The 72,089-nt window shown below is 35.8% G+C and overlaps 2 protein-coding genes across 2 annotated transcripts; one reads left to right on the top strand and one right to left on the bottom strand.

Annotated features, from left to right (window-relative positions):
* The first annotated feature begins 5,024 nt into the window (after positions 1-5,024).
* LOC145661578 (kynurenine aminotransferase-like) lies at positions 5,025-5,447 on the top strand. Its single transcript, XM_081726896.1, has one exon. The coding sequence runs from the start codon at positions 5,025-5,027 to the stop codon at positions 5,445-5,447; it is 423 nt and encodes a 140-aa protein (XP_081583022.1).
* A 19,596-nt stretch (positions 5,448-25,043) lies between these two features.
* Positions 25,044-56,866, bottom strand: LOC145662649 (uncharacterized). Its single transcript, XM_081728433.1, has 7 exons — positions 56,760-56,866; positions 44,261-44,611; positions 42,549-42,809; positions 34,406-34,705; positions 32,376-32,708; positions 28,584-28,904; positions 25,044-25,629 (listed from the first exon to the last, which is right to left on the bottom strand). Exons 1-7 carry the CDS (start codon positions 56,839-56,841, stop codon positions 25,571-25,573), a joined length of 1,707 nt encoding a protein of 568 aa, XP_081584559.1. The 5' UTR covers positions 56,842-56,866; the 3' UTR covers positions 25,044-25,570.
* Between the last annotated feature and the right edge of the window lie 15,223 nt (positions 56,867-72,089).

Raw genomic sequence — 72,089 nt, 5'->3', positions numbered from 1 at the left:
GGCCGCTCCCTTCCCCAATCCTTTCTTCCTTTCCCTTTCCCCGTATTGTGTACTCGCCGAGAGACGTCATCCCTCACATGACGTGAAGGGCTAAATGGCCTTAAATGAAGAAAGCCCAGAAATCCAAATCCTAAAATCACTAAAAAAAAAAAAAAAAAAAAAAAAAAAAAAAAAAAAAAAAGTGGCCTTGTACTGGCGAAAAGATCTGATTTGTGGTTATGCCCATTAAGACTTTTTTATCAGGATCACAATATCTACAACATATCACCAAAATCAAGAATGTCGTTATCTTCGGCTATTTTCAAAATGTGGCCCTGTAGTGGCCAAATGGTCAGAGATTTGTGGCTGTGCTCATTGAAACTTTTTCTCAGGAATATCATATCTACAACATATCACGGTTTTAAGCAATTCCACAGAAATCCAATTTCAGTAAGGATTGTGTTTGGTCCTTTGTCATTTTGAATTGGTCATTGTCCCCGCAACAATTTGTCTCAAAAACAACAAAACCCACATTTCCTACTTTGAAGTCATCTTTGCATCGGCAGAGTTTCGTTTCTTTAAGGCGGTCCTTTTAATCAAGGGGGGCTTTTTATAAAAAGTTGCCCTTTGCCCCCTTAACCTATTTCTCGAAAGAAACAAAAAATACGTGTCAATTTATTTTTACGTGTCCAGTATATATGTGCCAAGTTTGAAGAAAATCTGATGAAGAGAAACCCTTGTGAAGCTATCTGCTTTACAGTTTCACTTTCTGGACTTGACAGGTTTTTGCCCCAAAGTCTTCAATTTGTCATTGTGTTAGGTTAGTTGATAGGCTAATTAATTGGAATTTAACGTTCTTGATATAAGACAGGGTTTACTGAAAAGGTACTAGACGGAAGAAAATAAATTTTAAAAATTTACTTTTTAAGGAGTTTGAATACATGAACATCATAATGATAATCATGTCACCCAAATCATATGATTTATCAATTATGCTATCTAAACCCTTCTTTAAGCAGTTGTCTAAAGATTTAATTAACTCTGAAAAAAATTCTACTTATAGTCAAATACGCTTGAGTTTACTGCTAATAAAACTGGAAGTTATTGATTCTGTAATGCATAAACTTATTTTAGTTTACATCCTTACAGCTTAAAACAACTTAAATGCGTGAAACTATTCGAGTTATAATGATCTTATATATACTATGGGATCAAAAGCATCCGGACCCCTGGCTGCAAATGACTTACAAGTTTGTGGCGCCCCCATCTGTATTGCTGGAATTCAATATGGTGTTGACCTAGCCTTAGTCTTGATGATAGCTTCCACTCTTGCAGGCATACTTTCAATCAGGTGCTGGACTGATTATAAGTTTCTTGGGGAATGGTAGCCCATTCTTCAAAGAGTGCTGAACTGAGGAAAGGTATCATTGTAGGTCGGTGAGGCCTGGCACGAAGTCGGCGTTCCAAAGCATCCTGAAGGTGTTCTATAGGATTGAAGTCAGGACTGTGTGCAGGCCAGTCGATTACAGGGATGTTATGGTCGTGTAACCACTCTGCCACAGGCCGTGTAGTATGAACAGGTGCTCGATCGTGTTGAAAGATGCAATCGCCATCCCCAAATTGCTCTTCAACAGTGGGAGCAAGAAGGTGCTTAAAACATCAATGTAGGCCTCCACTGTGAGAGTGCCACGCAAAACAACAAGGGGTGCAAGCCCCATCCAAGTAAAACACGACCACACCATAACACCACCACCTCCGAATTTTACTGTTGGCACTACACACGCTGACAGATGACGTTCACCGGGCATTCGCCATACCCACACACAGCCATCGGATCGCTACATTGTGTAACGTGATTCTTCACTCAACACAACGTTTTTCCATTATTGTTCAATCGTCCAATGTTTACGCTCCTTTCACCAAGTGAGGCGTCGTTTGGCATTTACCTGCGTGATGTGTGGCTTATGAGCAGCCGCTAGACCATGAAATTCAAGTTTTCTCATTTCACGCCTAACTGTCATAGTACTTGGACTGCAGCCCAAGTACTGCAGTTTGGAATTCCTGTGTGATGGTCTGGATAGATGTCTGCCTATTATACTGTACGACCCTCTTCAAGTCTTTGTCAGTCAACAGACGAGGTCTGCCTGTACGCTTTTGTGCTGTACGTGTCCCTTCACCTTTCCACTGCATTATCACATCAAACACAGTAGGCCTAGGGATGTTTAGGAGTGTGGAAATCGCGCGTACAGACTTCTGATACAAGTTACACCCAATCACCTGACCACGTTCGAAGTCCGTGAGTTTCGCGGAGCGCCTCACTCTGCTTTCTCACGATGTCTAATGATTACTGAGGTCGCTGATAATGAGTACCTGGCAGTTGGTGGCAGCACAAGGCACCTAATTTGAAAAACGTATGTTTCTGGGGGTGTCCGGATAATTTTGATCACATAGTATATATATATATATATATATATATATATATATATATATATATATATATATATATGATTGAAATGAAATTGTGTACCCGTGAACTTATTTCAAAGTAGTAGAGTACGTGAGGTCCATAGTTTCAGCTCAGTTTTCAGCTTTAAGAGCAACATAGACAACCCAGATTTTATTTATTTATTTATTTTGAATGCAGTAAATAGCGAACATCTACAATTTACTAGTAATTATGTATTATCTCATACTTACGGTATAGCTATGGACTATTTTAAATGCTGTAAAGTCTTATGTGCAAATTTGATTAGAATGAAATTAAAATTGTAACCAAATTTCAAAGAAAAAAATAGATCTGATTTCAAGTTGTATCTGTATATATAGCCGATGTAAAGTTATTAACAGCACGTAATCGTATGACAATGGGAATGTCAGATGCATAAAGCTATATCTATAATATTGACGACATTTTCATATGTGAGACTTACGGTATTTGCAAGTTTGTTTCTTATACCTAAACAGAAAATTGAAATTTTCTTGAAACTAGCTCCACTTTAGACGACAGTATTAATCGTGGGGTATAACGCGGCCATTTCAACACATTTCTGTATTAACGATGTATTACTTTCATGTCTTCGGGTTGTGTGCTGTAATAGTTGTCAGTATTTTATATTGTACAAAGCATACTTCTGGTCTCAAAAAAGTCCAAAATACGACACTAGATCCTTAAGAATTTCCTTAGGTCTGACTAAATTTAATTGCGTTTATACAGGCAGGGTTAACATTTTGTACCTCAGTAACTGTCTTATGCATATCGTAATTTTCCAAACGATCATATACGATCACAATATAGCTACTGTACAGGTTTACTAGAATTTCGAACTCACAAATTGGAAACTTGATTTATATTTTTATGTCTAAAATTATTTTAAAAAGAGACATAGAAGTAACATCATAACTACATTAAACTTCGATGACTATTAATTATATAAACCAAAGGACAAACAGAATTTCCTTTGAAAGAAATGAAGTACGTACCACAGATCCTGGCTTGTGGAAATGTAACGGTATTGTGTAGTTTTTATATAACTTTTGTTTACGGGCAAAATGTGCTTTTAAAATATGCACAATCTGTTCAAAAGGAAGAAGAAGAAAATATAAAGAGAAATAAATGTAATTTCTTTTCTGTTATTAGGATTGATGTTCTGTTGTGATAGTGATATGACATGTTCTGTAAGTCGTCATAGCAACGAGAAGCATATAATATATAGAGAATTCATCTTGTGATATATACATGTACAATATTTAAAAAGTGTGTCAATGTTTAGTTTATTATGTACTACAATAAAAAAGGTAATACCTAAATGAAGTGTTTAGATGGATTTTGATGAAACATTAACCTAGGTTATGTAAATATACGGAGTGAGGGCTATAACGACATACACAATATGCAGAACAAGCATTAAGCTAATTACAAACTGGTGATTTTCACACTAATACATATTTAGTGGTAGTTATAAATTGGTGTTTTCCCCTGGGAGTTCAGGAGATTTGTGAGAAGATAAGTAAACAATCTCCTAAATAAATAACTGCAGATTGATTTTAAGGTTACGTAGTAATTTTATTAAATACATCAAAATGGAATATACCTTATTAAGGAGTGGAAGAAAAATTTTCAGAAATACTTAAATGCGTCTTCCTGGTAGTGAAAATACACCTGAAGTAACTGGTAATAGGGAAATGTACACTTCCTCTGACCTAGCTGACCTTATTAAACAACAGATAAGACAATTGAAGCAAGAATTGAAGCAAGATTTTAGTGAACAAATGAATCAGCAGATTGGACAATTAAAGCAAAAATTAAAACAATAATTGAAGCAAGATTTTAGTGAACAAATGAATCAGCAGACAGGACAATTAAAGCAAAAATTGAAACAAGAATTGAAGCAAGATTTTCGTGAACAAATGAATCAGCAGACAGGACAATTAAAGCAAAAATTGAAACAAGAATTGAAGCAAGATTTTGGTGAACAAATGAATCAGCAGATAGGACAATTAAAGCAAAAATTGAAACAAGAATTGAAGCAAGATTTTCGTGAACAAATGAATCAGCAGATTGGACAATTAAAGCAAAAATTGAAACAAGAATTGAAGCAAGATTTTGGTGAACAAATGAATCAGCAGATAGGACAATTAAAGCAAAAATTGAAACAAGAATTGAAGCAAGATTTTCGTGAACAAATGAATCAGCAGATTGGACAATTGAAGCAAGAATTGAAGCAAGATTTTGGTGAACAAATAAATCAGCAGATAGGACAATTGAAGCAAGAATTGAAGCAAGAACTGAAGCAACAACTCGACAATAATAGACAACATTTATCACAACAAATTGAGAATACAAATCAGCGAATTGAACAAAGTAATCACAAAATGGAACAAATACTACTTAGGTTCACCTAAGTGCAAAATTCAGTTGTAGAAACTATAATTAATGAACACAGTAACCAAATAAGTGAACCTGAACCTTTCATGGAAACTATAGAGAATGTAGATCTAAATTTGCATCAACGAAAGAATATGACGTCATTGATTTAAATGTGTGGATGAAATTTGTTGAGTGTTCGCAAAAACATATTGCGGTATTGCTTGAATTAGATTCTCCCAATTTCTCTCTTTATTCGAATGCTTTTGATGGTCTTACTGATACTACGTGTAACGAAGATATCAGTATGTATCAATATGCGAAAAGTTATGGTCATCTTCGTCTAGTGAATGCTATTGGTTGCTTGTATTCACAGTATATTCAACATGATATTAATTCTGGAGATGAAGTAATTGTAATAGAATCGTTTAATGATATGTACACGACATTGCTTCATGTAGCAGAAAGAAAACTGATTCCAGTATTCGTGAAATTCAGAAAGAGAACGTGTGTTCCCACCAATGCTTGTAGTGATTGGTCGATTGAGTTGGAGCTGTTGAAATGTTCACTCAATGAAAAGACTAAAATGACAATAGTGAACTAACTGATGGTGCTTTTACAGAACGTGATGCTATGCGTTGACTTCAATCATCTAAGTATGACATTGCAAAATTTTGAAAATCCATCAATAGTGCAATACAATACTAAGCTGAACCAAACTTACCTTAATCGAAACCAATTTCGAAATATCCATCTGAGATTAAAGTGTGATTCCAATGTAAAAAGTAATGTTAAATTCACGTGTAACGGTAATGTAACCGAATCTAATCTTAGTAACAACAGTAATAGTAGTCGTACTACACTTACGAAGCGTGTAATCATTAGATCTAATTCCCCACGAATTTGATTTCGTAGAAATTTCCTAGATGGCAAAAAGTTTCGAAATAGGAAACAAAGAACTGTATATGTAAATAAGCACAAGATTGTATTCCGATTTACTATTTTCAATGCAATCTAAACAAATTCATTGGTCATGTGACGTAAGCTAAAGTTACGGCATCGAAGAAAAGTATAATCAATTGATTTTGGTTTATTTTCACTGTATTTGTTAGTTTATGTTATGATGTTGATTATCGTGTTTTGTTCTAAATATTGTCGATATATCATTTATAAATTGCATTTTGTTTGAATACATAATTAGTCCAGAAAATCTAGAGCAATTTTACCCTCAACCTGAGCAAAATTGCAACACAAGCTTTTTAAACAGTTTTCGATTTAGGAATTAATACTGAATAACATATTCAAAATCCGACAAAATCGGACCACGGGAACACCCCCTAAAACGGTTTCAAAATGGCGGACTATGGTTTTTCGAAAAAATCGTAGACCTTTACATTGGCGGCTCTAGTAGCCCTCCTAATTGACAGAGAGACATGAATGATACCTCGTTGGAACGCTCATAGACCACAAATTCCAACGAAGTGACTTTTGTACCCATCATGCCCAACCCGTAGAAGAAGAAGAAGAAGAAAGTCGATTTTTTTTTTAAATTGATATTTCTTGGACCCTGGCAACACTGTACGTCCTCATACGCAGAATAATATAAAAAATGAAGGACGTAGGTTCAATAGTAAGGGAGATAAAAATTCGGAACCGAGGACCAAGGAGGGTCACTCCGTATATTTTTTACTGTGGTCTGTTTCTTAGATCTAGCATTCTCCATAATTGTCACAGAGATATGAAGAATACCGCGTTGGAAAGCTTATGGAACCCCCTTGCCAAGGACATATCGTTTATGCCCCGTGTGCCCAACCTGTAGAAAAAGAAGAAGAAGAGACCTTGAAAAAATTGGGAAAATCTACACTTTTACCTTTTTTGGGCTCTTGCAACCTTGATAATCGTTGGGTACAGGGGGCACAAACGATACGTCGTTGGAAAGGGGTTCCATAAGCATTTCTACATATCATAGTCTTGCATGAACCTAGGCACTGCAGAACCATGGCTGATTCCCTTACACGTTTTTGTATCATCTGCAGAAGCTTAGATCCTGACGATAACCTCATCACACTTCAAAAAAAGGGAGCTGAAGGAGTGAACAATGCCACTAAGGCTCGCGCTAGTAACATTCTCGCCGCTAGAGGTATGGTGGTTCATGTCTCTTGTCGCAAACGTTACATTGATAAAAAAAAATATTGCAATTGCCCTAAAAAGAAAAACGTCATCGCCGATTCAAAAAAGAGTTACTCGCTCGTCGGATGGGTCCTTCAACAGCAACAGTGACTGCCTGTTTTGCGGTACGCCTGTCTTATTTGATGACCGTCACGTGTTGAAATCAGAAAATGTGCTAGTGAAAACACAAGCATTGCCACACAGCATTTTAAAGTGTTGCAATGAACGAAACGATACCTGGTCACAAACTGTCCGAGGTCGATTTGAGTACTTCTCATCTGATCTTCATGCAGCAAATTGTGTCTATCACAGATCATGTAGTATCAACTTTCGAACAGGTAAAGCAATTCCTCAATAATACTGCACCGATAATCAGTCAGCTTCAAAAAAAATTCCGGGCTTGCCGACCTACAAATGATGAGAGAATCCGAGCATTTCAGAGCATGTGTAGTTATTTGGAAGAGCACGATTATGAGCAATTAACTGTGGGAGAACTTGTTACAAAAATGGGCACATTTCTTGATGGGACTGATCACATTGCATATGACAGACGGCACATGAAGTGTCAACGAATGGAGTACGTCCGTGAAAAAATTATAATTTCCGTGAAAAAAAACGACTTCATTACAGAAACTGCCAATCACATTCTACGGGCATATCGTGATTTACCACGAGAGTATGATGAAGAAAAGGAAAAAAACTAGAATAATAGAAACTGTAGCTCGACTGATCAAAAGTGACATAAAATCCAAACTACAAACTGGAAGTGATACATATCCTTCACCCAGCGACTTGACAATTCAGGAATCCTTTCAGTACATTCCATTTAGCCTTAAACTGTTCTGTGCCACAATTTTTGCCGAAAAGGACAATGAAACCAAAATAGCATCGATTGGCCAGTGTTTGATTCAAGCAGCCAGACCAAGAGATATATTAGCTCGTCTGCAGTTAAGTGTTGCTGTGCAGCTGCACCACCACTATCGATTGAAACACCTGATTGACACGCTGCATCACCTGGGATTTTGCTCTTCATGCGCGGAAGTGCAACGGTTTGAACGCTGTGCTGCAAGTATATTTGGTAATCGTGTGGTCGAAATGTCAGCAGACCAGACTCTCCTCTTTGCAGCGGATAATGTAGACCATAATCTCCAAACGCTGAGTGGTTTAGGCACATTCCATGGTATGGGAATGTTGGCTGCCATTACTCCATCCACTACTACCAGTCTAACCAATCTTCGGAAGCCCGTCTCTGATGCTGATGTGAAGTCCCTTACCAGTGTTTCCATTCATGCATACACTGAAGCCAGGGCTATTCTTGAAAAGGTCAACTGTGAACTGTAACAGCACCATCACCGAACGAAAGCTCTCTGGATATTTTGTGGAAACTTTCTTGGCACTTTCACGCACACCAAACTCATCAGGAATGATGCGGGCCATTCACGCAGATCCATCTCTTCATAATCCAGGGAAATTCACTGTTCACTGCTTACCGATTATTGACCTCTATTCATCTGATATGTCATCCATCTATTCCACTTTAGTGTACCTGAATAATCTTGCGAGAAAATATAAAGTCACACCAATCATCACCTTAGACCAACCCCTGTTTCGGAAAGCTTCACGTATCCTGCATGACAGAGCACATAACACCAGTATTAAAGACACGGTTGTCCTGTTGGGCTCATTTCATACTCTGATGAACCTTCTAGGAGCAATTGGTTCCCTGATGGATGGTTCAGGCTTACGTGAAATCTTGCATGATGTTTATGGAGAAGATTCGGTTGTACATATGTTAAGTGGCAAGTCCGTAGCAAGAGCCTTCCGTGCGCACATGATGGTTGACCTGGCATTAAGTGCAATGCTTGTGGAGAATGTTTTTTCTGGAGACCGATAACGGAACACATAGAACTATCAACAATGCGTATTCTCTCTACCAGAGTCTGATGTCGGGTGAGATTACTGTAACTGGAGCTAGTGCTTCACCTCTTCTTCAAGAAGCCCGAGAAAAATAGAAGAACGAAAGTCAGAACTTATTAACACATCAGAAACAAGTCAGTTGTGGCTTGCATACCAGTGCGTGTTGACTACAGCAAGGAAACTTGTGGCAGCAGACCGAACAGGAAGCTGGGAGGATCATCTTGATGCTATAGCAGAGTGCATTCCCATATTCGCTGCAGCAGGACTCTTCAATTATTTGAAGTCGACGTGCTTGTAACTGCAAACAATGTTAACGCTGCCATCGGTTAATCCAACAGTTCACGAAAGCTTTCAAAATGGGTTCGGAGTTATTAGAAGAAGCAACCGTTATTGGGCTGGGTTGTCCTCTGATCTAGTCATAGAGTAGGTTCTGATGAGATCGCCAAAATTCACTGGAGGTCTAACCCATGGGAGTGGAATGTCGGAGATTCAACGATCTTTGTGAGTGCTCTTAATGCCAGCATGCTCCGAGTACAATCTGGCGATGCAAACTCTTACTCACACAGCATATGTCACTAGCGAACAACAAAGAAGCCGAAACGTCAAGAATGTCACGTGATATCAGTGACACACGTCGCATTCTTGCACGACTGCAGCCCATCTCACCATTTGACGGAAACTTTCCACGCAAGCTCTTCCCATTCACGTCACAGCGGATTCCTCGGTCAACGTCTATAATTTATTTTCAGTTGGGGAAGAGCTTGCGAAGAAACTATCTGGCAAAGACCTGTTCACTGTGAAGTGGAAACGTGCTGATAAAAAAAAAAACTCTAGCATCCCCGAGTAAGGTTAAAATCAGCAGCGATATCTCCGTCGATTGGAATCTTTTGTTTCAAAATCTGTTAGTTGTCGCTCATGCAGGCAGCACATCTTTAGAGGAGACCTTAGCGCCAGAACTATGTGCCTACCCACCAGCTTTATTTGAGTCACCCAGCATGATGCGTAAGGCAGACAAAGCCCCACTGGCACATGCGATACTAGAGTTCAGCAAGCAGCAGACCGCACAGTTTGAGGAAAGGGAGCCAGACAATATTCTGTATGTCTTAGACGGAGGATCTCTGTTACATAGACTACCATGGTGTAAAAGCAGTTCGTACGACAATATCGCTGCATCATTTGCTGAGTATACGGTTCGTAAATATGGCACATCAACCATCGTGTTTGATGGGTAAGGAATTAGCTCACCATTGTTCATTGCAACTGTGATACCGGGTGTGAAAGAACGTATTGTACTTGCAGAAAGCATGGCCTTCCATGTGCTATTGCTTGTGGTGTATGCCAAGAAACTGAATGTTTTAACTGTTTAAATGAATATGGTGAGGACAGTGATGTAGCGATGACGTAGGCAATGACGATGTAGATTTGTAATTTGCCTCCCAAAGTTTTTCGTCTTCCCATTCTTTTGCTGTAGAATATTTTTGCTTTATATATAGGTGTTATGTTCCTATAAAACGAATTGTCTTGTACACTGTATGACCTTCTGCTTGCTGTTGCTTGTGGTGTGTACCAGGAAACTGAATGTTTTAACTACTTAAATGAATATGGTGAGGATAGTGTTAGCGTAGGCAATGACGATGTAGATGCGTAATTTGCCTCCCAAAGTCTTTCGTTATTCCCATTCTTTTGCTCGAGAATATTTTTGTTTTATGTATAGTACTTATATTAAAGCGACCTTTGATTTAAAGAAAGAAACAAGATTTTTTCATGCGTAGAACGACTATCAGGGTTGCCAGAGCCCAAGAAAGGTAAAAGTGTAAATTTTCTCAATTTTTTCAAGGTTTCTTCTTCTTCTTTTTATACAGCTTGGGCACAGGGAGAACAAACGATACGTCGTTGGCAAGGGGCTTCCATAAGCTTTAAAACGCGGTATTCTTTATGTCTCTGTGACAATTAGGGAATGCTAGATCTAAGAAACAGAAGTTAGACCACAGTAAAAAATATACAGTTAGACCACAGTAAAAAATATACAGAGTGACCCTCCTTGGTCCGCGGTTCCGAATTTTTATCTCCCTTACTATTAAACCTACGTCCTTCGTTTTTTTATATTATTGTTACCAATTTCCGGTCTACGCATGGGAATTCTTCTGCCAGCGTACGAGGACGTACAGCGTTGCCAGGGTCCAAGAAATATCAATTTAAAAAACAAAAAATCGGCTTTCTTCTTCTTCTTCTTCAACGGGTTGGGCATGATGGGTACAAAAATCACTTCGTTAGAATTTGTGGTCCATGAGCGTTCCAACGAGGTATCATTCATGTCTCTGTGTCAATTAAGAGGGGTACTAGAGCCGCCAACGTAAAGGTTTACGATTGTTTCGAAAAACCATAGTCCGCCATTTTGAAATCCGTTTTTGGGGGTGTTCCCGTGGTCCGATTTGGTTGGATTTTGGATATTTTCATCAGGTGAAGTACCTAAAGAAAATACATCTGTAAAACTAAAGGTTGCAATTTTGCCCAGGTCAAACCGTATTTTGACTCGACTAAATATATTTGATCGTTTCTCATTTAAGAAAACGATCATACAAACATCGCAATAATATCCTTGTCGCAATCCTCTTAGTTCTGCCCAAGAAAATGACAGATTTTGTTAACTTCCAACTTGTAACACGTATCGATAGCCTGGAAAGGACTTTAAATTAATATATATATATATATATATATATATATATATATATATATATATATATATATATATATATATATATATATATATATATATATATAACGTTATTTGAATGTACCTTCTATTGTCAATGTTGAATTGTATAAAATGAAATTAATTATAAGAATTAAGATAAATATGAAAATAATATTGATAAAAAGTAAAATGAATAATATGAATGATATAGTAAAATGATATATAATTGTATGAATTGTAATTATTTCATATACGAGGGTCGTTCGAAAACTCAAATAACCAACATGTGAAATCCAATGGTCCAGGATTTCCTTTTTTTATTTTTCAACAAAAAAGTCCCATTTTTGGGCGACATTATATAACGGTATTGTGTAATTTTTATATGATAACTTTTATTTACGGGCAAAATGTGCTTTCAAAATATGCACAATCTGTTCAAAAGGAAGAAGAAGAAAATATAAAGAGAAATAAATGTAATTTCTTTTCTGTTATTAGGATTGATGTTCTGTTGTGATAGTGATATGACATGTTCTGTAAGTCGTCATAGCAACGAAAAGCATATAATATATAGAGAATACATCTTGCGATATATACATGTACAATATTTAAAAAGTGTGTCAATGTTTAATATATTACGTACTACAATAAAAAAAGTAGTACCTAAATTAAGTGTTTAGCTGTATTTATATAAAACATTAACCTAGGTTATGTAAATATACAGACGGAGGGCTATAATGACATAAAAATATGCAGAACAAGCATTAAGCTAATTACAAACTGGTGATTTTCATACTAATACATGTTTAGTGTTCGTTATACAAAGAACTGTGTTTAATGTTTTTGTTTCTCTAACAGCTATCCATTTATCGTACAAGTGTTAGTGTTTATCTATGTCTGTATTTAGTATTTAGTGCAAACACGTAATCTGTATTGGTGAATACCAAAACGTACCTTTTATTTTGATTTAACCGCATGCTCACTTACTACAATTAGTACAAGCAAGCAGACGACTGTCATCATCGTCATCTCAGTGCAATCGCTGTCCAGAAAAAGGTAAAACGCCAGGTAAGGTTTCCATCGACATCAGTTTCGATTGGTCATTCCCGTTCTCTTAGCTTGCATGGATCTCTGAAAGATTCTAAACCACAACTATCTAGCTTGCCTGGAGCTCTTTGGTTTTCCTGCCCGGTTAGCTTGCCTGGAGCTTTGCCTGACACCAACCAATCTTTGCTTGGCTGGAGCTCTGAGGTCTTCTGGCCATTTAGCTTGCCTGGAACTCTGAGAAATTCTAAACCGTAACTATCTAGCTTGCCTGGAGCTCTGTGGTTTTGCTGCCCGCTTAGCTTGCCTGAATCTTTGCCTGACACCAACCAATCTTTACTTGCCTGAAGCACTGAGAATTCCTCAACTTCTTCCACGTAGCTTGCCTGGAGCTCTGTTGAAACCGTTTCCTTGGCTGCCCGGGCTTTAGGACATCTATTTTACCTACACTTTTTAGAAAACTTTATAATGGTCTTCTAACCACACTTATAGTTGCTTTGTGTTATAGTTTATAGAACAGGAATTTTATAATGAAAAGTTTGTGGGAGTAAAAAGTATCCCGAATGCTAAATTGCCGTACTGTCAAGGTAATTTTACATGCTAGAAGCGTCGGACTCAATACGGACTGATTGAATTGAACACTTCCCTGTCGCGCACTTTTATTAACATAAAAATTGATTCAAAAAATATTAGACAGTACAATATACTGTGTTTGTATTACTTTTTCTCTTAAACTTGTAAATTAGATTAACTACTAGACCTTTATGCCTCAGACTATCTCAGATATATTGTTCAACAAAGGGATTTCTTTTTCCTGCATTTCGTATGCTATTTTAGAAATACAGAAGTAACAAGTAACTGCTACATGATTTTGTTCGCATCCTTCTGCATCAAGTTGAGGCATTTGAATGGTATGCAACCAAGTGAGTAACAACTTGGAAGCAAATTAATTTGGGATATATATCCGACGCGAGAGACTGGTGCATCTTTTTCACTGATGTCTACATTATAGTCTACCCACATTATATTCTAAGTAACCTTGTAAAGTTAACATTCGAATACTATTCTCATGAAACAAATCACCCCATTTTCAATTGAAGCGGAATTGAGGCACAACTGATAATAAAAGTAGATTTTCATGGCTTCTTCTTATACGTATATTCTATAATACATTCTCAAAAGATATTTTCCTCTTCTTGAAATTTATTCGGGCTTGACCAAATATCACACCTATATTTGTTTTTTATGGCTGAATTTTCTTCTGCTGGTATATCATTTCCACACTATCATGAAGTATGTCCTTTCTGTTTCCAATTCCCATAAACCGGTCAAAATTGTCGAAAGCTATACCGGTGCTTTTAATAATCTCACTTGACAGCAAAGCATAACAACCAACTGCACTGTGCGATAATACGGTTTCTATTTCTTTGACGGTATAGGTAGTAATGTGTTAAACGACCATATTTCTTTTCGAAATAATAATTAGAATAAACGTAGAAAAAGATCAACTACGAAAATTAATAATAATAATAATAATAATAATAATAATAATAATAATAATAATAATAATAATAATAATAATAATAATAATAATAATAATAATAAATTAATTGTATTACATTACAACATTTTCATTAAAGTAATTGTGAATCATGTTTAATTTTACTTCTCGAGTATCTATTTTATGCTAACATGCCTGTAATTTGTAAGTGCAAATCAAAAGGATATTTTCACGTATAACTCGTCATCACTCCTCGAAAGGATGTCTTCAAATGAGTTCAAAGGGAGTCCTCAAGATTCGTTTGAAACAGAGAAAGTTACGTCAATGAGATGGCAAACTTTTTATTTCTTAGCAGAAGAATATGTATTTAATATTTTCGTGTATATCTCCATTACCATTTCACGTTACTAAAATGAATGTTTCCGTTTGTCTTCCAAACTGAAAGTTAAATGAGAAAATTGACTGTCATTGGTTACGAACTTTCAAGTAAATAATATTTTATTGTTTTACTTCTCAGTACATAAAAGGTTGAGTCATAAATCTTGCAATATTTTGGTACCCAATTTACGAGTATTACAGTAGAATGGAATCAGGTTAATATTCAAAGCATAGCCCCTTGTGTTCGACTGTTCTGCAGCAAGCTTTCTTCCAGTTCCTTCATTGCACGTCTATACCATGTTTTGTCCTTAGAGGGAAGAAAGTCAATCACTGCTGTTTACACCTCCTGTTGGTTGGTGATGTGTAGTGATTTCAGGGAAAACAGTATGGATCGAAATACGTACTAACAATAAATGCAAGGCCAAGGCTGCGCGTGACTTAGTTCGATGCCATCAAATTCCTGATGTTTGGCGTTTTTTTTCTTTTTTTTAGTCGAGTGTGGTTTTGCGTTGTTCTACTCCAGCAGCGCACCCTTTCGGTCCGCCAATGGAGGACATTTTTGGTGTAGTGCAGCTTACATTCGCCCCAACTGTTCAGAATTAAAGGCAACACTGATGGTACCACCGTTGAGAACGATCACGAATGGATTACTCTCTTACAGTTTCACAACACAGAGCATAACTTTATGCTTAAAACTATTCGGTAAGTTGACCCTTGCTCAACCACTGTGTTTGCACATTCGAATTTCGAAAAAAGATACCTACTCAAATTGACTATCATTGGACCAGTGTATAACCGCCACCAGGTTATAGAAGTATTTTTTGTGGACGCTCTGTATATTTCGTAAAGACAGTGATTATTTTTTTGGATTTATACTTTATTCTGTGACGCAAATAAGTTCATTCTTCGGTGGGAATTGCTTCCTTCCCACGCAACTGAACGAAGAAGTCTTTCATTGTTTTTTCATATATATATCTTTAAAACATTGCTTTGTGTTGAGAATGTTTCAGTGAGCGGCGAACCTTTTCAGAGTTTCTCCCTGACTTATTAATATGCACCGTATATTTTCTACTGTTATTTGGAACTGAATTAAGTGCTTTCTTTAATCGTTGATGGAAATATTACGGTAGATTAGAGCAGGCCAGAGCAGAACAGGTGTCCAAGCGTCTGATCGTCGCCAGCCATACCGCTTTTCTTTATCTGTACTTTCACACGCTCGAGTTATCGCAACGTCTCGTGCGTCGTGGCCAGTGGACTAAAATTAACATCAATTCTTCTCCATATTCTGTTTGCATGTATCTACAGGTGATTTGACGTCAGTGTTTTTGAGAATGAACTCCCAATATTAACGAATCCACCAACGCAGTTCGTATCTCGAACTTTATGGTTCGGGGAGTGTGACTCCAGGTTTCGCGGTAGTAACCACGCACGTTGCGTCAAGCATTAAGTATAATATTGTGCTAAGGGGCAAAAGCTATTAGCCGGTGAAAGACGTTTTCGTACGGCTAGCCCCAATCAATAAGTCCCATGTTCACATACCTAGTGCGCCAGAAAGTTATAAACGCGCCCTCCAACATTAGCATTCCACTTTGGAGACTGTGTTACTTTGCTGAAGATTCATCTCGACTCTTCAGAACTGTTTGGAGCAGCAACTAGATTACTACGTAAGACTATTCCGGCGACACTTCTCCCAGTGCTAGTCCCCCCAGTGGTGTGAGAAAAGCATTTCTAGTGAAATCTTAATTATAATCTTCTATATAGAAAAATCAAAGTGATAAAGGGCTACAGTATAGTGAAAAGTAAAGTGCGATTTTGATAATGGAAATAATTATGTATATATATATATATATATATATATATATATATATATATATATATATATATATATATATATATATATATAGTGTTGAGTGTTGTGATTATTTCTACTCATTATTTTTCTTTTTAATAGTATTCTAATAAATAAGTATAGTGCCATATAACCCAATGTGTTTTCGTTGTGTGTGTATGAATGATGTTTGTGTGCGTAATGGTCTGGATGACCGTCTGTGAGGTTTTCGAGACGAGACATCCAAACCTCTCGGCGCCTAATGCTCATCTCGTCATTGAGACCGACGAGCAATTTGGAAACAATTTTGTAATCCCTTTTTGGAGAGGCCCTTTAATGTCCTACCTAGGTAAGTTCAGGTCTCCAGCAAATACTCATTTTCAGGACTACGGAGGACAGAACCACGAACAGCGACACTCTGGGCAATTACAAATAAATGGTACCCGGACAATGACCCGATACACTTGACGGTTACAGGTGAACGTGTTGGTAGAACCCCATCGTTTAATAAACGTCTCTCGCGGTGCAATATCATGTTGAGACCTCCGAAATGCCAACCATGACGAGATTAAATCGGAGCTGGCTGATCAACATATTATAGAGGTAGCTTGCATCAGAAGTATGATGTCAGGTCAACTCGTTGCTACTCAATCACGTATTCTTACGTTCAGTTTGCCTACACTTCCGGAGTAAATGAAGACTGGATATTATCGAGTTAATGTGTCCCTATATTCCCAATCTCCTGTGCTGTTTCAAATGTCAACTCTTCGGGCACACCAGCACGTCTTGTAATGCGAGTGCTGGTCTTTGTGTGAGTTATGGCCAGCGTAGTCATGGTGCGGAACTCTGTACAGTGAGCAATTTCTTTTGTCAACTGCAAGGCGAACATTCAGCTTGGTCCCGAGACTGTCCTGCATTATTATTATTATTATTATTATTATTATTATTATTATTATTATTATTATTATTATTATTATTATTATTATTATTATTATTATTATTAAACACAACTTTTCGAATGTTGTAGATATACGCTTAGTGATTTGGCATGTTTCTCGTTCGATAGTTGGTAACTATCTTATAGGTGATCGAACTACTTTGCGGACGTTCAATGATCTTGCTGGCGGCACTTCTGAAACAATGGTAACCAGCTCAAAGAGAAGAACTTGCTCAAAATGGTGGTGCCTGAGATACATGAACCTGGGACTATTAAACGGATAATGAGATCCTGGGACTATTAAACGACTCATCTACAGTATAGTTTAGTTCTATAAAAATAAAATTATTAGCGCTATGGACATTTAAAGACTTCCACTGGATACAAGTACAAAAAGTGATTAAACTCGTCAGAATAGTGTGGAGAATCAGAGATAGAAAGAAAGTACCTGCCCTAAATGTCGATTGACTCTGAGAGGGTTAGTCTCCTGTTACTGATAGACCAGGCACATTAGTATTTGAACGACCCCAAATTGTGGAGCGAACCCGACGCCAAAGAGAATTTCTTTCTGGTTGCATGGCCAGCGTACTCCATCGACAGACAGGCTGCGGTTCGAGTCCAAGGGAGCTCATGATCTTTGGATCCCATGTTAAGCTGTAGGTCCACGTTCCATGTAGACTCGATGCTCAACGGGATTCTGAATGGAATCACAGGCTGCGACGATAACTCTCTGCTCGAATAGTACTAGAATAGCACATGGAAATCATCAGTAGGAACAAAGCTTCCAAACTTTTAAGCAACTACCATAATACTTATTGTATTATTCCAGTTCAGATACATTAGTAATCGACAGATTCACTGATCGAAAGAAAATTATCACAGCCACATAGCTTGTAAGTGCTTTCCCCATATCATGGAATCCGCATAGGACAGACTGCACAGAATGAGATCAATACACTACACGAGTGGGTATCCAAGCCAATTGAAAAATGAGTAGGGCTACCGTCATTAAGGAAGTGTGTTCCACTTTTTCGAGAGATTTGCGTTACCTCACGGTTAACAATTGCCTCTTCAGATAAAGACCCATAGATGGTGGTAAATATTTAGATTTCCTATAATCAACATGGGAGGCTAAAGTGATTGCAAACTGACCAAGTCAATGATATGATCGGCTGTCATAAGGGCTTAAGAACAAGGAATATACAACGAAAAGATAGTGATTGAGTGAGGGAAAATTGATATCACCATACTACTTGCAAATCGAGAATCAAGGATGTCCAATACGTTGAAGGCTATGACTCTAGCAGCGCGGCCATCACTGGGCCTGTGACACCAGTAGACTGTGTAGTAAGATAAAAATAGAAGGCTGTGTAGGCTGAAAATTGGTTTTCTGCTAACATGTAACTCCCGATTGACGATGAGAGACCAATTGAAGGGTAAGGGGAAAAGAGAAGGAATGTCCATGTATGTGCTTTATCGGGTTCTTTGTCCTATCTGTTGCTGACTCTCAGTACTATTTGACTGTATATGCTATGCATGCGTAGATGTAGATATGTGCATATAAAAAGGGGGGGAAAATTAACTAACCCTATTCTTTTTACGCGGTTTTCAATATTAAAACGCCGTTTTCTCGAAAATGTAGTTTTGTTACATTCCTTCTTTTTTCCCCTTAAAATTCAATTGCTTCAATTCCTTATGTTGACTGCTGAAACTACTTAAAGTGGATCAAATAAGTTTCCGTACACAAGAGATTAGTAATTCAAAATGTTATAATATCTTAAAATAAATAAATAATATAACGCAATTACATTGCCTGAATTTGTTCGTGCCTGCTTGTAATATATATACGCATTATAGTGATAGTATTGAATATACCAATAGTATAACTGACGATTTAAGTTAAGTTGCTGAAAATTGAGGTCAAAAAAGTTTCTGTACACGGCAGAAATATACAAACGAAGGAAGCAAAACACACACTAAATAGCATTTGCAGTGGTTACAGATGACAGAAACGTGCTCCACTAGTGATAAGGTAGTACTGCAGTTACATTTGGGCAAGGGAGAGACCTACAGATGCAGGAAAACGACATGCCAAAATGGAAGTGCAAATTCCAATACGTGAACTAATAGTAAAATTAAGACATGAAGTTAAGTCTCTTGGAAATATGGCAGAGAGAGTACAGAAACCACATTTTACAGTGCAATATTTTCTAAATAGGTATATTGTGACAAATGTTTGCAAAGATCGACCGTGCAGTGGCCGTCCAACAAGGCTGAAGGATAAGCATAAACGTGTTATTTTAAGAACTTTCGAAAATGAACTCAAAACAAATGCTCCAAAACTCCCTATTATTTATTGAAACTGGCTATAGTGTACAAGTGGTTCCTGAAACAGTTCGTACTGTCCTCAGAAGAGCGTTCTACAACGGTCGAGTAGCCAGAAAGAAACCATATATTAGTAAAGCAAACTGCAAGAAATGTGTAGGGTTTCTTTCTGGCAAGAAGAGTTCGCAAAATTTCATGTGAACAAGTCAATTACCTTCTGGAACTCTGTTTCATTTAGAGATGAGAGCAAGTTCAACATTCATGGATCCGCCGGAAGCGTTATTGTCTGGAGAAAACCAAATATGCACGTGGAACCAAAGCACCTGTGTTCTACTGTAAAGCATGGAGATAGTGGTGTGCTCATTTCGGAGTGTATGAGTGCAGTTGGAGTAGGAAATTTGCATTTTGTAGAAGGTACAATGGACCAACATGTTTAGCTGAACATTCTGAAAGAGAATCTCCACATCAGTACAAAGAAACTGAATATGGGAGCCTCTTTTATATATTCTATCAAGATAACGACAATAAACGTACTGCACGAAAAGTGAAAGAGTGGTTGTGGTGTAATGTGCCAAAACAACTTCATACTCCTCCACAATCTCCTGACTGTAATCCCATTGAGCATCTGTGGGATGAATTAGGGAGACGCATTACGAAACACAATATTAGAAACAGGGTTCAGTTGAAAAATGCATTACGTGAAGAATGTAGGAACACCCCCCTGCAACTACATCAACATTGGTCACTGCAATGCAGAAATGAATGCGAAAAATATTTAAGGCCAAAGAAGGACCAACTGATCACTAACTGCGGTCGAAACTCAACATGGTGCCCTAATTTACGTGTATTTCTTAAGGTGTACGGGAACTTTTTCAATTTGTAATATGGTCAGAATTTCGTGTGTAGTTGATTTTCTGCTTAACTATATATTCCAAATGTTTTTTTTTTCTTTCTTATCTGTATGCTTATTATAGAGTTCTTCACAGAAAACTCATAAAAATTGCAGTTTTCTTTCTGTACGTTGTTAGCTGTATTACTAAACATCATCGGCGCAAATCTGTCTTCAACATTGGGGGGGGGGGACGGGTAAGACCGTTCCCATATATATATATATATATATATATATATATATATATATATATATATATATATATATATATATTAGGGTGTATCGAAAAAAACTTTTTTTCGAAATCCGGTTACGGCTAGTGCGGATTTTTGGCCAAATCGCATCAATAAAACGTATAAAAAATCTCAACTCGATCAGACAACTCCTTCTGCTGCCGAGTAGAGCCCAAATATTAGAAAAATCAACAAAAGATTCACTTTTCAACTGATTTTCCAAAAAATATTTTTTAGATATTTCCTATATTTTTCGGTCTTTTAAATTATTGAAATAGCATTGGAAAGGAGAAATAAATACATAAAACAAATTTATTACGGTTATTTCTGTACACCAGAAGATAAAAACCTAGTTAATTATTCGTAAAAATGCACTGGTTTTCTGGCCTATCGTACAATTAAATTTTAATATAAAATTCTTGAAGTCTCTTGAATAACGAAGAAAACACTTTAGTGCTAAATTCTAAGAGCAGTAATAGTTTAAATAATTTGCTCCCAATACCGTATGCATCAGCTTATCACACTAGATCACCTGCCGCCCACCTCTCCCCGAACGCCTCTTCTCTTGTACTTGCCCAGCTGAAAGGATCTGTCTTATCAGTCGCCAGTAATCAACCAGCTGTGTCGAACGTGATTTTCGCTGCTTGAGTTATTTATTAGTGCTGTAGGAAATTTTAACTAAATAATTTGTTTTCCTGTGAAGTGCAGTATGTAGAAGTGAAAACAGTGTTTCAGTTGTGTTAAGTACTTTTTATTAGGAAGAGAGTGACAGATACGCTGACGTTATGCCATCGACAAGTTTGTTACGGTCTGACGTCAGGAATAGCATTATTGGGACACCCAAGGAACTGGGTAGAACACAGCTACCAACCGTTGAAATGTATTGAGACAATACCTATGGGAAAGAGCCTCCAACAAAGGATTTATCTTCTATCGTTCCCAGGAAGATTGTAGAAAATTGAGATTACGCCTCAATCAGCGGAGAAGCAATTTTCAGTGTCAGAAGGATTGTTGCAATGATATTGAAGTACCATAATATTGTCCGTGACTTGTAAAACTCAGGAAAGTCCGGTTTCCAAACTTCTGCGAAACGAATTGCTGATTTTCAACAGTCTGCCAAAAATATTTCATTTGATATAGCCTTTTGTAAGTGTTCCGATCCTCTTGCCTGCAACTGCGAAAAAGGAAGAAAAATGCCAGTGCTAGAGGTGCCTTTTCTTCTAGATCAAAATACCACAAGATTGAGGCGTAATCTCAATTTTCTACAATCTTCCTGGCGACGATAGAAGATAAATCCTTTGTTGAAGGCTCTTTCCGGGATCCCGAAATTCTAATTTTTTTTCTCGCTCCCATAGGTATTGTCTCAATACATTTCAACGGTTGGTAGCTGTGTTCTACCCAATTCCTTGGGTGTCCGAATAATGCTATTACTAACGTCAGACCGTAACAAACTTGTCGATGCCGTAATGTCAGCGTATCTGTCACTCTCTTCCTAATAAAAAGTACTTAACACAACTGAAACACTGTTCTCACTTCTACATACTACACGTCACACGAAAACAAATTATTTAGTTAAAATTTCCTACAGCACTAATAAATAACTCAAGCAGCGAAAATCACGTTCGACACAGCTGGTTTCTACTGACGACTGATAAGACATTTCCTTTCAGCTGGGCAAGTACAAGAGAAGAGGCGTTAGGGGAGAGGTGGGCGGCAGGTGATCTAGTGTGATAAGCAGATGCATACAGCATTGGGAGCAAATTATTTATACTATTACTGCTCTTAGAATTTAGCACTAAAGTGTTTTCTTCGTTATTCAAGAGACTTCAAGAATTTTATATTAAAATTTAATTGTACGATAGGCCAGAAAATCAGTGCATTTTCACGAATAATTAACTAGGTTTTTATCTTCTGGTGTACAGAAATAACCGTAATAAATTTGTTTTATGTATTTATTTCTCCTTTCCAATGCTATTTCAATAATTTAAAAGACCGAAAAATATAGGAAATATTTAAAAAATATTTTTTTGGAAAATCAATTGACAAGTGAATTTTTTGTTGATTTTTCTAATATTTGGGCTCTACTCGGCAGCAGAAGGAGTTGTCTGATCGAGTTGAGACTTTTTATACGTTTTATTGATGCGATTTGGCCAAAAATCCGCACTAGCCGTAACCGGATTTCGAAAAAAAGTTTTTTCGATACACCCTAATATATATATATATATATATATATATATATATATATATATATATATATATATATATATATATATATATATATATATATAAGCGATGTTCAAAATATTTATGAAGTTGAAAACAATGCTGTGAAGGACCAGGGGAGCAGAATTGTCTTCGGTGGCGTGTTGAGAACGTGGAAATTTAATACCGCATTCACAAAAGCTCTCCATTCACTTTTGCCCTTAGCTAACTGGATTCAGTTTCTAATTTCTATTGCTATTTCTGTCTTCGTATTGGTCTTTTTTCGGTTAGATAGGATTTCCTGGTCATAACTCGCTCACTGCGCATTACAAAACTTCCCAGTTTGTCCGACATGTAGGTACTTAGAAGAGGGAAAAGTCTTGGTGAATAGAAGGGATCCATTTATAAGTCAATAATATTCAACTTCTATGAATTGTCTAAGCGTAGATAGACTGAAGTAAGAATTAGAGACTGGATTGGAGCTAGTTTAATTGGATTCTTACTTTCGATCCAAGCTTCTTAAACTACATGTTGATTAGCTATTTCTGGTTTGATCTCTTCGGTGGCATTTAGGAGTAACTTGAAATCATTCCCTCACTGATAATCAGTAAACGGTCAGATTCTATTGAAACGCGGAGTGGTCCAATGGTTCCCAATTTTATTAACTTCTCTCTGTTTTTTATTCATAGTTTTCACGAATTAACTATCATTTTTCTATTTTCGTATATCCCTAACCTGTTCGGTTGTGCGTATCACAACTTATTGAAATCCGAAAAATGACAAGCCCTTAATATAGCTCGTCGATTTAATTACTAGGTATCGAACTACAGAAATCACAATAGTTGTATTTAACACATTCTCAAAATCAGATTGATCACCAGTCTCTTTAATAGCAGTTGAGCCAAGACACTAAATTAATGAATGTTTATCAATATAACAGTCCTTACATGAAAGATTGTAAAATGAAAGTTCTGTTCAATCATTTCAACACCACGCCATAGACTTAACGAGAACTAGCTCTGCTACCAAAGAGTTCGGTAGGTAAGCCCTCACAATAGGATTAGCTTAGCATATGGTCAAAGGGAATAGGACCTGCACCAAAAGACAGTCGGCAAAAACAAATGACGCCAAAAGTTATACGCAAGCGAAAATAAAAAAGAGAAAGTCCTCACCAACAAAAACAAACGACATTGAAGAAAAATAGTACATAACTATTATTTTTTGAAATATTTTCCTTTCTGTACTAAACGCGACAAAGAAACACACTAGACACACACAAGCAGGTTGGGATGTGTGCACATTTATCTCGATTTTCTTCATCCTCCTCTTTTCAGACTTCCACAAACCATCCGCGAGTTCTACATTTGAGATGGCAGACGAGGAACGTGCAGATGAGAGAATGATCTAATAATTGATAAATGAAGCAAGCATACTACCAAAAATTCATCCCTTTCTATACGTTGCAAGGCTTCCTTCAGTTGGTATTTTATTACAATATTGTTTTCTATTTTGTTTCAGTATTTTCAGATAATTTAAGTAAGAACACCGAAGATATTTGCACATATTTTTATAGCAAACTATGGTCTTTTACAAGTATTCTGAAGTGTTTCTACATGTTTTGACTTCTAACCTGGAAAGGACAATAGCAACCATATTTGATGTTTAAAATATTCCTAAATAAGGAATAAGGATTAGGAATATATAAGGAATATATAAGGAACAAATAAGGATTTTTAAAAATATATGTTGTCTGGTGTAGATTGAGGTCAGACTTTTGTATTTCAAATTCAGTGACTGTACTTCAAGGAGAGTTAAAAATGTAAAACAGAATTTCTACTTTTATGTAGGGAAAAGTCAATATTTTTTTCTGGAGAAAAGGGAAAATTCAATATAACTCAAAGTTTCAAAAATACAAAAATTAAATTTATTTAGAGATGTCGCTGCTAAAAGTACCTTGTCCAGATGTATGTAGTAAATAATAATTTGACGATGACTAGGGTAAATATGTTTATTAAATCCATACTAACAAATGTACATAAAATAACTTATTATTTTTAATGAAACAAAACTTGAAAAAATATCTTGTAAGGCGTACAAATAAGGAAACAAAGGTACTCAAAATCTTAGATTTACATATTGTTATAAAAAAATAATATTCAAGGGTATTGTACAATTAATAAAAATAATTTAGTATGTATTATGATCGAAAACAACTTTAATCAAAATGAATACGGATCAAATGATATAAACTTGTACTAACAGCAATATTATGACCACAACACTTAATTTGCGACATGTAAACACATTTATTCTTAACTAGTAGCATAACTACTTCAAAAAACACTACAAAAGATATTAATGTAGATAAAGAGACTCATTTGCATCCTGGTTTTACTTCCAGCGATTTCAGAAGAAAACCAAAGTACTTTGTTGCAGAAAAAGTATCTTCTTTGATATTCCAAAATCCTGAAATAATATACACAAGCTTGCTGCAGTCGATACGTGCTACCAGGTTGCACAAAATTTAAAATTACTCCTCTTTTCTTTGTCATAGGTGGATTTAGTGTCCACAGTTAGTGTAAATATGTAATCCAAACGTTCAGACTACATGTTTACTGTAAGAAAGTGGCAAAAATTGAGAGTATAGCTATTATACCAAAACCAATTGAATCTGAAAGAAGAAAAAGAAAATGTCATCAGATAACAAATATAATACATTTTTACAAGAAACGTCGAAATGGTAATTAGACAGTGAGAACGGAATAGCTCATTAACGATACAGATAAAATACGTGTATTAGGACAAGTAACAGCAAAGTCAATCGAAACTTTTTGTGTCAGGAATATGAGAAACCTAATGAGATAAACCTAATGTAATATGATCTTCCTTTGGTAACTGTTCACAGTTTTACATTACTGCTAACTACATTATTTATTTCAAATTATCATTTTCAAGAAGAAACAAAACTATTCGCCAATTTCCCAATAATATTAGCTAAAGTTTTGCATTTATTTCTCCCCATAATCTAACATTGATCAACTCTGAACTGTTGAAGAGTCATTTTAATACTATGTCCACTAATATTCATTATACCGATTAATAATAAAACATCCGACCCATAAATCGAAGAATCGATTTTGACACTTGTGATTATAAGGGCAAGATGTTAATCACAAATTGTTAAAGAATTTTACTAATTCAGCAATGATTTTGAAATATATAGAAATTACAGAGCTCTGAGATTACCATTCTCGGCAATTGACCTCATGGTGAAGTAAGTTTAATTTCTGAGATCAAAATAATCCATGAAATGTAAACAATCCTTAAATATGAAGATTTCTACACCGTAAGAATTATCAATAACTTTTCTTAAAACCCATTTTCCAAATCATCTCCAGAGTCTATACAAGATAATTCTCAAGTAGATAGCTGTAATTAAACGAACCATCGATATTTCGATATTATATCCCCTTATTTGTTTTATGTGTAGTCTGTACTTTTATTTACAACCTACCCAGAGATTATTATCGTTGCTAGCCATTATCGCAGTCGGAATCAGAAAACAAATTGAAGTACAATACAAAAGTAGCATTAATCTGTAGGTATCTTATTAAAAGTTCCTCATGTAAAATATTATATTCAAATAACTTTTAAGTCATCTCGTTTCATATGCTTCTCATTATTGCGACTCAAACCGAAATCCGTATTCAAGTATACTGGGTAGTACAATTATTAGAACTGTAATAGATCTTCACTGAATATCTAGCTGATAACTATTCCGATAAATATTCAAATAAGTCAGTCTGTTAACACTGATTCTTTCATAATTAGTATTTTATCTTTGGCTATAACAATAACAACTATTGTCTTAGATTTAATAAATTATAGACTTACAATTTTTGTTCAACTTACGTGATATTTAGTGGATTAACATAGTTGAATGAAAATGCAATGATTACTTTTTACATCATTTTGTTCTGGATACTCAACAGAAGACATAGAGGTGGATTCCCATATTTTTCTTTTCTTTTTTACGATTTTCAAAACTCTTAAAAAGCGTAGAACTATACCAAAATTTTGTTCCTATAGCAACACAGTTCTTAGACGCAAGTTAATGATCAGTCTGTGTTGCGAACCCGGTATGTGGAAAACTTAACTGAGCATTGATCGAATAACACGGTGACTCAAATAAGCTACTTACTTTCCCCCTATCTTCCTTTCATATTTTCTTCCATATTACATCCCTTATTCCCTGACGAACACCTTAAATTCGATCATTGTTCGCAATCAGTACACAACCGAGCTACCAGACATCTCTTTCGGGAATACATGTTGTATCCTTAATAACTTGGGAATGAATTAGTCAAAATAAGAAGATTGATATTTTGTTTAATGTAGCGTCTCATTAAGCATCGCAGCTATATGTACTACAGCTTAACTTGAAATCTGAAATACATGAGGCCCACAGGGAATCCTATGCGTCTCCCATGCAGAATATAAGAAAATTTTATGTACTAATAGTGTTATCGATTATTATTATGTCAATGATTTCATTCAATTGACACCGTGCTGCAAGTTATTAAGTAAAGACTCTTTGGATATGGTATAGTCTTTCTCTGTTGGCTATGTAGCCTATAATAAAAACATTCACAAACATTCTCATGTACAGTATTATAGATATTTGTACGTAAGTGGATTTTATTTTCTTTACATGCAACATACTACTATAATTTTGCATTCGCCTGCCGCTAGTAATATCAGTTATCAGCTGAAACAATTCCATTTTTTTTAGAAATTACCTCCAATAACCGGAGAAAATATCTGAAGGTTTAAATCGATTATTGGTAGATAAGATACTATACAGAAAAATTATTCATTATACAAAATCATCCTCGTCCGTGAGTAATGCTAATTTCCAATAGTTAACAATTGCCTACCTGCTACGTTTGCTGCCTGCTTACCTGCCTTCGTTTGTTTAAAACTGAATAATGATAATGATGCTGAATACGGATGTACATTGCTGCTTACTATTAACAGAAGGGCCGTATTAAATGTAAATAAGGTTGTAATTAGTTTTATAAAAACCACGCCAAATACTTAGTTCATGTCGAATACAATACAATTTAGTAACTAAGTAACACGAATACATAATATAAATTAAGGACAGTATTTACATTTGATCACTAGTATTTGTGTAACAATAACAGTTGGACAAACTAATAGAAAAAGAGCTAAGTGTAAACAATTACAAATTTTAATTTTAATTACGAATTTAACCTACATTATACAGTTTAATGTAAACTATACATTTAATGTAAAAACTATTATCGTGCAACAGTTTCGTCAATTATTCATTTGATTTCATCAGATTCATAGCGTCTCATGAAACTAAGGGGATAATTGGTGAAACTGTTACACGATAATAATTTTTACATTAAACGAATTGTTTTCCTCAGCGAATAGTTTTTGCAGTAGTAATTCTCGGTGGGTTAACAACGTTTCTACAATTGCGTATGTGTGCGTCCATTGTTGTACTTTCATGAAAAAATGAGAGTCAGATTCTTCTGCATTTATACATTTATTTTGTTCACTTTTCCTTTCCTTAATGAATAGCCTTGAACTTACTTGCACCTCGAGATCCTTTGCTAACATGAACATCAGTAGAGAATTCGATGTTGTTTTCCGAAAGTAGCATAGAACATTTCCATACTCCAAAGTCTGTGTTGTTGACTGCTGTAATAGTTAAATTGCAATATCCGACGTCCTTCTTCAAATCAAATATGTGAGTAGTGTTGCTTCTTTCAGGGACTACATTCAATCCTAATCCGTCGGGTCTCTCTAATCGGCAACGCTTTATTGTCCTACGTGTCGATAAATTACACTCTACAGAAGCTTTCTTCCCATCGGCAGTATTCACATTTGGTTCATTAGATTTTAATTGAAGTTCTATTGAAAAAAGAAAAAGAAAACAAAATCAATAGGAATACAAAATGTGTTCCAGAATCGTATAATCAGTATATTAATAACGGCTACAACATTATAAATGCCTGTAATGCAAAGGAAACTTTCAAACACAGGATTCTAATTAGCAAAATATTATTAGTGTAATTTAAGTAACTCTTGTAAAGCTTCGTTGATCAAATTCCACTTCATCCTTCATACTGTGTTCTTAATTTTTATTTGTTCTTTTAAGTATGTTAGTTTATTCCAGTCACTTTCAAATAGAGTGCAATGATTAATGATACAGATCCCCATTATTGAATAATTATTTTCATTATTTAACATAATATTTTCTGTTATTGAATTGAATTTGATTTGTATATTGTAATGTTTCCTTATGATCAAAAGCAAGCAAAAGTATTCGACCTTAGTTAGGCAAAAATGCATTAAGTTTTATACGATATCGTAGGATTTTAAATTACAAAGTTAGCGTGCCAAAAATAAAGATGGAAATCGTTTCCTTAAAACCACTATAGACCATTATAGTCCATTTTAACGTCCATGATGACATCAAACTTTTGATCAAACTCTAGTTTGGTCATGTATGGAGCAAGTGACATGTCATTTTCGTATGAGATGTAGCCATTTGATCCAACTTTTCTATACTAAAATACATTCTATTTTCTATATATTTTTTTCTTCAAATAAGGGAAACGAAAACACTTTGTATAATTGTTGATGTGGAAGTTAACGCGTTCTATAACAGATGGGAAGAAAGATATGTTGTGCCTTTCCTGATATTCAAGTATGGATTGGGTAAGAGAAGGTATGGAAATATTAGTTGCAAATTATACATAGCACTCAAATGAAAAACTCAAGCACGAAGTATAAACGAAAAGACGTAACATCAAAAATCATTGACGAGCTCGAGGTTGTCCAGTCAAATACAATAGGTAAGAAAATTATTAATCCAATGTTCTCGGAATTGCTACCAGAGTGAATGTTGCTGGCTGAGCTTTCGTTACCATACAGCGGTAACATCTTCAGAGCTCAGAGCAGCAACATTCACTCTGTCAGCAATCCCGAGAACATTGGATTAATAGTAGACGCCAGCAAAACTTCAAGATCATCGTGAAGAAAACTTATGTTTAAATAGTAAGTATTTTGATTGTGATAGTACAAACTAGAGGTCTGTACACAAAAAAAATGGAGTAACTCACACCATTGGAGCGAGTGTTTGTTTTGAAGAATATATTCTCGCGTAGCCCCTTTTTAAAAACATCTGGTGGTACAGGGTTACATATTTAGAAAGTGTTTTACTCTGTACATATTTTTCCGCAAGACTTCAAACATTTTTACAAATTATGCTATGTGAACTGTAATTTCATCTTATTGAATGGACATAAATTCCTAAGTTGTAATTTGTTTGTTCGTTGAAGTTTTGTATCCATTTTAGTACAAGCCTATATCAGATGTAAACCTACAATTTAAGATACATTCCGAACCACTGTAATGCGCTCAATGCTCTCTGGCCTCCTATTTATGTTTAGTCACTTCTCAACATTGGATCAATGTTTTGCGTCCCAAGTGGCAAGTAGAGTTGAATCCAATATTCCATGTTATATCTGATAGAAACATTGGCTTCACTGATGTCAAATCTTGCTCTTATATGTTTTTTCCTCTAGATTGATATAAAAGTATGCATAGTTTGTAAAACTAAAAGATACTGTAGATTGTAAAAGAAACACCTGTTGTGATATATTTCAATAAAATACTTCTCCCACAATGTATCGTTTCCTACCTTGCTGTGGAGCTTATTATGATTCCGTGTTCGTTCTCCGAAAAGGCAAACCTCTCAATCTGATTAAGCTCAAAATGATTGAATGCTGATGTTCAACATTAAGCAAATAATTTTGATATTTGAAGATAACTTTGCCTAGTTTTGATCTTTTGCATATTAATTAGTCACTGCTAGAAGCAAATTGTTTTCCCTCAATTTTAAGTAAATCTTTTTCTGACACTTAATGAAAGTTTACAGAAGGCAGTGTCATATATACCCTGTAAGCAGAAATAGAATCTGTGTTGCCAACCGATTATAAATGTATTCCCTACACATTCTATAGAGTATAATTTCTCTTGGGTAATATTTAAGTATTCCTAGATTGTGTGAATTCTATATCCAAAGTTTTCTGCACTCTTGCATGTAAATTAACTCTACACGGACAAGAGAATATGCAAAGGCACGTTACTAATATGTAATACTTATTCCAGTCACAGATTTTATTTTATTTTTAAATAAATAAATAAATAAATAAATAAATATATATATATATATATATATATATATATATATATATATATATATATATATATATATATATATATATTTGTCTTCAAAACAATCACGAAAATTTGGTTGATTTGGAGTTTCAGGGTCCCATCCAGCAACGAAGCTGAATGAGACGTATACCTACACCTTAATGTGGAATCAGAACCACATTAACTCTCGCCGGTTATCGAACCCGGTTCTCTTGCACCGTACGCTAACAATATATACGCGAGGGAGTTCAATCACAGAAAGTTAATGAGCCTCCTTGGCTGAAAATAGTGAGGACTAAATATTGTTTTCTATATTTAATTATTCACATAACACCACATGTGCACGGCATGACCTCTGGATGTTCCATAGATTCCGTATCTGTCCTCATACATTCAGACTACTTTTGAAAAACTTTAAGGATAATCAAAATATCCACGGATCGTGACGTTGCATTGGATTTTAGTGCGATGTGCCTACACGAGACCATATTGGGTCTCCGAAAGTAGGCCTGTGATAATCCTCCGAAGAACCCATAAATACCCTATACAAATTCCTCAAGAAAACCCGTTTCCAAGATAACTGGACTTTTGGTATTTCTACAGAATACCGAAAGTCCTTTACTATGTAGCTACAAACTTTTATTCATATTATTTAATTATATACTATATTTTAATATATTCCTCTGATAGTAAGAGGAAAAGTTAGGTTCTGCTTGCGAGTCTTATATCGTTGAGGGTATCATGAGAAATAATGACTTTCTGATATATGTTTGTGCTCAAAATATTGATTGAATTTAACTTCACGTTATCAATTTCTTCTAAATTAACAATTACGTGAAATCTCTGATCGCCCTATTGTATTTATAGCAGATATATTTTTTAACAAAATATCATATTTTGAAAAAAAGTTACATTATAATGATCTGCATATACGCTGCAAATATTATGTATAGTTTCAATCCATGTAAATGGCCTGTTAAGAAGAGAAATTCAACGAAAATAGAACTAAGGTCACCCAATTTATCATTCTCATGTCACGATAGATGTCAAGACTTGAATTCACAACAGATTTCAAGGTAAAATTGAGAAAATGTATCCTTAGGTATGGTCCCATCATTATAATCTTAAATCACCTTCAAAGACTTCTTTGCTTTTTACCTTGTACAGTAATCATGTCCGTTAGTTCTTCACTTTGAGTTGTAAGTCCAACAGAACATTTCCATTCTCCTGCAATTTTTTCTGATACATTGAAGATTGTAATACCACATTCCCCAGCGTTCAATCCCTCTCCACTGGCTAAGTATGTATACTGAGTTCCGTTAATAGTGTGATTGCTTCCATCTTGTATCACATCGAACTTCTGGTCGTTAGGAGTGGAAAATCGACAGTACTGTATACGAGAAAGTACTCGACACGCAATGTTCACGTTTTCTCCAACGACAAATTCTACCGGGCTGTTAACTGCCTTCAGTTGAATCGGTTGATATATACCTAAAAAGAAAAGGAGAGTTAAATTACTTTTTTTATGTATTCAGTTCAAAGTGAACACTTAATGGTATCTCCAGTAATTTAAACTGAAATGGGATAAAATAGAGTTAGTAAGAAGTGTATTTCACAATCTTCAGCCAAATAGCAATGATTGAAACAATAATAATTAATTATAAGAAAATTATCAACTGAGCAAATTAATACTTGTGTCAGAATGTTAAGGTATATAAATTACCTCAAATCAAAATTATTTTAATATCAAAATTTAGATTTAAAAAGGCATTTTCTAAAACACCATTTTCAAAAGAATGTAATTAATGTTGTATTTAATATAAACTAGTAGAACGTCCTAAAGTTTCACTCACACTAAGTTAAAATATATCAATTTGTTTTCATATTGATTATAATATATTGGAGATAAATATACTATTATTATTATTATTAGTAGTAGTAGTAGTAGTAGCAGTAGTAGTACGGTAGTAGTAGTAGTAGTAATAATAGTAGTAGTAGAGATTTTCGTTCCCCCGTGAAGGTACAGATTTTCACCGTAGACACGTCGTTAGCAATTCCTTAACTACGTAGACTTAAGAACTACGTACATCGAGAAACTCAGAAACAACTGTAACAAGAGAGTTGCTGATGATGTGTAGATTATATATCAATCAATTAAAGATCAGATCATTTGGCTGGCCATAGATCTTTGTGCATTGTAACGCCACGAAATCTAGTTTGTTTCGATTTTAATAATGACAGTTACAGTTGTGGTTTGCTCATTTGAACCTTACATAGAAATGACACAAATAAAAATATACATTTGTAGTTTTCTGAAAACTTTTTCATTGCAGATAGCACTCAAGCACGGACTTAATGTTTTTTTCAATATTTTTCAAATACAGTCGTACACAAATATTGAACTTGTATTCCACATTTCTGGTGTTTTTTTCTGAACTCTTTCTCAGGAAAAGTTCTTTTCTTTTCTTTCTTTTTCAGTTTAATGTCTCACAATTATACGGTTGAGGGTCAAGGGAACGAATGATTTATGAAAGTGAATAATTGTGAAATTATTTCTTCTACTCTTCCACTTGGAATCGAACCCAGGATCACGTGCAACAAAGATTCATGCGCTATCTGCAAGAGGTGCGTTTAATGCTTGAAAGTTCTGCCACACATTCTAGCTTATAGAAAAAATATTACGAACTTCAATTACCTACAATATTATGGAAGTTACTTCTATAGTGAAAACTGATTCCCAGTTTGCGTAATACTGTTTCTCGCTATAACAAATACGCCATATTAAACCTTACACAAATTAATTGAATATGCTCTAGACCTAAGGAGTTCTGAAGTTCTTCCCTCAGAAACTAACTCTAGACTTTGAATTCTATTCTGTGCAAATCTAAACCATTCATTGCTTTTGTTAGCCATTTACATAGTATCCTGCTTTATTATCCTCGTAATTATTACTTAATTACTCTATGGTCTCATTCCCGAAGACTTCTCGTATGGATTTGTATACACCCAATTCGCATGTCTTATGACATGGACGTGTCTCGATGATTTTAGCAATCTCAAATTCACTATTCTATCCGTGCAATATTCACTAACTTTAGGGTATTGTGAAGCTCCGTATAAAAATGTAAAGTAAATAATATCCTGAAGGCAACAATAATAACAAAATGGTGTTATAATTTAATACTTACCTTCAGGTTCTTTTGTTACCATTGGGTAAGTGACAAGCTCTCCGGAATCCACAGGAAAAGCACACTTCCAACGTCCAACGTGTTCCATTGTGTAATTCACAATTGTGATACCACATTCTCCATTTTCCAAACTAGAACCAAATTGTTTAGTGTTAAAGCTACTAACTCCGTCCTTTATATAGTATCCTTTCCCACGAGGGTCCACAATAGTGCAGTTTTCGAAACTTGCTGTCCGTCTTGATTTACAAAGAATGTTTAAATCTTTCGGCGTATACGTCACGTTATAAACGACTAGCTCCTCTAATAAATAAATAAAGGAACATAAAATATTAATAGATTTAAAATACATGTAATGAAATAAATTATCTTCTCAATAGCTTCTTGTCTATTGCACTGCATGAACAATTGAACATCTAATCTTTTTCTGCGTTACTGTAAAAAGGCTCTCGCTGATTTCCGTTACAAGCTAGAAGCCTTGGCAGTCTAGTGAGAAATAAACAAAATTGACGAAAACAGTCCTCTCTAAAGCTTGTCTTGCACTGTCAAACCTTCTAAAATAATATATCCAAAAAGAAATCAAATCCAAAATGCTATTTGGACAGAAATATGCAGTTTTCTGAATATTTAATAGAATGTTAGTACAAATTAAACTACTGTGAAACTAACATATTTTCAAATAACATTATTCCAAGAAATTGTTATAACTCTACATTTTGTAACGCTATTCCTCAATATCATTAGTTGTTTAACGGGCAAAACAATTAACGAAAAATTAGACAATGCCAATGAATAGATCTTATTGAAGTAAACAAAATGATATGATTGAGTGTAAATCATTCTAAAGTATTGTCTTCGAAAAAGTCGAGAAAATTAACTTGTTTGAAAAACCCATAAACGATGGTATACAATATGACGCCTACTAAGCAAGCTTATCATTATGACACAATCAAAGTGAGAGTTCACAGTAATCCATACTTCCTATCGATATTGCTTGACAAAGTGTTTCAATTCTTCGTTGCGTATGAGACACTATAAAGTACTGCATTCTATAACAAATAAATAAATAGCAAGTATAAGAATATATCATTATTAGTTATCCGTTATGTGATTTTATATGGTTATTTTAAAGTAATGAAACAAATACGTTTCTCAATAACACTCAGAACATTTAAAAATTTACCGTCTCGTACATCCGGAAAGACACTGCATTAGTTCGCAAAATGACATCCATGCACTTTATAAATAAATAAATCACTAATTTCTAAATATTGACAAGAGCATTTAATGTCTCATAGAATATATAATACTTTTAAAAATATTGAAACAAATAAGTTTTCGGGAATAAATATTTTCTTTAAGTGCATAACCCCCACTACTTTACTTTTCCACTAATATCATGTGTACGGCATAGGTTATCTCTCAGCTGTAACTAAAAGACTTGAATTACGTAATACGTTGATCAAAGCATAATGCTTCGGTCTGCTAGTGGTTATTGGTTATATTAATAACTATGCAATAATGAAAAATTATACTAAAACGGAATCTTATATGCATTAACCATAGTTTGCGCTTACTATTGAAGTCTTGTTATGGTCCATTATAGCCGAAAGGTCATCATAATCCCTCTCTTATGAGTGGTCTAGGGTCATGGATCGATTGCCAATAATGAACAGTGTTTCGGTGAGGCGTTGGCCCACACTGAGAAAAAAAATGTAGGTGGCGTACTTAAAAAGATAGGTTACATGCGTAATTCCTGTAGTTTTTGGACTTAACGTACAGCAGACGTATAACTGAAAACGCATGTTTTATAATACTTTCTGTATAAGTGTTCCATCTATACGTACTTTCCGTATGAAACAATGTAGGCGGTCAGGATCTCACATACGAATGGACGTATATAACATACAGCTGAGGAAAGTAACATAAGTATATGCATGCGATATAGGGAAAACTGTTAGATGTCAGACATCCTGCAACGGCGTGATGTAACATCTAAGGGCAGTACCTATGTAGCATACGGATAACGTATGCTCCGTACTAATTTCTATAGTAAACAAGAGGATACCGTATATTTGTACAATATACCGCTGTCCGGAGAACGGATTTTTCTCTGTGCAGCTTATCGGAAATTTGAATTTACAAGCTCAGCTCTAATGTCAGAGAGTTTAGTTTTAATAGTCACTAATACATCAACTGTTCGAAATTTTTCTGCCTCATGTATGCTTACTTATACTGTGTTACCTTTCAGAATGGTAATCAATCGAAAGTTCAAAATCTGTAACCGTCTTTGCAAAACTTGCGGATTTCGACGCAATGCGATTAATGCAGTAAACTATTATAACTGCTACTTGAACTATTGCTAACTAAAACACTTTTTTTTTATTCCGTTGACCCAAACCGTTAAAGGATGTCGCCCTAGTACTCCGGACAGCAAACACAGTACGCTCAACACTGAGAAACGGTAGAATCGCCAACTAGCAACGTTGGCCTTATCTAGTTGTGATTCGCCGCTTTGCCGAGCATTTCCTAACCATACAATTGCAAAGGTAGGCCCTATCAGAGAAGTAAAATGTCGATTGATAGTCATAGGTCGAAGCCATTAGATAAATTATGTCAAATTGTTGATTGGCCAAAATATACTTTAAATTACGTTGGGTCACCACATTTTCAGCTTTATTTCTTTAACTACTAATTTCTAACTGTACCGACCATTAACCAAGTATGCCGCTAAGATAATGTCATATTTAATTATATATAAATTAATATATCAATCGCATCATCCATTCACTTTAATGTTGTATTTCATACATACATACATGTATATATATATATATAATATATATATATATATATATATATATATATATATATATATATATATATATATATATATATATATATATATATATATAATTTACGCATGATCCTCATGTTGGTATGAACAATATGTACAAATATCATGAATTTCATGACATTATATTCGTGATATAGACACAAATCTTGTCTTTTTATCAACAAACAGCAGTATGGAAGTTCATGTCTCATATAACCTTGATGCTGAAGGGGGGACTTATAGTAATCACTTAATTAACATCACACTAAACGAAACTTTGGACAATCCATGTAAATTCAAGAAAAAACTATTCTGTAGAAAACGAAAGAGAAAAGAAACGGAGAGAAATTATGTAGATCGGCCTATTATAATTTATCGATGAAAATTCTTGTCCATAGGCAAAGAGGAAGAAAATTCAAATGAAGAATAATAGTGACTTATTGACTCGTTACATAAAATGAAATTTTATTATTTTCAAATTATCATTCGCGGTTCATTTACTGGCTAGGAAACACACACGATACGAATTCTTTGGCAGCCACCATAGGTAAGCTTTCTATTCTGTATAAAATGTCTTCTCCACTCGTGACAATTTTAGTCATGAATATATTTAGCACTTTCTTCATATATTTTAGGGAAATGCTTTATCCAAAACCCATGGTAAATCTGATGTGTACCCCTGAAAGGAAATTCGTAAACAGGGATGTCTTGTGTTTGTGTGTGTGTGTGTGTATGTGTATGTGTGTGTGTGTGTGTGTGTGTGTGTGTGTGTGTGTGTGTGTGTGTGTGTGTGTGTGTGTGTGTGTGTGTGTAGCCCTGTTTTAATTCTTTGTAAGATTCAAAAAATTAATGTTTGTGTGTCTCATAGAAGCAGTGTAATCTCATTTTCAGGGTAAAACCTCTTATGGACGTATGAAAATTGATTAACATTACGAATGTATGAAAATGAGTTATCATTATTCAAGTTAGCATTACGAATGTATGAAAATGAGTTACTATTACTGAAGTTAGCATAACGAATGTATGAAAATGAGTTATCATTATTCAAGTTAGCATTACGAATGTATGAAAATGAGTTACTATTACTGAAGTTAGCATAACGAATGTATGAAAATGAGTTATTATTACTGAAGTTAGCATAACGAATGTATGAAAATGAGTTGCTGTTACTGAAGTTAGCATTACGAACGTATGAAAATAAATTACTATTACTGAAGTTAGCATTACGAATGTATGAAAATGAGTTACTGTTACTCAAGTTGGCATTACAAACGTATGAAAATGAGTTACTGTTACTAAAGTTAGCATTACGAGCGTATGAAGATGAGTTACTGAAGTTAGCATTACAAACGTATGAAAATGAGTTACTGTTATTGAAGTTAGCATTACAAATGTATGAAAATGAGTTACTATTACTCAAGTTGGCATTATAAATGTGTAGGAATGTGTTAGTATTACTCAAGTTAGTGTTACAAATGTATAGAAATGAACTACCATTACTCAAGTTACCATTACTAATGTATGAAATTGAGTGTGCAGTAAACTGTTATTTAGTATAGTCTTACTACAAACACAATTTTCTTAAAAATATGATCGACTTAAGAGATGACACAAGTAACAAAGGAATACTATAGAATTTAGTGTATAATCTTATATGTTCTTATATGTATATTTATAGTAAGTAGTGTGTGCTTCACTGTTAGGAGTATGTGTCACCGTGAAAAGGAGAGAAGTAACAATAGATGTAACCTGTTACTTGACACAGTATTTCTTTGTATATGAAATGCATACATAAATAAAAAATATGTTCCAACACAATAAAAACTATTAATTGTTATATAATACTCGGCACCTGGAAATGCATAAGGTTTTTTTAAAAATTGGAATTATATTTTAGTGTACATTTTTGTACGCAGTAATTAGAAAGTGACAACATGGTTAAGGTTGTGTAAATAGGGAAACAAACTTTTTCATCGAAGACAACAACAGCCAGGTGACCTTTTCATAAGCTTCTCGGCCCGTTACTTTTTCCAAAACAAACATCTTGTGACGTGATGGACTTTCCTAGAGAAAAATAAGAACAAAAATACTTACTAAAAACAATTTTTGGATTTTTCACCATCATACGTCACAAGATTCAATAATATAAAAAAAGCACGGGCAAGAGGCAGAAGAGAAAAAAAATTAATCCATCCTTCGTTTCATACAGTTTGGGTTAAAACTTCAAAAAGCAGCCATGGAGCTTGGGACTTGTACCTTATAAGTATCCTTTCTCTACTACAATATTCCTTTCCACTTTGGAAAGAAAATTCAGCAAAAACTCTGCCATCTGGCATGTAACAAGTTGCGTGCTACTCAGGAGATTTACACCCACAATGATAAATGACTTGTTATATGCCAGATGGCAGAGTTTTTGCTGATTTTTTTTTTAAGTGGAAAGGGATATTGTAGTAGAGAAAGGATACTTACAAGGTACAAGTCCCAAGCTCCATGGCTGCTTCTTGAAGTTTTGACCCAAACTGTATGGAACGAAGGATGGATCAATTTTTTTTCTCTTTTGCCTTTTGCCCGTGCTTTTTTATATTATTGAATTTTGTTATGTATGATGGTGAAAAATTCAAAAATTGTTTTTAGTAAGTATTTTTGTTTTTATTTTTTTTAGGAAAGTCCATCACGTCACAAGATGTTTGTTTTGGAAAAAGTAACGGGCCGGCTGCCCTTCTTACCCACACCCTACTTGAACTTCCTCATGACCGGCGGTTTTCATATCAGCGCAATTTTTCTAACATACCGCTTAATTTTAGCGCACGTATCTCTCACACCCCTGTTCTCGCTACTAATTATACCACGCTTACCTGGTCTAATTTCATTCCTAATGATTATGTGCTCCCAGTGCAGGGCACGTTTTTCAGTGTTCAATTTTTGCTATCCATTGCCAATTCCGTCTGCATTTACTATCTCTACCAAAAGCTAAACACTTCGCCATTATCCCACATTTCACCTGAATCTATCCCATTAACTAATCTTCCATTTTAATTTCTCTTTACAGCCCTTGGTGCTTTATTACCTTTCTTCCGTTTCTTCCACCAGTTTCAGCCTTAAATCTAACCAATATATTCACTATTCCTTTGATACCCTTAACAGCACTCATTCTCATAATTACATTCATTTTCCTTTGTAAACTGTATATTTTACTAAAAACCATTTCCCGCCGGACACACACTACATATGGTTCCCCGCAGCTTTTTGCTCCTTCCATTACTCATACAGTCTTTAACTTCTCCGATCTTACTTCCGCCACTTCCTCTTCAGGCCCAGTATGCAAACTTTTAAATCCACCCATTTTTGGTTACAATTTTACGTATATTTTGTATATATTTTATTTTATATATATGTATATATCGGTGTCGGTTGTATTCTTTTTTTTCCCATTTAAAAACACAATCATGTTTTTTTAATCTACCATTTATGCTATTTTCTTTTTTTTTTTTTTTTTTTTTTTTTTGCTTACAGCTGTAGCGCATTTATATATATACATATGTATCTCCCTTTTGAGAGTCACATAAAATTGCTAAACGAATTTTTTCATCACTAAAGCATTAGAGTTGCCTAATCGGAGCAAGGCTGAACATCCTCGGATCCCCGCCTGTCACGCGGGAGACCGGGGTTCGGTTCCCCGCCGGGGAGCCATAAAATATTTAAAAAATGCTAAAGCAAGACATATTAGGGCTTAAAAATAAAAATGAGTGGCCCCATTTGAAAATGTAATTTATTATTATTGATTTGTACAGAAGAAAATAAAATTTTTAAATTGCATGTATAGAAGAAAATAAAATTTTTAAATTGCATGTATAGAAAAAAATAAAATTTTTAAATTTGTAACTATAGCATAGTGGGTTGCGTGCCACTTAGGAGACTTACACCCACAATGATAAATGATTTGTTACATGCCAGATGGCAGAGTTTTTGCTAAATTTTCTTTCCAAAGTGGAAAGGGATATTGTAATAAAAAAAATACTTATAAGGTACAAGTCCCAAGCTCCATGGCTGCTTTTTGAAGTTTTGACCTAAACTGTATGAAACAAAGAATAAATTATTTTTTTTTCTCTTCTGCCTCTTGCCCGTGCTTTTTTATATTATTGAATCTTGTGACGTATGATGGTGAAAAATCCAAAAATTGTTTTTAGTAAGTATTTTTGTTCTTATTTTTCTCTAGGAAAGTCCATCACGTCACAAGATGTTTGTTTTGAAAAAAGTAACGGGCCGAGAAGCTTATGTAAAGGTCTCCTAGCTGTTGTTGTCTTCGATAAAAAAGTTTGTTTCCCTATTTACACAACCTTAACCATGTTGTCACTTTCTAATTACTGTGTACGAAAATGTACACTAAAATATAATTCCAATGTTAAAAAAAAACTTATGCATTTCCAGGTGCCGAGTATTATATAACATAATTATTATTGGTAGCAACGACATAATTTTTAGCGCCATAAAAATGTGATTCTGTTAATTTCCTCGAAAATTATGCATGATAATTTAACTTCAAGTACGTCATTTTGTTCAGGCCGACATTACACATGAATTGATATACGTCTTATTTTTACATACGTCCCACGGATCTGCCGACTAGGCTAAAGGAGAAGGTGATCATGAGAAATGAATGCAATGATGGAATGAATAAAGTAAGAAGAAACGGGAGAACCCCGAGAAAATACACGAACACGGTGTTTGTCCACCACAAAGTCCACTTGGCCCGAGCTGGGATCGAACAGGAACCCCACACCAGAGGTAAACGCTCTATCACTGAACCACCGTACCCTAAGCATAATATTATAGTTGAACAAAAATTAAAGTCTGGGACGTAATCATAATTTTGGGCTATACCTATTAACCATACTGTAAACTGATGTCTCGCTAGTGTCTAATGAGAAGTTTAATGAGGGTATATGTATACTGCAGTATTAGTACTTAATAGATGGCGCTGCATGACTATCGTAAAATATGAATTTTTTAAAGTTAACAAAAGAAACATTTGTTTCTTCATTATTTTCTAGCAAATTACGCATGACATTTTCTCTCACTGATATAATCTTGTTCAGTTGTATTGATTCATGTATATCTCATCTTTAGACATCTTTTGTTTCATAGTACTCTACTAATTTGCACAATATATTTTATTTTACTCAATGTAATGACGAAATAAGTCTATACTTGTTTCTTTCATCCTCTAACATCAAAATCAGTCATGAATAAATTGAAAATTGTAAAAGCATAAAATAACATATTTTTAATTGAAATTATATAAATACTCACCGTAGAAGGTCATCTTTCCTTGTACAATATCTTCTTCTACTTTGTAGTCCCTCCCTACATAGGCAGTATAAGTATAATCTCCAGGCACAGCATCAGCCGAGTTAATCTCCACCTCACACTGGTCATTTTCCACTGGGATAGTCACATCATTAGAATTAGGCAAATAGAATCTACAGTACGAACTATCTGTGGCCTTAATTATGGCTTTCTCTGACTGGCCAGCCAAATATCCATCATTTACGAAAGTAGCAGGTGTTGGATCTTTCGGAAATCAAAAAATGGAAATGACGTTAGAAGTAAGGAAAACATGAATATTAATACAGAATTAAAACTTTTCATTTTTTAGCGACTCACCAATATCAAGAACATTTAGTAATGTTCCAGAATGCAAGAAAAAACTTATAGATTTTGTTTGGCAATTGATTCATGCATGTTCAAAGATAATACTGTTCAATATTTAAATTATAAATATATACATGAATAAAATCAGGGGTAAATGTGAGGGAGAACGCGGGGAGAAGCCGTTGTCCTACTTCCAGAAAATATGTATGACATTCTTTCACTTCCTATAAAATTACAATAGGCACAGATAGGAACGGGGGATGGCGTGGCGTCATGCGTCCCCCTACCTTTTTAGATCCACTTTTACTCCTGTATAAAATATTTACAATTGTCTACAACTGTGTTAGTTTCTTTGTTGCAATGACAGTAGGTCACTTGAGTTCTTGATAATGAAAAACTGGTAATAATATTTTATTAAACTTTACTCTTGAACATACTAAAATAATATTGAAAAAAGTACTGTTATATAGGCCAACTCCTAGCTGTTGCTCGACTTTTCTGTTCTATTGGTCAAGTAAACATTATTTGAGATGCATAACTCTCATGTGTCTAAGAAGTCTGCATAACAACCAATTATTTTTGCAGATAGATGTCTGGTGGATATATTTGGTGGTCTAGTGGTAACAGGTTTGGTTGATTCCTAATATACTGTACGAGTTCCCCACATTATGAAGAAATACTTACATTATGGGTTATATGTACTTTCAATCTGATAGTAGAGCTCCTTCGTGGCTAAGCGGTTAGCGTCCGCGCCTTTGGCGTGGGAGACCCGGGTTCGATTCCCGGCGGGAGCTCATGTGGTTCGGATTCCACGTTAATCAGTAGGTCCACGTCTCATATAGCCTCGCTGCTGAACGGGACGTAAAACTCAAAATCATCTCATCTCATCTCAATCTGATAGTACGAGAGTTTTGCCTTCTTCAAAGTTTTCCGAGTGTTATGTCACAGTGATTCCAATTTTAAAATGACGATTGTGTCCTTTGAGTTTGTCATCTTTCTTGACCTTCACAAAAATCACGACAATATCCACGAAATTATCGTCAGTTTTAAAATAAGTGTAAGAGAAACTCATTAGTTAAGACGTGTGAGAGGTAAAGAACAGCTCGATTACAAACTGTATCTTCTTCAGAAAGTAATAGGACAATGCATCCCAGTTCCCTAGATACCAATTATTCGTTCATGGTTATTGATCTCTTTACCATTGTAGTATACTGTACCATCGTAGGTTTGAATTCCTTTAAAAGATCATTAGAATATATGGCTTTTGTTAGCTTGATCCTGAATTTCCCATAAATTAATTGGTTCAGCATTTTTAATAGTTCCTGCATTAAGATTCTTGCATAATTGTCAAATATATAAGTGTAACTCACCAATTACATTGATATGTCGTGAAATTGAAGAGCCAGATCCAAAAGGCCTTCCTAGAACCATTTTCCAATCTCCTGTGAAAGTTTTGTCTTTGATGTAAATGTTGATGCCACAAATGTTGTCTCCTTCAATACACTGGACTTCTGGAAGGAGTGTAGGAGAATCCCTACCCGAAGTCTTCGGAACAGCGACACCGGGACAGGAATACGTTTCATTTTTAGAGAGCTGTTGTGGGGCTGTGTAATTGCAGTCTATATAGGTTATGGTTTCGTTATCACGGGCAGAAAGCAAAAACTTCAAAGTGACAGTTTCTCCTACTCCCACATTTATATTACCTGTCGGGAAAAATTGAGCTGCAAAAAAAGCAAATTATTATATATATTTTTAAAATAACATCTTCATTACCTTAATAACATATTGAAAATAAACTATTTCCTCCTAAGTGTTAAGCAATATGAGTAAATTAAATCCTAGAATAAGCAATCCCACTTGAAATGTGCTGTGATTTTAGTATCCTATAAGCAATGGGTGAAAATCTGAATCCGGGACAATTTTGGGTCCCCCATTTTCATTTTGTGTGTTTGAAAGTGCTTGACGTACTAATTTTACATCTTTCAGTTCATATGATGCATGTTTATAAAATACAGAAACACACATTAAACTGGCAATAAATGAGCTTTATTTTGATTTAAGTAGTTAAATTCCATGATTTCGTCGCGCCAGCCACAGTCTACATCCATACCTTACGTTGAAGCAACTGTTGACCAATTTTCTTGACATAGTCGAACCGGCGCAATTTTTATTTCTCTGAATAACTGTAAGATTATAGTGCTCAGCAAAATGATACTTGTGATTGATGCACATCGTTTTCAAATTTACTACGTCAGATATTAAGTGCATATGCATGTCACTGAATATCGACGCGATAGATGCGTAAGGGTCAATCCATACGAAGTGGTCCAAATATGGTGAAAATGGTTGCTCGACCATCTCCGGAAATTATAGAAATTGGATGTGATGAACCTTGTGTATGAGAGGATCAATAACATCATTCACATTGTCCTACGTGCAGTGTTCCTGAATGGCGGCCATCTTTGTTGTCGGTGGAGTGTCAAATTTTGCATTTGCAAGCGTTTACGAAAACTACAGTTGCTCAGGACGTACGAATCAGGCAAACACCAAACAGAAACGAATGTTTATAGGAGATACTGAGGTACACGAAGAATAAATATCCATCTAAATAAATATACAGGGTTACAAACCAATACACGAAATCACCAGAAAAAGTACAGAATTACTCTTTTAAAGGGGCTGTATTTAGGAATGGCATAAACTAGGGGTTTCATAAGTTTCGCGCTCAATACTATATCACGTAAAGAGTCTGCAGAAATATTCACAGCTCTGATACTACTGGCACCGTAGATTTATGGGGGTCCGAAAGTTGAAGTTTGTGATTTTGATGCCAGTTTTAGGGCGTAATATCTTGGGAGGGCAAAGTGCTAAAAATTGCTGCTTAGGCCACAAAGTAATTCTGTATGTGAATAAACTATTGCAAAAAAATCATGACTGATATTACATGGAGACACGGTAAAAATGCGAAGGAAGAAAGTGTCTGACGATGGTTGTACCCTGGAAAAGTTTAAATGTTTGGATATGTTTCATACTAGATCTCAAGAACTACTCATAGTTCAGCAATTAGGCCCGCTTCCGTTTGTGTTTAGTTGTGTAAAAGCTTGTGAGTGGCGTTTATTCCATCTTTCTACCTCCATGTTGATTGGCACATCTATATGGGATAATGGTTAGATTCCCCTTGCACCCACGACACCCATAGTCGAACTGGACAGTGGTATTAACTCACTTTATGTATCAGCAAAGTATCATTGAAATCGAATCTCATTTACCTAAGTTAAAATGTTCACAATGATGCGTTATGTAATATAGACTTGCCTTTGGCTAGATGGGGGTCCGCTCCAGACCCCTGAGTTTACTCGGCCTACTGTCTCGCATCTCTTATCCCACAATTATACGGAATTCAAATTTCTTTTCCTACACCTGTATTTCAACTATCTAAAAGAAAAGATTTTGTATCCCAAGAAAAGCGCATTTCAATAAGATGGCAATTTCTTCATCCTCCTTTTGATCCTTTAAAAACTAAAAATATTCACTTTCGGCAATTTTCTTATGGTTTAGTCCTGGAAGGCTACAATCATGCCAGGTTTCATCATTCTAATCCTGCCGGAACTGCCTAAACAGTTTGGGGTGTAGAAGATGTGCTACATAAGTTGCATGGGAAAGTTTTTTCAGTTCCCAATAAAACCATTCTATAATTGGATTTTTTTTTTGTTTCTGATTATTTACTTCAATAACGTTAACAAAAAACGTACAAACGTACCGAATTTCAGGTTTTTATTCCAATTCCAAGTACCTAAAATATGAGATTATATATTCACGAAAAGATCCATTTAAATAACATGGGAAACTTCTTCATCACCCCTTTACACCGCTTAATAACCAAAAATATTCACTTTTGGGAATTTTCTTTAAGGTTGGGGTTTTCTCAAACTACTCTCTTGAAATGAGATTTATTTTATTTTATTTTATTTTCTTCTCTCCTATAGTCGCTCCAAAATAATAAAATGGGAACAAAACTAAAATCTCAAAAAAAAATTGCCTTACTGAACTTTCCCGTGCGGTGTTTACGATTGGATGGAATAATACAAAGTTTATTTTCCGTTTAGTTTACTGCATCTTATAGTGCAGTCCTTTCGAATTGACTGTTGTATGACACAGGAGTGCACTTTAACGATTGTTGAAGAGGCAGGGATAATAGGTGGAACAAAAGAGAGGATACGACGAGGTAGGGCAACGGAATAAAACAACTGCCGAGAATGCAAGATTAGTCATGGATCCAAAATTGTCGTATTTGCAAAACCATCTATTTTCTTCTTTGCCTATCACCACTTTGTTTTATTAAAGGAAGCTTTCCTGTCTACTCCTTTTACTCTCTGTGTGGACTGCTGAGAATGGGAGTGAAACGGTGACATCACAGAATGTCCAACTAAAACTCATTGTTTTGGAAAATTATATTTTCTTTGTGGAATTAATTTGGTTGATTTGTTCCACAGTTGTTTACCAGAGATTATATTTGAACATTGTGTTCATTCGTATCGATTGATTAGTTCAATTGAGTCTGAGTTTAACGTCTCTTTCAGCAGCAAGGCTATATGAGACGGGACCTACTGGTCAATGTAGAATCCAAATCACATGAGCTCCAGGTGATTGATTAGTGTACAAGGTTATTATTATTAATAATAATAGACCATAATCGTATATGAGAGGAGACACCGCTTAAAGTGACCACAAGGTAGAGGCAAGCACTTCCACAGGGTATCCAAAACCACACGAAGGAAAAACATGCGTTATTAGTCAGTTGCCCAAGGGAGCAGTTAAGTCCTCTGATTGACAAACGCTCAACAAAACATGAAGTAAAAGCGTGAATGTTACGATATACCAAACGAAAATGATATAAAGTGTTCGAACTACAGGAATGGAAAAAAAGAATATAAGCTTATTGGTTCTTACAAGTAGTAAAAGTGTGTTAGGAAAAGTGAGGCAAAGACAATAATGAAACAAACGAAAGGCTTTATGCAGAGCCGTTTTCACGTATGATTAGTCTCAAACTAAGGGTTTGACTAATGCATGGTTATCAGAAGTATATTGGGAATCTCTGATTCGCTCATACTAGTTGACTAAGTGAATTATATGAGACTAATTAATTTAGAGCAGAGGATTTCCCGGTTTAAACAAGGTTTAGCCATAATAAACTTACATTATGAGTGTATAAAGGTATTTAATTACCTGTCTTTCTTTCTTTCTTTCCTTTCACCACATCGGGTGAATTAATTATGAAGCACCTCGTATTAAGCCAAGTCCTCTACAATAGCAGAACTGTTTCTTAAAGTGAAAAGCAAGAGATGAGTAGAAACTTTCCAGTTTTCTGAGAGGTGTATACAACTAAACGACAGATTATCTTCCCTTATAGTTACAACATAATTCCTCTATTGTCGCTAATATTAATTCACTTCTACTTATTTTCTCCGTAAATACATCCGTCAGAAATAAATAAGTTCATTATAATTCGATTTCGTAACTACTTATAAGTTGTTTTGATGTCTAACCACAAACAAAAGTTTCGAATTTCGTATTGTATATATTTCAATTGTTACCAAAGATCTTATAAAATAGAGGATCTGCCCTTACAACAAAATCTTGAAGCCATACATCACAGTTTCGCCACCCCTACTCTGCCCACTCCGCCCAATAGGATCGCAATGTTTTGAGCCAACAATCATGGTGGAAAAGAACGTAGCCAATCAGCCGATGGCGGAAACGAGAGTAGCCAATCAGATGTGCTGATGCTTGGTTGTTTTTTTGGCTTCATCGATTTAATAGGATGACGATACATATGGGCAGATCCTCTATTTATAACATCCTTGATTTTTACAGACTACGCATGCCCATATATAGATTTCCATAGTTGCCATAGTTCCTTAGTACAGAGCTAATACGACATTAACTAATCGCGAGACTAAAGCTTCATTAACGAATTCTCTCTGAATACTGCCCGAAGAGATTAGCAGATAAAAATCTTGCGGATAACTTAAATTCTGCAATGGTAAATATTCACTATAATGATGATTAGCTTAAAAGAAGTATTTGAGGGGCTGAGCGCAACAGTGGTCTAACCCACATTTTTAAAAATGGAGAAAAATCAAGTTAAACTTAAACACATGTGTTTTTTACAGTATTTATATGTGCAATGTATGACACATTCAACCACTTGTTTTTGCTTTAGGTACATTGTACAGAAAGCACATGTATTTAACTTTAACTTGATTTTTCTCCATTTTAAAAAATGTGGGTTAGACCACTGTTGCTCTCACCCCTCATTTTTTCATTTAAAATTATTTTAAGTCTACCTAATATTGATTCCTCATGATATTGATGGGTGTACGAGAGGTTTGATGCTAGGCCATATGAATTTGTTTTGAACAATATCGTGGGCTTCTCCGTTAGCTCTCACATCCTCTTTCCTCCAAATCCATCTCCTTTTAACTACACAACATATGTGTCGGAAGTAAAACTAAGATCAAAAATCCATTTCATTTGGTCACATTGTGCCTTACGCAGAGTCGTTTTGAAGTCTGATTAATGACCTACTACGGATTTGACTAACGGATGGTTATCAAAAGTGTATCCAGAGTCTCTGATTAGGACGTAGTAGTTGACGAAGTTAATCACATTTGACTAATTAATATAAACCAGAGGGTACCCTTTTAGCCACGATTTAGCTTGTGCGACCAATTCCGAATTTCATGTATTTTCATGTTTACAGATTACGCATGCGCACATCTTTTTTTCCGTAATTGCCACATTTATTTTTCTCACCCGATGCATTGAGGTTATATTAGTTAATTATACCCAAATCAACTTTTTAGTTGTATTCAAAGTAGACTCTGAATACCAAAAAGTACAGATTCCTGAGTAAAGATCTAGTAGGCCACTAACTAGTCCGTGACTAAACCTTCGTTAACGAATTCTCTCTGAATACCGCCCATTAATTTGTGTAATTGTTTATGCTAATACTCATTGAAAATCCATATACTCTTAACCGTGTTCAACTATACCCTTAATACAAAGGGTTCAAATCCCATCCGACCATGTGATTTATTTTAATAAATCAGGATGCTTATCACCACGTGTGCCTTTCTTATCAGTATCAGTACTTGAGTTTTATCAGGTGTTCAAGTAACACAGTTTCCAAGTCACTTTCTCTACTGTACTGTAAATAAAAATGAAACTGACTTGTGTTGTGACTTTATATCTCTTGAACCACCCAACCGATCTCCATCAAATTTTCAACATAGAAGAAATTTCGAGCCTGGGATGCTTTCTATCATTCCACTTTGACGGTACAACTTAAGGAAGGGGAGATAATTAAAAATGATCGAAAATTAACGATACTAGTGCCCAATCCATAGTTTTCGAGGTCGCTAAGATGAACAGTGACACTTCCGATGCCAGTTAAATCCAAATTCAGCCCTGCAACTTGGAGGAGGGATATATACAGGGTGTTTCAAAACAACACCGACAACGTTTTTGAGGTGATTCCTGACACCAAATTAAGACGAAAAATAGAGGCCAACCTGGGTGCAAAAATGCTTCCTTTCGGAGTTATAGGCTGCCGAGAACATAAAAAAGATTAACTTTTAAGGTCCATAGTTCCAAAATTATGGCACCTACCGTAGTCGGGTCAAGACTTCACTTAGGAACGAATATATACGCTATCCAAAAATACTTGTTTCAGAATCCTAAGGTACTCACACAACGATTTTTATAGAGGGATTTTGGATATTGGCATACAATTTGAAGAATTCGCCAACTACCTCTTTAAAAATTGTTGCGGTACTACCGCAGTATTCTGAAACGAGGATATTTGGATAGGGCACATACTAGTTCCTAAATAAAGTCTTGACCCGACTAGGGTAAGTCCCACAGTATTGGAGCTATGGACCTTTAAAGTTCATTTTTTTTTCATCTTTTCTGCAGCCTATAATTCAGAAAGGAAGCATTTGTGCGCCCAGAAAGGTGTATAATTTTTGTCTTGTCTTAGTACCAGGAATAACCTGCCAAAAGTTATCTGTGTTGTTTTGAAGCACCCTATATATATACACACTATGTGATCAAAAATATCTGGATATCACCAAAAACATACGTTTTTCATATTACGTGCATTGTGCTGCCACCTACTGCCAGGTACTCATTATCAGCGACCTCAGTAATCATTAACTCATTAGACATCGTGAGAAAGCAGAATAGGGCGCTGCGCGGAACTCACTGACTTCAAACGTGCTCAGGTGATTGTGTGTCACTTGTGTCAGAAGTCTGTACGCTAGATTTCCACACTCCTAAACATCTCCAGGTCCACCGTGTCTGGTTTGATAGTGAAGTGGAAAAGTGAAGGGACACGTACAGCACAAAAGCGTACAGGCCGAGCTCGTCTGTTGACTGACAGAGACCGCCGACAGTTGAAGAGGGTCGTAAAGTGTAATAGGCAGACATCTAGCAGACCATCACACAGGAATTCCAAACTGCATCAGCATCCACTCCTAGTACTATGACAGTTAGGCGTGAGGTGAGAAAACTTGGATTTCATGGTCGAGCGGATGCTCATAAGCCACACATCACGCAGGTAAATTGAATTGAATTGAATTGAATTGAATTGAATTTCTCTTTATTTCAGCGGGCGAGGTAAATGTCAAACGACGCCTCGCTTGGTGTAAGGAGCGTAAACATTGGACGATTGAACACTGGAAAAACGTTGTCTGGAGTGACGAATCACGGTACACAATGTGGCGATCCGATGTCTGTGTGTGGGTATGGCGAATGCCCGCTGAACGCCATCTGTCAGCGTGTGCAGTGCCAACAGTAAAATTCGGAGGTGGTGGTGTTATGGTGTGGTCGTGTTTTTCTTGGAGGGGGCTTGCACCCCTTGTTGTTTTGCATGACACTCTCACAGCGCAGGCCTACATTGATGTTTTAAGTACCTTCTTGCTTCCCATTGTTGAAGAATAATTCGGAAGTGGCGATTGCATCTTTCAACACAATCGAGCACCTGTTCATACTGCACGGGCTGTGGCGCAGTGGTTACCCGAGTAAAATATAACATTCGTGAAATGGACTGGCCTGCACAAAGTCTTGACTTAAATCCTATAGAACATCTTTGGGATGTTTTGGAACGCCGACTTCGTGCCAGGCCTCACCGATCTACATCGATATCTCTCCTCAGTTCAGCACTCCGTGAAGAATGTGTTGCCATTCCCCCAAAAACCTTACAGCACCTGATTGAAAGTATGCCTGCGAGAGTAAAAGCTGTCATCAATGCAAAGGGTGGGCCAACACCATATGTATATGTATATGTATATGTATATTAGTGTTGAATTCACAGTCTTCGGGCTCGCTGAGACGAACAGTGTCACTTTCGATAGCCCTTTATGTAAAAAAAAAAAAAAAAAAAAATGAAACGTATTTTCCCTGCGCAAAGAGCGGGTATTCTGTTAGTATAATCTACAGATGGAAATATGTTTTCTCTAGTTCTTTCCCTCCCCAACTGACAGCTTCTCCCCCTAACATACATTTTTTTTCGCAAAAGCGATTCTCTCTCTGTAATTCGTTGCTACTAATTTTATCCCCTGCTTTGTTTATTGATTTTAATGTTAGTATTCTCCATTTTCCAAACATTTTCTCATTTTTTTAAAATTAGCTAACTGATTTTATTCGTTGTATATCACACTAACCGCAAACTCTTCCAATTTTACTAACTGTTTTACCCACGTTCTTCTCTCTCATAAAGTGCAGTGCACCACGAAAAATTTTTTACAAGTTAGCAAGGGCAAAGGAACACCGCCACTCGACCGTGGAAATCTGGAAAAAGCTTGCCTGGACAAATGAGTCACCTTTCACATTGACACATGCCGATGGACGGGTACGGGTGCGTCGCCAAATGCACGAGGCCATAGATCCATCGGACCAGCAGGGAACTGTGCAGGACAGTGGTGGTATATTCTCATCTGGGTCATGTTTACGTGGACTGTAATGGATCCCCTAACACATGTGGTATGTTCCCTCAAAGTGAACGCTACCGCCATCTTCTGGATGACAATATCCTGTCGTTTGCTCAGCTGCAACATTCGGATGATGACCTCATCTTTCAGCAGGACAATGCGCCGGCCCACCGCTCTAGGATGGCAGCAGACTGGCTTGACGAACACTCCTCTGATTTGACAACACTTTCCTGGTCATCACGGTCCTCGTATCTCAATCCTATCGAACACATCTGGGACGCCATGGAACGATGCCTTCGGGCTGTTAAGCCTCTTTTCACCAACCTGCAGGCTCTGTTGGAGACTTTGCAGCAGATATGGATCGAGATGGTACAACACTTCAAGCGCCTAGTAAAATTCATACCGCGGCGAATAGCCGCCATTGTCAAAGCGAAATATAGTGTTCTAGGTATTACGCACCATACCTACCTACACGGTATTGGGTAGATATCTCTAATTCAAGTGGTAATCAGTGTATAACCAACGAACTCTACCAATCCTGACTATGGAATGCTATAAAGACTCAGTGTCGAATAGTGACCAATCATAATGGGTCTAGTCTAATGCCTCTTAATTATAGCTTGTGCTCTCTTTATTCGGCATAGTGTGTTTAATTGAGATCCTTCATCTTACGTACTAGACTTTGTAAACTTATACACCAATTCCACTGATACAAGATAAAGTCTACAAAACTATAAATAATTTATTACTTTTATTTTACTTAACTGTAATTGAAAGCAGCATTGTAAAGAAGATTGTTGATTGCTTACAAACCAAGCATAACGAAATTAAATTAAATTTTCAGTCTAAAATCCTACGATTATATATTTTAGGCAAAAGAATTTTATTGTACCCTTCCCCTGGAAATCGAACCCGGGACCACGTGCACCAAAGACAAATAGCCGTAATAAAAAGTACCCACCAATATACTAAGTGTTCTCGCATCTATTTATTAAATTAAATTAAGAAATGCTGCAGTAATTACTGAAGCTTTTAGTTATGATATATGAAGAAAATTATAATGTTTTCGGAAAATTTCTATGAACACTCGTTTCATGGTTAAACTACTCCTTGTATAGTACTTTCCATTTCAAACTACATATGTCACGTTATACAGTTAGTAATGAAATATGAACAAAATGACCTAAACAGTTTTTGAGAAAACCGCCCGGAAAGAAAAATCGCCCCAAGAGTAAACTACTATTTGTGGATCTTTTAATGAGAGACCACTTGCAACGTGTTATTCGGTTGTAAATGAAATCGGAACAAAAACGGCTGAGCAGTTTCTGAAAAAATCATCTGAAAATAAAGCTTATCCTAAGACTAAACTATCTCCTTTTAATTTTTCATTGAAACGGCCATTGCGTTGTTAAAGAGATATTTATCAAATCTGAACAAATTCTTAGAGTTATTTTCGACTTCCTGTAACTATTATCTTTATTCTCTATTGTAGAAATAAAATTCGAACTTCCTTCCCATTTGATTGCGGACAATCGATCGGAAAAAATGTAAAAAGCTTTCTCACCTGTGAGTGACGATTTGCTTATTCACACCAGGCAAATGCTGAGATGGTACCTCACATACAGGTCCCAGGCAGCTTGCTTCCCCCTCCAATCCTGTCTTCCTTCCCCTTCCTAAATTAGTGGTCGCCGAGGGACGTCATTCCTCATACGTGACGGGCTAACATGGCGATAGATGCCGAAAGCCCAGAAATCTAAAATCCTAATCCTAATCTCATTAGATAATCTTATACAAACTTTGGGATTTCATCCGTATGCGTTAGACGGTATGGCTTCTATAGGTAAGTGTACATACATCGAGACGTACAAAGGGACAGACATGCAAAAACTCCGTTCTTAGCATGTAAGGGTCGTGAAATGTGTAAATCTTTTGAAATCTCCTATTCATTTTTTTTCACGATCGACACATTTTTTCTCTCCTATTACTACTTGAGAAAGTAAAAACTGTCTCGAATTTTCCAGTTACTATAGAAAATATGTAAAATTCATTCAGATTACAATATTTGGTTGCTTTTAGTTAATGGTCTTCGTTTTCGGCAACTCGAAGTAAGTGTACTCTAAAAGTGGCTTTATTCCATTTGGTTTAAGTATAAACACGATCCAATGTAAACTGGCCAATAAGAATTATGCCGTATTTCTGTAGACCATTTCAGTTTGGATCAGGGGCGAATCCAGGACGGACTTTTGGGGGGGGGCGGTCGGTAGTAATGCTGCTACTTAGAGCTACTTTCAAGAGCTCCAAACTTTTTATGGTTGGGTTTATTTATATATGAAATAAGAAAGTTTCATGTTCTGGGGGGGGCGATTGCCCCGATCGCCCCCTGGATCCGCCCCTGGTTTGGATCGATTTATATGTAATAAACATTGTGTGTATTGTTGATCGTTCTGCTAACAGAGTTTGTTAAAATTACTTCATCTTTTACATGGTACAGGGTGTCCGGAATAGGACTGTACGGTTTTTAAAAGTGTATAGTTTTAATATGGTTCGAGATATAGAATTTGAAAAAACATTCATATCGAAGGAAACTCAAAAAGTTTTGTTCAGCAAATTTTCATACTTGAACAACTACCGGTGACGGCGCTAGTGTCTCCGATAAACAGAAATGGCGTCGATAGTCGAAAAGGCGCAATGCATGTGGTGGTTTGCAGAGACAAAAAGTGTTCTTCAAGTTCAACGAAACTTTCGACGTGTTTACTGCAAGGATCCTCCATCACGCAACAGTATCCAGGCGTGGAAGGATCAATTTTTTTCAACGGGGAGTGTAGTGAAACAACCCAGCGGTGGTAAATCGCGTGTGTCAGAAGAAAATGTGGAAGCAATAAGACAGTGTTTCTCACGTAGTCCGAGTAAGTCAATATGCGCAGCGAGCAGGCAATTGGCAATTCCAAAGTCAACAGTGCATGATATGGTACACAAACGATTACGTTTGTGCGTGTATAAGGTGCAATTGTTGCAAAAAAAATTAAGCCCAACGATAAGCCACAGAGAGCAGCATTTGCTACTGAAATTCTAGACAGGATTGATTATGACCATAATTTCCTATTGAACGTTGTTTCTCTGATGAGGCAACTTTTAACTTGTTTATCTGTGTTAATGGACACAATGTTAGGATATGGGGATCTCAGAATCCGCATGCGTTCATGGAACATTCTAGAGACAGTCCCAAATTGAATGTTTGGTGTGCTTTAACACGTAATGCACTTATAGGCAACTTCTTTTTCATAGAGAAATTCCCCAGTTACAACATTTGCAACCTCAAGTGATATTCCAATTGGATTGTGCCCCGCCACATTGGAGCCTGGAGGTGATGGAGTACCTTGATACTGAATTTCCTGGCCGTTGGATAGGCCGTGATGGGCCAATTAGGTGGCCTCTACGTTCTCCTGATGTTACTTCCCCTCTACTTCCTGTAGGGGTATCTAAAAGACCTTTCGTATTCTGGTGAAGAGTTGTGTAACCTTGATGAATCGAAGAACCATATTAGGAATGCGATTGCTTCAGAAACACTTAAGATGTTACAGAATACGTGGAGAGAGATTGAGTTCAGGCTACATATTGTAAGAGTTGCAAATTGAGCGAACGTGGAGCTACACTGAGTTAGAATGACTTGTAAGTAAGACCAATAAACTTTTTGAGTTCTCCTTTAAAATGCACGTTATTTTTGTCTTCTGTATCTCTGACCATATTAAAACTATACAATTTGAAAAACCGTCAGTCCCATTCCGGACACCCTGTATATAGACTATAAACACCTTTCACTAGAACTGTACGCAAAAGTAAGAAAAATAAAGATAAGATCAAAGTTAGACATATCTACCATTATCAGTTTGAGCTGACACGCCTTGAAGAACTAAGACCATCAAGAAAGATGAAAGTAAAGCTTTTTGAGCACACGCCATTTTCTCGATCTCTTGTTGTCTCCCTTTGGTTGCCACTGTTGTAAATGAGGCCCATATCAACATTTATAAACCTTCCAAACCGTAATCTTATCTCCGACTTTTAACTATCTTCTAACTTGTGACTTATACTTCCTCTTTATCTCAATCCCATCTATAATTATTTTAATTGCGAAATGCTTTCTTTTTTCAATTTGAAAGATGAAGAAAGAACAATAAATCATGTTCATGAATACATTAGAAACAATATATATATTTTTTTTTAGAAGCGAGCGTCGTGATAAGAACAGAATACGTTAATTATTTCGAAACACTTCTTGCTACACAAACGTCAAGTCAATTCAAATTTAGTTCAATTTCGATGTCTTATTCACTGTGTTTCAAGAAGCTAACCTTGTGTTCTTGGTATTGATTTTATAAGCAGATGAGTTCAGCACTTTCTTTTAGTTCAGAGTACAACATTCCAAAACCTAAGTTCTGTTTGACTATTAGATTGTTTAAATAACTATTTGTATCAAATTAACGGGTTGCTATATTATTAAATGTAAATTTTTATGACCGGCATAAAACAGAAAGAATGACGTGATTTTATCAAGAGTTCTTCCATGTATAAAACAGAGCAATCCAAACTCAAAAGAGTGGAATCTAATTTTGTTGGTATGAAATTAGCTATTCATTGCCGCAGTCAAATTTCCCTAACGAAATCCATATTATGTTTCTGCGATAATGGTTATCATCATTGGCTAAGGAATACCTACTTCTATCTTTTGTATTAATAAGACATAGTAAAAAATTGTCAATTTTTTCAAAGCAGTTTCTTTTTCTTCAACAAACTTCAATGGTCATTTATCTTACTTGTATAGAACAGCCATTGAGTTGCTAATAGGCATTCAAATTTTAACTTGAAATTAGCCCATGGGAATCCTCGGCGCTAGAATCTGTGGGTCTCAATTGAACCCGCCCCCCTTCATATTTCTCAACATTAGCCTTATATAGCTATTTCCAGTGAAGAAGACTTCTACGAAGCACATGAATGGGATCTTCTGCTATTACTTTTTACATGATTTCCACAGATCCCGGAGATTGGTCACACAACTTGAGTAAAATTATAAGGAGACCACAATAACGTAACTGTATAGGACTGTCACGGGTGATTTAATCGTATGTCCTTAAATTGAATAGCATGTGACAGATGCAGAGATCTACTGGTATAATGAAATGTTTTAGATGAAACTTTGTCTTAGGACACTTATAGTGACAAAAAAAACAGGACTGCCTGGACAGCACTGCCTTCCAGAGTCTAAGTTAAAGAAGTTGAAGGGTACACATTTTACTAAAAGTGATTTGGCAGAAATTCGACCTGAGTCAAATGCTAACTCAGTTTAAAAATTTTTGCCAAATAATCTGAGAGTAGCATACTTGACATTCTTAGTAGTCATATCATAATAGCCGTAAATTGCAGTGTTTTAGGAATTATATTGAGATGTGCATATGCGTATATTGAATCAACTGGCTGTTGTATAAAACAGAATATTTAATTATGACAAACATTCAAGCTGTTGTCTCGAGTATTATACTCGGACTATTTTCGAATCTCTTACACGATATAAGTTAAATGAAACCACAGAAAGCTGAAACTAAAATTTAATTTTGCGGGCTCTTTTGACTGCAAAGGGTTTCACAATGTCCTCAAAAGATAGCTTTGAAGCAAACTTATCCTCTATCGGTACGATCCTAAGATTGGTGACTCGTTGTGGTCCTGTTTACTTTCTGAGGTATATTTTTATAATGTTTAGTTTCCTAAACCTCCTTTCCTTGGCTTAGAGTGAAAATAAACATTTGCCCAGTTTTGAGCCCTCCCAATCTGGAGCCCTAGGCACAATCCCCGTTTTCCTCCCTAGTTACGTCACTGGTATTGATAAAAAGAATTGTACATTCCCCTTTTCCCCCTTAAAAGCAGAATTTCAGAAAACGTTAAGAAACTGTTCATTTCTTAATAAGGAGTTTATATTCACCAAGATAAATCTCCGTAACATAAGAAACTTGTGAGATGCTCTACTTTTGACATACATTGAAACTCCCCTCTCCCTCTTGGGATACTCATTTTAATGAAAGGGAGATGACAGAACCCTAGTCCAAAATAAGTATTGTCTGCCACAATAAAAAATGCTTTTTGCACAAAGTTATCTTTCACCCCTGATAGAAACGGAAGGTTTGGGAAAATCAGTTTACACAATGATTTGATTGACCTTATTAAAACTTTTCAAACTGTGAAACTTTATAGAATAATATACTGTATATATTACGTTTGCCAATGTAGTTTACGCAACACATAACGCCATTGTGTAACAAGGAGCAAATCAGAGAAGTAGAAATATAAAAATAAATTAAGATATAAAATGTTTAAAGTTTATCGCAAGACTGCAGCACGTGAATATTTGGCATAGTGAGTATTGTTCTTACCTACAAGTCAGTAGGATCTTGAAACAAGTAAAGAATGTTTAATCAGGTAGATGTCATCTGAATAATTACATAGCACAGATTACAACTCCTATTTAATACAGCGGAGAATATAAACCAATAGGAGTAGTGTATTCGTTGCCTTTTATCAACCCCTATATACTATAGCAGAAATTACACAAGCATTCATCAAGTACTACATACCCCAAAAGTACCGACCATCGAGGCCAAAGTCAAATATTTAAACCCGAATAACTAGTAAACGGACCCACATATTAAGGCGGTGTTTCCACATTTAGTAATAATCATCAAGTACTGCATGTCCCATAAGTACTGACTATCGAGGTCAAAGATTAAATATTTAAACCCGATAACTATTAAACAGAACTACATATTAAGAAGTTGTTTGCACATGTAGTTATAGGTCATCAAGTACTTCATGTCCCAAAATACTGACCATCGATGTCAGAGGTGAAATATTTAAACGTAAATAACTTGCAAACGCAGAAACGTATTGAGGTGCTGTTTCCACATTTAGTAATACGTCATCAAGTCCTACATGCCCCAAAAGTGCTGACCGTCGAGGTCAAAGCTCAAATATTTAAGCCTTAATAACTTTTAAACAGAGCGACGGATAATTTTTGACATATTCAGGTTTGTACAAAGGAGAAAAAAGTGAAGAAATGTCATTTTAACTAATTAAGTGTTTTATACCTTTCTGAGCTATTCAAATAAACGAAGGAATAAATTTGAGTGGTCTATTTAGTTTTGTAACAACCAGAAAAACCGAAGAGTATCCATTTTAACTACCTGAGTATTTTATACCATTTTCAACTCTTTAAATAAAGAAGTAAATTTCTACTAACTAGAAAAAGTGAAAAGGAACCATTTTAACTAGATCAAACAAACAAAGGAATAAATTTGAGTGCTTTATTTACTTTTGTGCCAACGAGAAGGACCATTTTAACTGGCTTAGAATTTTATACCTTTAAACAAACGACGGGATAAATTTGTGTGACCGATTCAACTTTGTAAGAAATAGAAGAAAAACGAGGAAGATCCATTTTAACTATCTCAGAATCTCTATACAATTTTGTACTATTTAAACAAACGAAAGGATAACTTTGAGTGGCTTAAGCGAAGGACCATTTTAACTAGCTGTTTATTTTATACCATTTTGTACTATTTAAATAAACAAAGGAATGTATTTGTACTAACCAGAAAAGAGAAAAAGGACAATTTAACTAGCTCAGAATTTATGTTCCCTTTGTGCTACTCAAATAAACGGAAGAATAAATATGGATGTTCTACTTTCTGTACAACCAGAAAAAGACAAAGAATGACGATTTTAAATAGCTCAGAATATATGTACCTTTTACACTATTTAAACAAACAAAGAGATAAATTTATACCAACCAAAAAAACGAAGAATGACCATTTTAACTAGCTGAGTATTTTATATAATCGTATTTTATTTAAATAAACAAATAAATTTGAGTGGTCTATTCAGTTTTGTACCAACGAGAAAAAGTGAAGAGGAGCCATTTAAGTAACTCAGACAAACGAAGGAATAAATTTTAATGGTCTATTCAATTTTGTACAATTCGCGGCAAAAAACCTGCAACATGAGCATATAAGTTTATTGTGAAATGACGAAGTCTTTTGCTCCAAAATAAGTGTGCACGGGAGGAGGCCGAGGTTTATCCTGGCGTGATTCGTTCCACTTAGACATTATGTTCATTCCCTGTGCTTTTAGGCGTAGTTTAACAAAAAACTTACATCTTCATGTTGCAGGTTTTTTGCCGCGGATTGTACCAACGAGAAAAAGATGAACGTCCATTTTAACTAGCTCATAATTTCTATACCATTTTGTAGTATTTAAATAAACAAAAGGAATAAATTGGGATGTTGTACTGTTTGTAGCAACGAGAAAAATCGAAGAAGGACCATTTTTACTAGCTGAGTATTTTATATCATTTTCTAATACTTAAGTAAACGAAGGAATAAATTTCTACTGATTAGAAAAAAATTTAACTAGCTCAAACAAACGAAGGAATAAATTTGAATGTCTTATTTACTTTCGTGCTGAGAAAAAATGCGAAGAAGGACAATTTTTAACTGGCTTAGAATTTTATACCTTTTGTACTATTTAAACAAACGATGGGATAAATTTGTATGACCTATTCAATTTTGTAAGAACCAGAACAAAAATGAGGAGGGTCCATTTTAATTGCCTCAGAATTTCTATACTATTTTGTACAGTTTAAACAACGAAGGGATAACTTTGAGTGACTTCAGCGAAGAAGGACCATTTTAACTAGCTGAGTATGTATACCATTTTGTAGTATTTAAATACACACAGGAATAAATTTGAACTAACCAAAAGAAGCGAAAAAGGACCACTAGCTCAGAATTTATGTTCCTTTTGTACTACTCAAATAAACGCAAGAACAAATATGGATGTTCTACTTTTTGTACGAACCAGAAAGGAAACAAAAAGGACCATTTTTGCCAGCTTAGAATTTATGTACCATTTGTACTATTTAAACAAACGAAGGAATAAATTTACACCAACCAGAAAAAAACGAATGACCAGTTTAACTAGCTGAGTATTTTATATCATCTTGTACTATTTAAATAAACGAAGGAATAAATTTGAGTCATCTATTCAATTTTGTAGCATAGGAGAAAAAGTGAAGGTGAGCTATTTTAACTAGCTCAAATAAACGAAGGAATAAATTTGAGTGGTCTATTCAATTTTGTACCAACAATAAAATGAACGTCCATTTTAACTAAGCTCATAACTACTATTTTATTTTGCACTATTTAAAAGTTGAGTTGAGTTGATTTTAGTTTAGCGTCCCTTTCAGAAGCGAGGCTATATGAGACGTGGACCTACTGATTAACGTGGAATCCGAACCACATGAGCTCCCGCCGGGAATCGAACCCGGGTCTCCCACGCCAAAGGCGCGTACGCTAACCGCTTAGCCATGGAGGAGCTCTCACTATTTAAAAGGAATAAATTGGGATGTTCTACTTTCTTTACCAACCAGAAAAAAAGGAAGAAGACCATTTTAACTAGCTGAGTAGTTTATACCATTTCTACTATTTAAACAAACGAAGGGATAAATTTACACCAACCAGAGAAAGCGAAAGAGGACCATTTTAACTAGCTCAGAATTTATATACCTATCGTAATACTCAAATAAACGAAAGAATAAATTGGGCTTTTCTACTTTTTGTCCCTACCAGAAAAAACCGATGAAGGGTCATTTTAACTAGTTGAGTATTTTATACAATTTCGTAGTATTTAAATAAACGAAGAAATAAATTTGTACAACCAGAAAAGGCAAAAAAGACAATTTTACCTAGGTCAAACAAACGAAGAAATGAATTTGGGTATTCTACTTTTTATACCAACGAGAAATGTCATTTTAACTAGCTCAGAATTTCTGTACCTTTTTGTGCTATTCAAACAAACGATGGATTAATTTTGAGTGACCTATTAAATTTTGTACCAAGCAGAAAAACGTGAAGAATGAATAAATTTGATTGTCCTATTTCCTTTTGTACCAAGCAGAAACAAGTGAAGAATGAATAAAATTCGTTGACTTCTTTACTTTTGTAATAATGAGTAAAAGCGAAGAAAGTCCATTTTAACTCGCTCAGACTTTATGTACCTTTGAGCTACTCAAATAAACTGAAGTATAAATTTGTACTCACCAGAAAAAGCGAAAAAGAACTATCTTAATTGGCTCAGTATACCTTTTTTACCATTTAAATAAGCGAAGGAATAAATTTGGATAGACTATTTTTATTTTTGTACCAACCAAAAAGGCGATGAAGGACAATTTTAACTAACTCAGCATTTTATACCTTTTGTCCTATTCAAATAAACGAAGGAATAAATTTGAGTTGTCCATTTTATTTTGGTACCAACCAGAAGAAAAGCGAAGAAATTAAATTTCAACTAGCTCAGCATTTTTTACCTTTTTGTACAATTTATAAAACTAAGTATAATTTGAGTAGTCTACTTCATTTTTGTACCATTCAGAATAAAAGAAAGAGGGTCCATTTTAACCAGCTCATCATTTTATAGGTTTTTGTGCCATTTACATAAATGAATAAATAAATGTGGGTGTCCTATTTTCTTTTGTACCAACCAGAAACCGAAAAGAAGGTCCACTTCAATTAACTTGTTTAGGATAATCAGTACTTTTGGGACATGTAGTACCTGATGACCTATTGCTAAATGTGGAAACTGCACCTTATATGTGGCTCTGTTTAGAAGTTATTCGGGTTTAAATATTTGACGGTTGACCTCGATGGTCAGTACTTTTGGAACATGTAGCACTTGATGACCTATTACCAAATGTGGAAACAGCATCTGAATATGTGGCTCCGTTTACGAGTTATTCGGGCTTAAATATTAGACCTTTGACCTCGATGGTCAGTATTTATAGAACAGGTAGTACTTGATGATCCATTATTAAATGTGGAAATATCACCTTAATATGTGATTTCGTTTACGAGTTATTCAGGTTTAAATATTTGACGTTTATCCTCGATGGTCAGTGCTTTCGGGACATGTAGTACTTGATAACCTATTACTAAATGTAGAAACAGAACCTCAATATGCGGCTCCGTTTACAAGTTATTCGGATTTAAATATTTGACTTTTTACCTCGATTGTCAGTACTTCGGGGACATGTAGTATTAGATGAATATTTGTGTAATTTCTGCTATGTTACATAGGGGTTGATAAAAGGGAATGAATACACTCTTGCTAATCTGCTTGATATTTTCTGATGTATTAAATAAGGGTTGTAATTTGTGCTATGTTAAATAGTAGTTAAAATAGGTCATACTCTTTTATACGTAGCAGTTTGCGAAAATAGATGTTCGTAGTATCTGTGTAATTTCTGATTGGATTATGTGTTCATTGTTTAAGTGATTTCCGCTATGTTAAAATAGGGGTTGAAAAAGTGGTCATAAAAGAGAACGAATGTGATGTTAGTAGCATAGGTGTCCAAACTCACGAGCCCGACGCTCGTGAGCTCGGCACTCGCACTCAACCGGGCTCGCGCTCAATAATTGAGCCCGATCCCGAGTGAGCGCGAGCCCAAGCGAGCGCGAGCTCAGTTGGGAAAACTGAGCGGGAGCGCGAGCCCAGGTGAGACAGGTGAGCGCGAGCCGAGTGAGCGTGAGCGCATTTGAGGTTAGTGAGCGCGAGCCCACTTGAGATTAGTGAACGCGAGCCCGAGTGAGAGCGAGCCTAGTTGAAAAAAGTGAGCGCGAGCCCAAGTGAGTGCGAGCTCTGTTGGGAAAACTGAGCGCGAGGCCAATAGGGAGAAGTGAGCGCGAGCCCGAGTGAGCGCGAGTCCAGTTACGATTAGTGAGCGCGAGTGAGATTGAGCGCGAGTGCAGTTAAGATTATTGAACGCGAGCGTGAGTGAGCTCAAGCCCAGTTGAGAGAAGTGAGCGTGAGCCCAAGTGAGCGCGATCACAGTTGAGAGAAGTGAGAAATGAGCGCGAGCCCGCACTCGCTTCGCGCTCACGTGGACTCATTTGCTTCAGAGACAAGAACATAAGAAACGCATTCCATGTGCAGCAATGAAAAAAAAGATTGAAGAAACTTTACAAAAAGAAGGAAAAGCATATTCTTGACGATGTCTGAGCCAGATATTAGCACCCTCACTCATTTTTGCTCTCAAGAAGGCCACCCTCACCCTCGCTCACCCTCATTTTGGTAGATGAGTGCGAGGGGGTCGATTGAGGGTGAGTGTGAGTGAGAGTTAGCAAAAAGTGCCCATCTCTGCTTCGTAAGCTATGAATGAGACGTAGCGTTTTCAAAATTATCCCATCATTCCGAAAGATGCAGAGATCATATGATGCTTGTATTTTATGGTTGAAGATACAGAGCATAGAGGGAAGTGAGACAATTCTTGGAAATTGCTATCTATTGTTACAGAGCAGCAGGACTTTTGCACATGGGTTTGTTGTCCATATCGAAGGATAGTATGAAACTAGATTTATGTAACTAGATTTCAGTGGAAGTTTATTATTATTATTTATTTATTTATTTTTAAAGAATTTGAAACAATGTTATAAGCAATGAATAAAACTACCACAGCTTACAACTTTTCTTTTCTTCTTGTTGGCCAAAAACTATATGAACACTCCATATAACTTACATTTAAATTACGGCAAAATATTTACAATCATGCACGTGCGGCTTCCTTACACCGCGTCCTGGGTTGGGGTCCTGATGAGGAGAGCCTTGAAATTTGATCGTATTGCGGTGCTTGTGGTTCTACCTTAAATTGAAGGTCACCGTGTCATATAGCCTTTGTACTCGAACGAGTGCAATAAGCAATTTTCTCTGCTAGTGTAGTGGCTAGCGCGTATTTCCTTTGTTGTACGTGGTTCCAGGTTTGATTCAGGGTAGGAGAGCACAAAGTTTAATTTTTCATCATCATTCACTTTCATTAATCATTCATCCCCTTTAGCCGAAAGACCTTAATGGTTTGACGTTAAATTATTATTTTTTCTTTCTTTCTTTAATTGGTAATCGAATATGGTTTAGTCTTTGAACTATGTACACGGAAGAATAAGAGTTTATTTAAAATATTTGAAATGTATATTTGACGTGCAATTTATTTGTTTTCAAAATTTCTGGTAGGTTCAATAGTTCTATTCATTTCTAACAGGATAAGGTTCTACGGAGATCTATTGTTCTATTAGACTAAACTTGAGCTTAAATGTCATCTGGACTCTCAACAATCAGTATAGCGACTCTTTAAAAATGTGTATTCGACATGAATGTAGGTCGTTCTCGATTATTTATACGTCACCCTTCTATCCACCGCTAGGGAGACCGGAGATGTCTTACTCCTACAATATTATTGTGATTGTATGTCATATGTGTATCAAACTTCGTTGAAATTGCTCCAAGCGTTCTAGAATTAAACTTGAACATACGTAACATATTCTAATGATGATATCGAGACCGAGATTACTCTAAGTATCATGTTTCTCCTCTTTAAACTTCGAGACGAGACAGACTTTAGTAAATCGAAACTAGACCAAGATTCAACATATCGAGCCTTACTTGAGAGTCCTAAACAAAACCGTGACGAGAGACAGTTAAGAGCCTGCCTTACTAAAAATAATACAAAATTTACCATTTTTCTTTTGCTTGTTTCTTCATCAGTGAAAGGAGATAATGAAATGCAAGTCACCACAATTATAGATAATGCTATTCTACAACAGAAAATATGAACCTGAAGAATGTTCAGTGTTGCAATCCATAGAAATTACAGTGTTGCCAGAAAAACAATTTCCCTAAAATCTAAGTTAAGGCAGCAAGTAGAGGAACAAACTCAACTGCATTTGGTTGCGTATCATATTGTTTTGGTTTCCTGTGAACTACTTTTTAAATACTAGTTGTATTTAGTTTGTAATAAACAAAACAATTTTAACATATGGCTATTAAAACTAAATAATAATGTTAATTAAAAATAGTACACAAGAAACCAAAACAAGATGATACGTAATCAAATGCAGTTGAGTTCAGTCCTTTACTCGCTGTCTTAACTTAGATTTTAGGGAAATTGTTTTCCTGGCAACACTGTAATTTCTATGGATTGCAACACTGAACATTCTTCAGGTTCATATTTTCTGTTGTAGAATAGCATTATCTATAATTGTGGTGACTTGCATTTCATTATCTCCTTTCACTGATGAATAATCAAGCAAAAGAAAATCGTATTATTTTTAGTAAGGCAGGCTCTTAAGGATGGGCACGAGCGAGTTCGAGCGAGTTTTCATTGAAACTCAACTCGGCTCGAAACAGACATCTTTGAGTTCGACTCGAGAACTCGGCTCGAAAAATTTCCTCCAACTCGACTCGAATTTGAGTCGAGTCGAGACAAACGAGCCAAATCGAGCCCAATGTTGTGTGTAGTTTCAAGTACTTTCTTCAGATATCCTACATAGACAATATAATTATTATCAATGATACTTACTATTACTACAAATTATTATTATTATTATTATTATTATTATTATTATTATTATTATTATTATTATTATTATTATTATTATTATTACAACACCGTGTGTATACATGAAAGATAGGCGATTTGTATCTAAATACTAAAAGCGAATTCACTGTTGACTTTGGTAGTCGTGAAATCTAGAAGGAAAGAAATTATTCACGAGGTTCTGGGTCTGATTTCCGGAGGAACAAGTATTTGGGCTCGAACCAAAAATCGTTACAAGTTAGAGAGCGCCTGCCAAACACATTCAAAACTGCTCGGCTCGGGTTTAGGGTTTCGAACGGCTCGAGCTGGTCGGCTCACAGCACATTCACTATCGAGCCGAGCCGACAGCTCACTCAACAGAGCCGGCTCGAGGCGAAACAAACTGAGATGATGGCTCACCCCAACCGAGCCTGCTCGAGCTGATAGCTCAACTGAGTCTAGTCGGTGCCCCATTTCAACGGAGCGGGCTCGAGCTGTTTGCTCAGTTGAACCGAACTGAGCCGGTTAACATCACTACCCGAATTGGGCTTCTGCTTCTGCTCGAGACCTCGAACGGGCAGGTCTCAGCCTTGGTGGTAAGAGCTGGTGCTCACGACATTTAAGGCTGTGTCGTTATAAAAACTCATTGTCGTCTTTTTAATCGAGACGAGACGAAATGTGAGCAATATCCCACCTCGTGAGCAACACTAAAAATATTCCACAATAGTGCTTAAATTTTTCGTAGCTTTCACTTTCCAGTCTGATCAGGCTGTGATTTCAAAGCGAGTTAAAACGAGCGAGCCAATTATGAAACTCGACTTAACTCAAAACTCGACCTCAAAACAGTGACTCGGCTCGGAACTCGACTCGAGAAAATTACCTTTGACTCGACTCGAATTCGCTTCGAGTTTCGAATCAAGTCGAGTTTTAGCTCGACTCGTGCCCATCCCTACAGACAGTTGTATATCGAGACATGGCAAGACAAGACCAAGCGCAATCTCGAAAGTCTTGGTCTCGTGTCGAATAGTAACAGAAATTACTGAAATTACATGCGTTGCCCAAAATTTGTTTCATATTATGTTATATGTTAGATGATGGAACAATTGCCCTTGGATGGTCTGTCATAGACGTGTGCACAGGAGAGAGAGAGAAAATGCTTCCTCTAATAGTTTGGTACGTACGTGGGTATAACGAAAATGTTTTAAACAGCACATAATTTTGAATTAGGATTCAATATATCTTATTCTCTTTCCAGTTTTTGAAATGACCGAGAAACTACGTTGCCAAAATATTCCGAAACATAGTTTTATAAAACAAACATATGTTTCAAACATTTCCTTCCACTCAGCTTAGAAATTTTCCTTGAAAAGATATTTTATTTTATTACTGCTACTCCTCGTGTTGTACAAATTTTGTTCTGAAACTGAGAATAAAATGCTAAGATTGGTAGAGATTAGAATTTCAGAATAAGACAAGATAATGGGAAGAGGAAAACTATCAGATTAAACCAGAGTATTTGTTAAAATATCAAGATGTAAATTGCATAGTTGGTTGGCTTGGAATCTAGCGTCCCTTTCAGCATCAAAGCTATATGAGATGTCAACGTACGGTTTAAGATGGAATGGAAGCTACCGTTATGCGTTGAAACTTTTTAATGATTTCCCACCAAGATTCAAACCCGGAACCCCATGCTTCAAAGACATGTGCTCTGGCTATTCAAGTATAATGTAATCCAAAGTGTTGGAATTTATTTATTGGGGTTTAATGTTGGTTTTTGGCACCAAGGATATCTCAAACAAATTTCCTGTTGCTCCGTCTCTTGTGACTATATCAGCGGGGCCACATCAGACACAAACTATAGCTTAACGTGGGATCCTAAGCACATAACCTGCCAGGAAACGAACCCGGGTCTACTACGCCAAAGGCACGTACGCTAACCGCTTTGTCACGAATGAGCTGCAAATATTGATCGAAACAAGACAGATTCTGATACGTTCTTTTTCGTATACAGATACATATATTAATATGGATGTAGGAATAAATTCAAAATGACAATATAACACCAACTAAATTATTTTCCAAGTTTGATTAAGATAAATAAGCTGTTTTGGTCGTTTACTTTGTTTATACTTAGTTCAACAAAGGAAAAAATATGTCGTGACAAAGTTTCCTATATGCTAATACTGTGTTGATAAATTTACCGATGACAAAATTACTGTGTAAAATTTTCCGGTGACGAAATTACCTATATGCTAATATTTTGGTGTCAAAATTACCAGTGACGAAATTACTGTGACAAAATTTTCGGTGACAAAATTACCTAAGTTCGGCAAATTGCCAAGAATGGAGGTGAAAAATGGTCCGCTTTAAGTAAATTTGGTGCAAATTGTTTGATGTCAAGTTGACATACACCCCTTAAATGGGCCTTTCATCTAGTTAATTTTGAAACCAGATACACGATCATTATGATAGCGCTAAATTTGGACAACATAATTCAAACCATCTTCGAGAGAAATATCTATAAATAAATGTTTACATGTGAACGCCTAAGTTACATTCGTTCAGCTTAATAAAGCTTAGTTGATTGATTAAGTTTGACGAATTTTATGAAAGGGGAACCTCTATATTAATTTGGAATCTGAATCAGATGACTTCCCAGTTTCCAGTGGTGATCATACCGCCTCTCTTGTCTCGTCTTGTCTAAATTCTCGAAAACTTCTTTCTTGTCTCGATTCCCTAAGACTCACTTCTCGTCTCGTTTTGTAAATTTAAGTACAAGATGTATTCCCTTATCTAATAGTTCTCAGAATCCTGCGTCAGGAGAGAAGTCTAAGAAGGATGTAATTTAACATTTAAACCACATTTCTTATTGGAGTATATTGTGTAATGATTTGAATATCTTAGGCGTTCATATATGCTCTTCATTGTGATCGTATAGGATAATTACTTTTATAATTTATAGGTTTTATATACTTATCATTTAGCACTGAAATGATGTTTGAAATCTAAGACTTGAATGAACTAGTGTTGCTCACAACACTCGAAAAATTTCTCGTCTCGTAGAGATAATTGTAAGAGTGATAACGGTGACGAGGTTCAAAAAGTGTTATTTTCAACAGTAACTTTCAACATATTCTTTCTTATAATTATACATATACATATAGAGAGGTATATAAAATTTATATAAAGGATTGAGTTAGTAATTTGCACGAAAATGTTTAGTGAATTTCGTTTAAAATCCAGCAATAATACCCTTTGTAATAGACCTATGTGGTATATACTTCTTATGTGGAAAAATGTTTGATCCACTTTTTAGAATTTGAATACAATACGCACCACAGAAGACACCTGCACTAAATTCAAAGAAATCTCTGCAGCACAGGACGAAGGGTCATTCGCCGCTCCCCACTGGCAGACCATCGGAGAAATCTTTCACTGCCCCTCCCTCCCAGGAGCCCGTCCTGGATCAAGGCCTAGATTTCAACAATAGATTACCTGTAGGCGTTATAGTTGCAGATAAAAGGTTTTCTTCGGGTGCCATAAAGTGAATGCACAGAAACATTATGTTCGTTCTCATTGCTTTTCCAAGAAATGTGTACAGCTTCGTGAATAGGTTATTTGTTTAAAACAAAGATCATCCAGTACCGTAAGACGGGGTTACTTTGCAGCAGATGTAATGAATTTTAAAGAAAATCGCATGTAACTTATAAAACGTAATGATTAAGAACATTATATTTTAAACATATAATAGGTAGATATATAAGGAAAACATTCGTACAAGTGCATTTGTAAACACTCACTATGACCGTGATTACTATAATATAAACTTTGGTGCAAAGTAACATCATAGGTCAGGATATTTGTAAAGAAAATTGTGTATTTTCTGGACCGGCACAGGAATTACATTATAATAGTTTAGCATATATCCAACAAAAATGTCAACTCAGGAACAAAACCCAAAAAAATCCCCGTGAACTTATTTCCCGTGGTAGCTCTTTGTGTCCAAGAATATCATCCAACCGTAATCATTGGAAGATTTACGGGGTTTGGGGCTTTCATTCTGAAGCCTAGCCAAATTTCAGGATTTCTTTTTTAAAAAATTAATGTTAGTAATTCCTATGTGTATAAGCTTCAAGCCCCCAAAATGTCTAGTGATTTAAAAAAAAAAAAAGCTAAGCCTTACTGAGTGAAGCGAATGAAGCGGATCCGCCATTGTTCCCAATTTATTTTCCGACAAGAATTCCATTCCAGCATCTACCTTTATAGGATATTTACCTAAAATTAGAAAGTAGGAGATGCCAGTAGTAATAATTTCCTCTCTAAGCTATATTTTGGACCGGTGCAAAGTAACCCCGATTAAAGACTGAAGCCGCCTACTCCCAGTTTTATTTTTTCTATGTAAACTTTGAGTATTTCTTGCGAAGATTATCCACCAAAATACTCTCCAGGAAGAAAATAAGGAATAGTAAATATTTACACGTATAAAAATTATGTATGTTAATTAGTCTTGTTGCATTGTATGTTCTAAATAAAAGAAAATTAAATCTTCGAATTTTACGTTCCACGCTTATAGGCTACTGTGTAGGGTATAGAAGAGGGCGACGATGACATGAACGAAGAGAAGTAGTGATGAGTAAATGCAAGACTAAGACCAAGACCCGGGTGGTCTTCGTCTTGGTCTTGCACACCCAGTCTTGGTCTCGGTCTTGCACTGGAACACTTGATTTTGGGTCTTGGTCTTGGTCTTGCATCGAGATTCCTGGTCTT

Source organism: Thermobia domestica, chromosome 10 (assembly GCF_964235325.1).
Source record: "Thermobia domestica chromosome 10, izTheDome1.hap1.1, whole genome shotgun sequence".
NCBI lineage: Eukaryota > Metazoa > Arthropoda > Insecta > Zygentoma > Lepismatidae > Thermobia > Thermobia domestica.
Note: the sequence above shows the minus strand (reverse complement) of the source record. Positions and strands in the feature narration are given on the sequence as shown.

Coding starts and splice junctions, on each gene's coding strand:
- LOC145661578 (XM_081726896.1), top strand. CDS start 5,025: ATGAAATTTGTTGAGTGTTCGCAAAAACATATTGCGGTATTGCTTGAA.
- LOC145662649 (XM_081728433.1), bottom strand. CDS start 56,841: ATGGCGTGTGCTCAAAAAGCTTTACTTTCATCTTTCTTGATGGTCTTA. Junction 42,810..44,260: donor ACGACATATCAATGTAATTG/GTGAGTTACACT, acceptor GATTTCCGAAAG/ATCCAACACCTGCTACTTTC. Junction 32,709..34,405: donor GGTAACAAAAGAACCTGAAG/GTAAGTATTAAA, acceptor TTTTCTTTTTAG/GTATATATCAACCGATTCAA.